The 56,814-nt window shown below is 44.6% G+C and overlaps 1 long non-coding RNA gene across 2 annotated transcripts; it reads right to left on the bottom strand.

Annotated features, from left to right (window-relative positions):
• Positions 1 to 32,915: 32,915 nt before the first annotated feature.
• On the bottom strand, positions 32,916 to 47,422 carry LOC132655440 (uncharacterized). 2 transcript variants are annotated; one of them, XR_009593251.1, is made up of 4 exons: positions 47,278 to 47,422; positions 47,001 to 47,136; positions 44,008 to 44,079; positions 32,916 to 34,887 (listed from the first exon to the last, which is right to left on the bottom strand). It is a non-coding gene; the product is annotated as an uncharacterized LOC132655440 (long non-coding RNA). The 2 variants fall into 2 exon arrangements; XR_009593250.1 differs by lacking the exon at positions 47,278 to 47,422 and having other exon boundaries at positions 47,001 to 47,243.
• Positions 47,423 to 56,814: the final 9,392 nt, after the last annotated feature.

Raw genomic sequence — 56,814 nt, 5'->3', positions numbered from 1 at the left:
TATGTGCTAAGCCTCCCCCTGATATCTCTCTCTCTAGAAACGCATGGGCCCCGGAGGCAGAATGCCCTGGAGGAGGAGGTGGGATTACAAACTGCACCCTGGGTATCCTAGAACTCAGAATTACTCCTGCCTGCTGGGAACTTATGCTGTTGGTGGTGATGTCAAAGCCGTGGCTGCTGCAGGACCTTAGCCCATACACTTCCGAGGACAAGTCACAGAGATGCCCTCCCCCTCTTATTTCTATTCTCTCACCCATCCCTCTCTTCCCTACTCTCCCTACTCCTAATCCCCACCCCTGATCGCTTCCCCATCCCCATTCTTACCCAGGTCCCTCCCTCCAAACACCTCCATTGCCTATTTTATTTCCCCTTCTCCATTAGATTTGAGCATCCTCCCTTGGGCCTCCTTGTTACTAAGCTTCTTTGAGACTAGGGATTGTAGCATGGTTATCCTGTACTTTATGTCTAAAATCCATTTAAAAGTGAGTACATACCATAGGTGTGTTTCTGGGTCTGGGTTATCTCACTCAGGATGGTATTTTCTAGTCCCATCCATTTGCAGGATGTCTTTGTTTTTTGATTGCTAAATAGTATTCCATTTTGTAAATGTACCACAATTTCTCTATCCACTCTTCTGTTGAGGGACATCTAAGTTGTTCCCAGTTTCTGGCTGTTACAAATAAAGCTGCTATGAATACAGTTAAGTAAATGTCCCTATGATATAAGGAGCATCTTTTGGGTATATGCCCAGAAGTTGTACCGTTGGGTCTCGAAGTAGACCTGTTCCCAAATTTCTACAGTGGTTGTACAAGTTTGCACTCCCAACAGCAATGGAAGAGGGTTCCCCTTGTTCTGAGTCGCATATTTTTTGTTAATCTCCATGGTCAACAACCAAAGTCACTCTTGCTTGACTTAAGTCCCATTTTCTTTTATTTGGACTTTGAGGGGCTAGGATATTATTATTGCCCTACACTGTGTCTTTCAAGCCATGAAGAGTCATGGAAATTATCAAGTACTGTTCCTTTCCTCACAGCTACGCTCACATAGTAGGTGTGGTAGGAACTAACTTGTACTAAATAGCTCAGTCCGTGGCAGGAATTGTACTGAGAATCTTACATCTACAAGCTCCTCCCTGCTGGCCTCCCACAACCCTGCTAGCTAAGCATTATTCTGTTCATTTTCTACCTGCAAAACTCAAGTCCAGAGAAGTCAAGTAACTTGCCTATGGTCATTTTAGCTAGTTTGCAACAGAGCAATGACTGGAACTCAAGTCCGGATGACTCTTCCCAACTTCCCACAAGACTAGACAGCTACCGTTAGGTGGTACACACACTTTTCTTCTCTAGTCTCAGCAACTCCTGTTCTGCTTAATTCTGTTCCTTGTTTCTGTGGTGGGGATTTCTCTTATAAACACCTTATAATTTAAAAAAAAATTGAGCTATATTCTTTGTGTGCTAAAATACATTCAGTGATTTTAGGAGTTTATCCTAAGTGAGTATATAAATCTCAAAATCTTGCTAGCATTGGAGACTTCGTGAGTCACTTAAAATAAGACTCATACCTGTCAACGTTAATTTCAAAGTCTTTTGATTAAAGAAAAATTTTGACTTATATCTCCTGAAATGTTTAAAGTGATTGTAACACAGAGTTAAGTGAAGGTGGCAGAGATGATGGCAAGTGACATAAAACTCGTCCCTGTGTCTATATCACCTGCTCAGCAGTTAGATTTTTCTGCTGAAGACCAACTGTGTGAATGGGTGAGCTCTTGTGTGCTCGTGGTGGCGTGTTTGGGGAAGAAAGAATTATTGCAAAGTTGTGTTATACGTGGCTAATCTCACCTCTTTGGCTTAACTGTGCCAATTTCATGTTGTGCTTCTTCTTTGTCTAATCATAAGAAAAGCGCCAGGAAAATCCCAGGAGCATTCAACATACCTGACCAATATTCTTCCAAGCAAGGGAAGTCTAGACTCCAGCACAGCCATAAGGAGTCCCATGAGACCTTATGACTAGATGTGGTGTCCTGGTCAGATACTGGAGTAGAAAAAGGCTGTGAGTCCAAACTTAAGGGGACCTACATGAACCAAGAATTTCAGGAAACACAACCGCTGTCTCTAATCACTCACCACTTTCAGCTGGTTAATTATGTCAGCTTTTGTCAATGCTGGAGAACTGAAGCCAGGAGATCACAGTGGGATCAAGAAGGTGCCCAATCCCCAGGAGACCCAGGAGATCTCAGCCCTTGCGCCAATAACTCTACAAGCCTGGCTCGTGCCCTCTGACCCATGTATCCTGGGTTCTTGATCACATTGGGGGCTCCTACAGCAGCAAATCCATCTCAAACCACTTGTTTTAAGCCATCTTCACCAATCCTTTTATCTCTCATTCACCACCTTTCAGATGGCCATCTATTTTATTTGACACATTTTAACACAATCCCCATTACCTCATCGAACTGTTTAAACAGGAGAGGGAGAAGTGCAAGGAAGCTCTCTGCAGCACATTTCAGGAAAATTTCCGTGGGCCCATAAGTACCTCAAGCCAGGACTGTTCTTCAGGAATTACAGTGGTTTGTGCTGACAGCCATCTGGGTGTGACAATCTGTGATTGTTTCCCATGCTTGTGGGGGGGCTTTTCCCATCCCAGGATGGGGGCTGCCACAGACTAGAAATATCATCTTTGGGGAAAACAAGGAATGGAACTGCCTTTCTCCAAATGCCCTCAGTCCTGCTTGCTTCTCCAGGGCCAGGCTGTAGCCACAGTTACGCCAGGCTTTTCTTACATGCCTGCATTTGCCACCTGATGCAGAGCCGAGCAGCACTTTCAGTGGGAGAAGTCCACTCTATTAGATAATTGTGTAATGCCAGGCTTTAGAGCCGTGTAATGGTTGTGTGCCAAGGAGCGGTAAACAATCAAATCTTGTTAGCTTAGATTTCACTGCATCCGGAATTACTGATCACTTGGATGGGGTGTGGATTATTGCAGTTCATCTTCTCTCAAGCGGAGCCTCTCCTTAAGGGATGGTGTCATTCAATATTGTTAACAAAACCGCAGGGACTCGGGCTGAAGATATTTCTGAGGATTAGCCTTTCCAATGTCATCTGTCATCCCTGCCCTTTAGATGCCCCATTTACACACAAAGAGCCAGTGTGTTTCCTCCAAATCCTTTTCCAGTCTGAGAGCTGAGGGACCCAGCCTAACCCCTTGCTCGGTGCTTCTCCCAGCTGTGTGCTCCGCTTGCTTTCTTAGCCAGTTTTCTGTGTGGGTTTGTGTTTCTGTAATGTAGGAACGTGGTCTTGCAGAAGTGCTGTGGGCATCAATGAAGGCAAAGATAGCATACTGACTTCCAAACACGGAAGCTGAAATGCCTAGTCACTGCTTCATGGGTTAAAGAGAATGGTGGAAAGGGGACGCAGCTCAGTGGTCGAGAGCTTCCTGGTGCAAAGGGGACGCAGCTCAGTGGTCGAGAGCTTCCAGGTACAGGCAAAGCCCTGAGAGCCATCCCTAGCCCTGTCAGCAAACAAAAGCAAACCCCAAAAGCCAGGGCGGGGGGGGGGGGGAGCGTAATGAGCATCTTCTGAAGACTGTCTCTTGCTTTTATTAAGTTTTACCCACTTAGATTTCCTGCCTAGGCTACTGAATGTTAACCAAACTAATTCTTTTAAGACTCATTAGCACAGAGAGGCTGGCTACATTCCCATTCAATAACAGTCATCTCTGTAGGACTGCCTTCTTTTACATGAGAAGAAGCAAGATGCCGCTGGTTCTGTGAACTTTAGCCCTTGAAGTACCATTTGAAATTTCATTCATCCGGGTATAGAGGCTTTCCAGAAACATCCAAGGCATGATGTCAGGAATGAGAACCCATGAATCCATGTGCTGAGAAGCATCCGAAAACAGATGCGTGCCTCTAAAGATGATGCAATTCATTTCCAAGGGCCCAGCCATTTTTTTTTCCCCCTGCAGGAGAAAATGGCCTAGTTGGCTGGGTAGGGCACTGGAGCTACATGGCCATTGCTCTCTTTTATGAAATCCTTTGGGAAGTGCCTGGCATTCACCCGGTCATCAACATACTCATCTGTTTTTTAATCAGTGCCTACATGCATAAGGTCCTGTAGCAAGCAAGCTTCCCAGGAGCTTAACCTGACTGTCCGGATGAGTGACGTCACTGAGTGTAGATTCGGCCACACTGCTGCAGAACGCACACATCACCACCCTCAAGGAAGCGCTGGGCTGGGTACCCCCACCATATCAAGCGCCTCCACCTCATCTTTTGGTTTCCCCAAGAACTGAGCCGTTTTAGCTGGTGTTCAATAACAATTCGCATTACACCAAATGCGTTCTGGTGTCTGTATCCGAAGACCCATCCCGGGGCAGACAGTTCATGATCGCGGTTATTCTGTTTTCAGCCTCTGTCTGCCACTGACTATTCATCACATTTTAAACAATTCAATGAGAACAAGATTGTGTATATTCTTCTGCGCCACTCTTTCCTTATGGTCCAGGAAAAATGAAAGCGAGACTGTCAAAAACCCCTGGAAACACAGAATGGGCTGGAAATAACTGTCTCTTTAAATGAACGAGAACATGAAAATGAATGATTCCAATCTAAGTGTGAACCATGCTTCATCCTGGAAGACTTATTAGAAAGAGAGGGACATATATTTCTGTTGACACTGTATATTAAATGGACTTTGGAAACCCTATTTGTCTGTATTAAATAAATATGTTCCGTTTCCAGCTATAACTTCTATTTCTTCTGCTTTTAAATCAAAGGGATTAAGACTCCTAATTAAGACACTGGAGGAAGGCCTGATCAGTTTTTACCAGTGCAAATTAGTTCAGAGGCCCAGAGCTGCTCTGCTCTGTTTGCTGGCATGGGAGGCCCTGTTTGACTTAACATGATTGAGGAAATGAAATATCCGTAAGACAAAGAACCAACATCGCGCTACCGGAGAGTGGCTGCAGGGAAATTGGAAACGAATGCACATTAGCGGTGATCCAAAATTCAAGCAGAGGAGAAATGTTATTTAGAAAGAAAGAGACGCGACTGGGCTCATCCTCTGAAATAGACCGCAGCCTCTTCCTCCTTTGTTCATTTGTTTAAGAAGGATAAAATAGTATCTGGGTTTCCTACAAGGACCTAGAAGCCTGGAATGTTGCCTCTTCTTCCATCGGTGCATGTGAAGACTGCGCGCTCCTTAGCCTGTTAATATTCCTAACATTTCTATTTAGTGATTACCCCTACCATCCCTATTGCAGAGTTTAGGGTTCCAAGACTCAGAGCATAGACCGACATTAGGCCCCATGTTCTGCAAACTCTCGGTCATTGTCTCTTGTTGATCAGCATTCATTTGGGAGGCACGTGGACCCGGAACTCTGAGCAGGGACAGCGTAGACCTAGCTGCTTCAGGGTGGTGTATGGTTTGGTTTGATCCCTGCTCGCTAGACCTGGTCAGGCCTGGCTGATTCTCCGTACTGGCAAGAAGATGGAGAATCTTATCTCACTCCAGCTTCTGCCTGGGAAGGCAGCTTCTCCCCACAGCACATGGGTCTGTCTGCAGAACGCACAGCCGTCTCTTCCCTCTCTCCTGAGGGCGTACGGTCTTCAGCTAATCAAACCCTTTGACAAATTTCCGTGGTCAGCAAATTCAGTTTGTTTGTTTATCACTGGTGTTACAAACATTCACCGAGAACGACAAATCTTGAGGCTGGGGAATGACTCAGTGGGCAGGAATGCTTACTGAGCAACCATGAGGTTCTGAGTTCAAATCCCCAGTGCCCACGGCAAATGCTGGGTATGACTACACATGCCTGTACCTGCAGCAAAGTAAGGGAGAGACGAGAGAATGGAGCTTGGTGGCTTCCAGCTCAGCTCTGCGATCCGTGAGTGACCCTATCTCAAAAAGATGAGGCAGAGAGTGATGCAGAAAGATGCCTGGTGTCTTCCTCTGGCCTTTGCACTCATGTATGGACATGGACGTCTACATATACATAAAACACACTTATACTCCGTGCACTCATATGTTATATGTATATCACATATGTGTAAACCACACACACATACACACCACATTTTTTGAAAAATTAAAACAATTAAGAAAAAAAAACAGTTCTTAAGTTTGAGCCAAATAGAGTTGGCATGCCCCTGGTGAGCTGTGTGCTATGTGTTTGAATGATCAGCACTGGGATTGGGGTGGGGGTGACTCTCAGTGCTCCACAGAGGATCCTGTTTTATGTTTGAGGGATCTTATGAGAGTTGAAGATGGAAGGGGATGAGCCCTGATCATTGTGATTCTGTCAGGGTCCATGTTGTTATTCAGTACAAAATCAAACATCTGGTTCTTACTTCCTGAGATGTCTTTGACCAAAGAGGCAAAAATGAAACAAAGCACATAAGTATGTGTGTTTCTAAGCAGATGAAACTGGCTTTCAGAACCCGGGTTTTCCATGGAAACCCATCATGGAGTAGAAATGTGTGATAGCTGTGTTTCCTAACTGTGGTGGGTGTGGGGAGAGTCAGGTGGTTTCAGCAGCTGCCTTCTGTTCCTGCTGATTTCTTTGTTGTCATGGGACTTCTAACAGCGGATCCAGCCAGGGGCTGAAGAGCTCTCACAAGCACCTTGTTTTAAGAGCACACATGACGTGTTTTCATTAGGTTTGGCACAGAATGGCTCTGGTCAAGGAATAAAGCAGTTTTACTCAGAGGTCCCAGGAGGTGTGGGAGGCAGAGCCTACAGTGCAGGAAGACAAGGAAACGTGATGGAAATGTGGAAAAGAGCGGGTTCTGAGGGGTGGAATGTACAGGGCCAAGTAAGTAGGTTTAGGATGACCTAATTTGAATAATTTTGGCAGGTCAGGCTTTGCGATAATCACGTCCATAGTGTCTAGTTATTTGGTCTCTTTTCCATAGGATTAAATAATAATAATAATAATAATAATAATAATAAATTTAAAAAAGGAAGGTTGGGATGTGCTCTTTCTTTTGGTTGGTTTGCATATGGAGATAGACTCTTAGATACTTGTTATTGTCTCTAGGGATTGGCCAGCTCTGAATGCAGTCCTGGTACCTCCCAGGCCATTTCACGTATCAGTATGTCACTCCTTTAATAGGTGAACAATAATCCTTTGTGTAGGTACACAATATTTTGTCTGTCTCTCACCAGTTGATGGACGGTTGTGTTATGTTTGTATGTTGCAGGATATTTGATCCCATTGTGAACCCCATGGTTGTGAACTGTGAAAACCTGCCTTCTGTTAGGTGTGGTTCAGCCCTAACACATACCTTTAATCCAAGAGCTTTCTGTACACAGGATTTAATAAAGTTAACCTTAGGTCAAGAGGTAGAGGAATTACATAGAAAAGAGGGGCTTTGAGTTCTGCAAGGGGCATTGACCCACATACACAGTGTGTTCAAGGTTGGACGTGGGCAGCAATTGTGACCTGGTTATTGTTTTTCATTCGGAAATTAGGCATGACATAAGGAGATAGGATTGTGTGTCAAGTTGACAAAGGTGGGCTTGTGATGGCTGTTCTTGGTCGCCAACTTGACTACACCAGGAATTAACTAAAACCCAGTCTGCTGGGTACAGCTATGAGGGATTTCTCTTAATTGAATTATTTGAAGTAGAAAGGCGCACCCCCACCTTTTATTGAAAATAGATTCTTTTCTCATACAATATAGCCTGATTACAGTTTCCCCTCCCTCTACTCCTCCCAGTTCCCCCCCACTTCCCCTCCCATCCTGGTCCACTCCCTTTCTGTCTGTCATTAGAAAAGAACAGGCTTCTAAGAGATAACAATAAACAACAACACAAAGTGTAATAAAAAAGGCAAAACAAAACATTGCATCCACGTTGCTCAAAACAAGCCAACATTTGGAAAAGACCCACAAGCAAAGGCACAAGAATCAGAGACCCACTTGTTCACACTCAAGAGCCACAAACTGTTGCTCAAAGGCTTTGTGGCTGGGTTGGTGTTTATGTTTCTCTTTTGGTAGGCTGCAGGGTACAGGAAAACCCACTTTAATATAGATCTTTTGAGGGAAGAATGTCCACCTTCTACCGGCAGACTACATAAAGACGTGGAAGAAAGATGCTGTGCTATTTGGCTATTTGTTCTTGCTCTCAATAGCAAGTCCGTTCCTTCACTGGCTTTTGATCCTACTTCTTCAGGATTCTGGCATATACTGAAGGCCAGCTGAGACATTCAGCATTTTTGAACTGAACTAATGAGTTCTGGAACTTTCTATCAGGAGACAGCCATTATTGGACTAGATAGACCATAACTTGTAAGCCATTCTAATAAACCACACACACACACACACACACACACACACATATAGTTTAATATATACATATATGGCGTGTATGTATTTGTGTTTCCTTTTATTGATTTCTTTATCATGCAGTGTATTATCAATTGAGATAATATTAGTGGTTATATTAAAGTTTTGAGATACTAAAAGAATGTTCCCCAAGGGACAGTGTCACATATTCTAAAATACGTAGTGTGTTTGTGCATTTGAGGTAGTTATATCATGTTAGACATAATTATGACCTGGTTTTATGTATGTCCTGTCAGTTCTGTTTCTTTAGGGAATCCTGACTAATACGATGACAATATCTGCACATTTCTTTCAGGTCTCACCCAAGCATCACTTCCCCTGACCGGAATCTTCTGGACACCTTGACCACTGCTCTGCAAGGCAAGTTGCAAAGCACAGTTGGTCCTTATTACTGGCCACCAGAATTTCTGGCATGGCACCGGAAAATTACATATATTGAATACTATTGAGCATAAGAAACCCAAAGAAGGCCTTGGTAGTGGTGCCAAGGAACACTAAGATGCTTTAAGCTGCCAACAGGGACAACACAGTAGCTAAATACGTTAGCTTCCTGCCCTCCTAGGACAGAAATGTGCAGGGCTCATGCAAGTGAGAAATTTATAATTCACACACATACCATTTTACGCTGCCCATAATAATTTGTGCAGAGAACGGCTTGCCACTCCCATTTTAAGTGAGAAAACGAAGAGCCCAGGAAACTGTATTATTTAACCACAACCTCACATCCAGAACACAGGGGAGCAGGCATCCAACATCAGAGAGGACTGCTGGCAAGGCACCTCCTTCTACCTCAGGGTCACACCTCATTTGTTTCAGAAAGCTGAGAAGCGAATGTGAGCAGAACTATGAGGCCATTTATGTGGCTGTGAATGTGACTGGTGTTGTCCTGAGACGACTGTGTCTCATATTGCTGTGGTGACACCAGACTAGAGATGTCCTCATTAGTCCAGAAAGGTCTTGCCCCTGGAGGCCAGTTTTCCTGTCACAGGGACGCTGTGGGAAAGCACAGTCAAGGTGGCAGTCAGAAAGTGAGGGGATTCTGGGAATGTCGTCGCAGTCTTGGGCCCTGGAGGCACATTTAAACAAGGAGGAGATTAACTGCTCAGCAAAGAGATGCTTTGAGCTTCCCCAGCAAAACACTGACTTTCTCCACTGCCAACATTCGTTCTGCCAGCATGGCCCGATGGTCTCAGGTCTACAAAAACTTTTTTTGTTGTTGGCAAAATAAGATAACTGGAATAACTTCTCTGTTTTCCTGTCTCTTTCTTTCTTTGAGACAGGGTCTTGACAGTAGCCGAGGCTTTTCCAGGACTTGCTGTGCAGTTCAGTGTCACGAGCAAAAAGATAGAGACTCATAGTTAGTATAATAGAAGTTATATTTCATTACGCTGAGGGTCGTCGCACAGGTTCACACTCTAAATTCCTAACTACGGTCCTAAGGTTGCTCATCTGTGCAACATATCTTAGCTGAAGACCAGATCCAGTCTCTAACAGAAGTCTCTGATATGAGGGTTAGGATCCTAGGGGAGACTGTTCAGCCCCAGGGCAGATCAAGATGGCATCTCTCCAGATGTGCAGAGTAGAGCATTGGTCTTGGTCTCTGCTTACATACTGTCCAGAGGGCGTCATGGTGTTGTAGGATTGTGCCTGGTTATCTTGAGTGAGTGATGTCACTGGGTTCTAGTTATCAGGTGCAGCCTTGGGTGTAGTGGGGTTCCTGACTAAGCTATTTTTCCATGTCTAAAAGGCTTCCCCCCCCCCCATGCTCATTACACACTTAGAATACCCTCCAGTTCAAGATCCAGCTGCTTTGGCCTCCTGAACACTGGGACTACAAATGTGTACCATCATGCCTGGCTGAAACTTCTTCATGATCAGATCTTGAAGGAGTCACAAAGCAGGCTGGAGACGGGAATTAATGAGACCCACTTCCCCAGATGTGCCCCCAGGCTCTTCAAAGTCAGTTCTAAGACTAGAATTTGATACGGATGAGACTGGGTGGAAAAGTTGCAAAGAGCTGCCTGGTCCCTGCCCCTAATATTTTTAGAATTTAATGTTTTGGTAGCTTCAGATATATGAAGCATGGGATCCCTTACTCAGGAGTTGAAAGGAAAAAAAAAAGGTGGGGGGAAGAGTCAAATTGAGAAGCGTAGAAAAGCATAGATTTTAATGGATTGATTTTCTGTTCCCTCTCATCTGTTCGATAGAAGACGTTTCTACCAACCATTACTCACAAACACTCATAGATAACAATTATAGTAACGGCAACATAAATCTCCCTGATGGAGGTAGAGAGGAGCTCCCCAGACTTTTCTGAAGAGATTAGAAATGGATGGTAAACTCTTTAGGGCACTCGCAATTAAAAAGAAAAAAAAAAAGGATTATGCTTATCTGTCTTTGGGATTTAGAACTGTTCCAACAACTGACCTCCTGTCTCAGTGGCCTCCAAGTTCCCTGACTACTTACACTTTCCGAACAATTCTGTAAGCACAGATTCTCCAATAAGTTACATGTTCTTATATTTTATACATGTCTTTCCATAGCCACTCATTATGTGCATTTTAAAGCATATGTGAGAAATCAAAATTAAAAGAATCAGACGAAAGTCAATAGGTATGAATAGTGCCATATTCTCCTTCTCAAGGGAGTACCTAGACTCATTCCACTTTAGAGACTATTGTTCTAACTCTGAAAATGAGTCTAGAGTAGTTTGATTGAACTTCTAAAATAATCTGCCACAAGCTGAGAGGTGTAGGACCACAAAAATTTGTTTTTTCATAGTTGCTGAGGCTGGGAGTCCAAGGACTTTGTTTCCTCTGAGTCCTCTCTGCTTGGCTTGCAAATGGCTGGCTGCCTCTTCCTAAGGTTGCCCCTCTGTGCATTTGTGGCATGAGGTCTCCTCTGTTTCCAAATTGCCTTTTCCTATAAGGTTGCTCATTAAAACAGGCTGTGTCTCCAAGCACAGCCATACTCCAAGGCCCTGGAGCTTCAACATAAAACTCTGGGAAGACACGATTCATCTCATAACAGGGTCTCCTGTAGACAAAAACCCAACAGCAATCCTCACCGGGCTGGTGAGATAGAGAAACCGGTGGCTGGTGCCTGGGCCTAAGGGAAGTAGTTTGGAGTTCTGACCTCAAGGCCTTCATGAGCTGCTTGCGTATGGAAATACTGCTGCCCCGCGTGCTAGCAGATGAGTCCGTTTTTCCCAGAGGCCAGGGTTGATCCTTTCAAGAGCAGGGCACCCTGCAAAGAAGACGTTCCCTAACCTTACTATGGGGAAATACAAAGGGAGCCCCAGTGGCCTGGGTCAGCATTACACTTCCCTGCAGTGATGGCACAAGCCAGCGAGCCTAGCATCAGAACATCCAGGGATGAGTCTCCCCGCCACCCTGCCCAAACTCCTTCCAGCAGTGATGTGGCTGGTCCTTGGCAACTCCTCCCACGAGTGTCCACAGACACTTTCTTCCCCGCCCGAAACTTCTGGACCCTTCAGTCTTTCAGGACTATTATTATTGATAGCCTCGACATTCCTGGCTTTCCTAGCCCCCTGGGTGATTCCTATTTTGAAAAGGCCAGACTTTCAAAGGAATTAATCTCTAATTCTGGAGCTTCAGACACTAGAACTAGAACAGATGAAGATTTGGGGGTTGGGGGTGGGGGTAGTAGGAGAACCAGCCTTGTCCTTCCAAAGTGCCATTTGTTGAAAATAGTTGTTTTTATTTCTATTATTGAAGCTTATCTTTTTCCCTGGACCTGTTCTTGCTTAATGTTTTCAGAAGGAACTTCATGGGAAGCCACTGATGCCAAGGAAGAAGGAAGCTGGAGCAGTGACTTCCCTGGTGGGGCAGGGGAACAGAGTCAGTGGATTCAGAGGTTTGCGGGGTTGGGGTGTAAAGAAGGGGACTCTGAAATCTGGACCAATACCACACTGCTGCTTTCGTCTTCCTTTCTGAGCTCTGTGCCCAGCCTCCTTATTTTAAACTCAGGGCAACAAAAATGAAAGACATGGAAGATGCCTGCGGGCGATACACATTCACAGATTTCTCATCTGTTCGTTCACACACTTAACAGGAATGCGCTAAGTAGTACCCTCTTGCAGGCATGGTGGTAGCCAGCAACAATAGTAACAGTTACCATTGTAACGGTTTACCATGGTAACTAGTGACCATTGCTGTCTTCCAGGCACTGTGGTGTGCTTCCTGTGTTTTCGCATTCCTCCTTACAATAACCCACCCCTCATAACACAGGCAAGCAAGGCAGAAGCCATCCAGATAGCATACAACTTGGGAGGCAATACCTCTTCCAGGATATAAGTAAGACACAAGAGTTACCTCAACCCCAGGAGGCTAAAAAATAAAAGGACTCTAGAAGACGACTGGCTGGACTCCTCATCACCCCAGCAGAGACAGGAGGAAACGGAGGCCTGAGCCAGAGCTTATGGCCCATTGAATTAGGTTCTGATTTTCAAGGGTGAAACCTTCCTGGCCAATTTTCACTCTTATTATCACCACAATATCCTGACGTTAATGCCCTTGGATGAGGTTCATCTCATCCTGGCACAGCATTCTTAGAAAGAATTCAAATAAGCATTTGTCTGTTGGGCCTGTCCGCTCAGAAAACCTGCGCTATTCTTCAGATCATATTTCACGGTGTCCAGCCTACGAGTTAATATTTAACTGGAGGAAACAGGTCATTATCTGAGACATCCCTGTCACGTTACGAGGCCAAAGCTTACCAGACATTTGTCTGACTTCAGGCCTCCTGCCCTGACAACCCCTCTCTAATGACAGATGACTGCTAACTTTGGTTGGGTGCTTATCATAACTCAACGCTCGCGTTATCTTCTTTAACCTCTTAGCGGCACTGTGTCTATACCAGTGTTGCCCCAAGTTTAAAATAAGGAGGCCTTAAACCCAGTTTTTAATAGGGGGCTAGTTACCCCCAGAACATTTGTGCTACCATTGAAGCAACGGGGACATTGTTTTTGCAGCCTGCAGCGTCTGCAGCTGTTGCTGAAACTGCTCTGCCCAGTACCTTCCTAATACCTTCGCCATGAAAACTAGCGGGAAGGAAGCCTCCGGCTTGACTTCCCTTGTCCTCTGATGAAAGTATGCAGTGTCTCATCAGGTCCTGGTGGGTGAACATGGAAAATGGCTAGAACCTCTGTTGTTTTGACAATTTTTTTCATCATTGTTTTATTAATTTAATCACTTTTCAGCCTGATTGCAGCCCCCTCCCTCTTTTCCTCCCAGCCCCATCCTCACACCCCGTTCTCTCCTCCCCTTCTCCTCAGAGAAGGTGAGGCCCTCTGTGGGTACCAACTCACTGCAAATATGAGACTCTCACAGAATGAAAAATAAGCTAAAAAGGGCAAGTTTAAAATAAACATAGTCTTCAAAATATCCTAGGAATGAGGATTCTGGACTTGCAACACCTAAAACTGAAGCCTAGAAAGACTAGTCCATACTTATACCTAAAGCCAAAGAATGTGAGAGAGTGAGCAAGTCTGGGATCTTGATGCACCTCCTCCCCTTCTTTGGAGAGTAGAGCGGGACAGGGAGTATCTTCCAGAACCCTTTCCCTGACCAGAGGAGTACACACCGGCTGCCTGAGCTCCAGAGTCCTCCCCGTCACTTCCTGAGACTGCTGTGCAGGGCCGGGGAGGGGACAGTGGTCGAGCATATTCAGTGGGATTGAGATTTCATTAACTTGTGTTCATTTGTGTCACTTAATTATTGCGGTCCCGGGCCTTCGCTAATGTGTTTTCCTAACCCACAGCCTCTGGGCTATCATTCTAACCATATCTATTATGACTGAACGGCTTCTTGGGAACAGGGCGACCTTCTTTGGATTGGGAGCTGGGCAGGCATACTAACAAGCTTCAGGAAGAGGAGCTAGGCAGCAAGGCTCCTGAGCTCTGAGCCCTGCTGGTCTCACCTGCCCAGAAAAAGGAACTAAGGGCTCTTTGGAAAGGGAGTGGGGACAGGAGAAGCTTATCCATCTTGAGCTGATGGCTTCTCCAGGGCAACAGGAAGGTGCTGAGCTAACAGCAAGCAAAAGCAGCCCCCACCCTGCAGGCAGTTTAGATGCTGGTTCTTTCTCATATCAAAGAGAACTCGGGACCATACAAGATTTTATTTTTTTCTGCTCACTGCATCAGGTAAACAATTTTTTTTCTCTTGCCCTTTGAAATAGATGGGCTGGGGCAGCAGAATCTGGGGTTTGTTTGTTTGTTTTAAGCAAGAGCTAGAGAGATAGTTCAGTGATTAAGAACATGAGCTGTTTTGTTTTTTTAGAGGTCCCTGGGTTCATTTCCCAGTGCTCACACGTGATGGTTTACAACCTTCTATAACTATGGCCCCATGGGATACCATGCCCTTTTCTGATATGTAGCTATGCATGCACACACAGCACCCCTATACATTAGATAGATAGATAGATAGATAGATAGATAGATAGATAGATAGATAGATAGATCTTTAAAGGCAGGTATGGTGGCACACACCTTTCATCTCAGCCCTCAGAAGGCAGAGGCAAGTACATCTCTGAGTTCCAGGCCAGCCTGTTCTACAGAGTATTCCAGGACAGCCAGAACTACATAAAGAAACCCTGTCTCAAACAACAACCACAAGAAACCCAAAAAGCAACAAGCCATTGTATTTAATTGCAAGCTACACAAACAAATGAACAGCAGTGCCTGTATTGACAAATGCTCGTCTTTTGTCTTTACCAGCACTTGGGAATAAAAAATGCATGATCAACAGAGACCTGTATGTTTTGGGGGCAACAGATCTGCCTTCTTAGCTCTTGGCTTAAAATTGGTCTGCCTTGCCTGAACGGACATGGCTTTGCATAGCTGTTAAGAGGTCTGGCAGGAGATAGTGGGGAGGAAAGGCTAGGAGTGGTCAGTCCTGCTGAAGGATGTCCTTATGGATTGGCCTGGAAGATCTGAGAGCCACCCAAAGTTCCCATTCCCACAGTCTTGTCCATAGTATTCTCCAACGACAAAGAAGAATATGGTCTGTTTTCAGGGGCCATATTGTGGTTTATAGAAAAAAGGTATCTCCCCCGATTCACACATTCTAATGGACTTGTTGCTCAACAGTGAAATAAAAAATGGAAACTTGGTGTATGAGCTGTGAGTGGCTAAGAGCAAGATTCCCTTGGCACCTCTGTACTGAGGGTCCCCTTGTGATGAGCGGAGTAATGGCAGCTGGGCACCAGGAGGGATCTCATCCACTTTATAACCATCACTTAGCTGGAGCACTCGTTTTTAAAACTCTATGTGGGCTCTTTAGTCCTCAACCTCCCTTCTAACCTCCCAACCCTACATAGGAGAGAGAAAGTTAGTGGGGAGAGGGCCTCTTTACTTCTCCTGGCTGTTTAGGGTAAATGGGCTCTTCTAGGGCTCTACCAATCCCCGTCAACAGCAGACGCAGCCAGCGGTCTACTCCAAGCTGCTACGCCCCGAAAACTCAAATGGCCACACCATTCATCTCTCTGGTCTCTCCAAACTGCTACATGCCACAGGCCAACACCACATACCACACCTTCTCTTTCTGGCCTCTCAATTTATATCCTCAGAATCCTAGACCACACCCCTTTCCTTGCCACTGGCGAAAGGCAACGTTACCAGCTGGCAAAGATCACACCCTGCACAAGACAATTAAGAGCTGTGAACAAACTATAGCCCAACTGAAATCCCACACTTGGGATTAAAACAAAAACATATTTACATAGCATAACTGAGCTTACAAAGAAACCATAATTTCCATTGCACTTAGCCACTCTATAATTATGTTCCCAATGGGATCCCATGCCCTTTTCTGGCGTGCAGATATGCAAGCACACACAACACCCATATACATTAAATAGACGATAGATAGATAGATAGATAGATAGATAGATAGATAGATGGATATGGATAGATAGATAGGTGGATGGGTGGATGGATAGATAGATAGTAATTGGATGGATAGATGGATGGATGGATGGATGGATGGATGGATGGATGGATAGATAGATGGTAAGTAGATAGATAGATGCATGGATGTATGGCTAAGCCTTAGAGCTCTCGTCTAAATTAGCTGCTGACACGGGGTTTTGGCAGCTTTGTGAAGCCTCCTATCCTTAGTGCTAGCAAAAGAGAAATGCTAGGATATAAGCCAGACTTTGTCATCCCTACTCCAAAAGTTCCTGTGGGAAACCAGGCTGTAGAAAGGTGTTTGGCAAAGAAGAAGAGCTGTGTCCTCCCTCCAGCCTTTTGTTCCTGCCTCCTACTTTCTCATCCATGCCTCTGGCTGACTTTAGACTCAGCAGGCAGAGAAAGTAGAGAAGGTGCCTTTGTATCTGCAAAACATCATAGAAAGCCCTCGATGATGAAGCACAAAGTAGTGATGAGTGATATGAGGTGGTGGTGGGGGGTTTGAAAAGCCGCTTGCAGCTGTCTCTTTCCATCTGAGATATGAATTTCAATATGTTACCAATTGATAACATGACTGGTGGTGCTATATTATCCTGCTACATGGGGAATTAGTGTGTTTGTGTGTGTGTGTGTGTGTGTGTGTGTGTGTGTGTACAGGCAGATTTGAAGTGCTGTAATGGAAGATCTCCACACAGAAATCATTTGAAAGAGCCTTTCAGTCTCTTGGTTGGAAAGAGGGAATTCATAGGCCTCATCTCTAAGATGCTCTGGTACACAGTCTCATCTCCTCATTCCTGCACAGACCGTTCCTGTGGCTCTTCAAGAGGTCTAGAGACTATGCAGGACACCAGAGAGCTCATGCTCTGTGGAAATAGACCTTTCATGATGTGATGGTTAACCTTGGTTTTCAACTTGATTAGATCTAGAATCAGCTAACAAGCCAGCTGTTGAAAACATCTGTGAGGGATTTTCTTGATCTCTTTAATTGAAGTGGGAGGTTCCTAATGTGGGCCGAATCTTCAGGGGCCGCCCAGATAAAAAGGAAGTCTAGGGAGGAAAAGCTTTTGTTTTCTGCCTGCCACCTTTGCACTGAGCTGGCAAGTTCATCTACTCTGCGGCATCATGCCGCTGCTGTTGCCATTCCTCACTGACATTCGAACCCAGCTCCTTTGACTTCCCAACGTGGACTACAGACCACTGGCTCTCCAGACATGCGCCAGGCCTTCAGGGCCAGACTGGGACTGCTGAGGCATCCAGCCTCGCAGGACTGAGCAACTTCCGGGTTTTCACCTTCTCCGATGTAGAGGCAGCCACTGTTGAACTACGTAAAACATATCCTGTGAGCCAATCTAACAACCATCGCCGTTTTCAGTACATATTCATCCCATTGGCTCTGTTGCTCCTGAGATCCCTGAAGAATATACACGCCGGTGCCTGGAACTCGCTAAGATTTAGCTGGGCTGGGACTGGAGAGTAAGGGGGTGGGATTTTTCACATAAACTGGCAGGTGTTTCCAACCTGCAGCTTGTGTACTCTCCGTATCCCTGTGACACTAAAATCGTAAGCTTATTCAAGATATTAATGAGAAGTTTTTGAGAGTCCTTTTGTAAGTCGGCTGCGAGTTTCCGGAGTTTAAGCTTTGAGGAGGACAAAGCTGTGTGGCGATGTCAAAAGTTGGGCACACCAGAGACCAGCACCACAGCCCTGCCCAGTAGGTAACATTTATGTGTGATGGTCTAGTAGTCCAAAATTCTGTGGTAGCGCAGGTACATCTGGGTACTGCTGAACGATGGAAACAGGACTAGGACAACTAAGGGATATCCTTTTTCTTTCTCCCTGATTTTGTTTATTTTAATTGATTTAAAAATTAAAGTGGCCGCACATAAAATTGGCCAGCACAGCCAAGAGGATGAGTTGCGGTGAGTTTATCGAGGGCACTGTGGAAGCCAATGCTCTCTACAGTTCAGCAGTTGAGAGGCGAGGACCAGCAAGGTCCTGCAAATGGCGTTCAGAATGGTCAGCTAAGACAAACGGTTGGAAAATAACGCCCGGGGCCTGCAACCGTGGAGGCTAGCCTGGAGATGCCCCTTTGCAAGCCTGCTTCTCTCTCATTTGTTCTGTACCAAGCGGTTGTACAATGTGGGGCTGGGGAAGTGGCTCAAAGGGTGAAATGCTTGCTCTGTAAGCACAAAGACCTGAGTTCAGACCCTCAGGAGCTACATTAGTGAAGTGTCAGTGACCACGATGTTCTAGGTCAAGATGGGAGGCAGAGATACCAGAGTTTCCAGGAGCTCCTGGGCCAGACACAGTGGTGAACATGACATCCCATATCAAACAAGGTGAAGGGTGAGGACTGGCCCCTGTGGTTGTCCTCTGACCCCAACACGTGTGCTAGGGGCACTTGCTTGCACACTCACAGGTACTTGTGCAAACACACACATAAGTCACACACACACAACTTTTCAAAGAGATACTGTGTTTGGAAAGGTATCTAAATATGGTTCCAAACACGCTAAAACTCCACATGCTAGTCCAGGAATAACTATGATTTAATCTTAATCAAAAGCCCCTGTGCTTGTCAGCTAGATAGTAATAACTAGTTTCCCTGCCACCCAGAGAAGCAAGTTGAAATTTACTGAATTTTACAGATTTATTATTTGTTTATTTATTTACTCAGCTCATAGTAAAAAAAAAAAAAAACAGGGACTTTTTTTTTTAACCCAATCTACTTGCTTCCTTCATATTCTTAAGCAAGTACAAGAGTGTTTCCATAATTCCAGAAACACATGCTTTTCTCCTCCATCTCTTTCACACAAAGCAATTGGCCTTTAGACAGTTTTCTTTCAGGTCCCCTCTCCTCATGGTCTTGACCCTAGAAATAATGAACAGAAGAAATGCCTGGAACTTCTGTCACTTCTGAGGATGTGCGTAGAGCTTTATGGTCTACAAAGCACTGTGGCGTTATTTATTTATTTATTTGTTTATTTATTTATTTATTTATTTATTTATTTATTTGATGTCCTCATCAACCATATGGGTACCTAGCCTCTGGTCTTGTAGCCATACACGGAATCTCAGAAAAGTGAGGTGACACGGAATCTCAGAAAAGTGAGGTGAAGCTTTGACAGACAGATAGGCAGGGTGACCCTTCCTATGCTCTGGAGTCAGGCCATCCCTTACAGAAGAAGGGTTTTAAATACACACCCAGGATCTCAAAGGAAACCAATTATACTGAAGCAGAAAAATATTTTAATAAAACGTTATGATATAATGTTATATGTGTGTCCCTTTATTAACTCAGCCAGCTCCAGCAGCTGGTCTAATAAGTTTTGCAATTTCAAAGCAGCAATCAGAATGAATGAGATCTTAAAGAATGAGCAACAATCGCAATTTCATACGAAACTATCTTCCATTTCTGGTATTGAGAAAGACACCAGTTCTGCTAAAACTATTGTGGTTTGGCTCACGTGATAGTTGAAGAAAATAACTTAATTTCAGTGAGAGGTTGGCAAAAATAAGGTGTTTAGTTCTCCATCTTACAGAACCATTTCATTCTTTCTGTGGAATCGCCAGGACCAAGGACTTAGGCCTTTCAGAGTTAGAGCTTCAAAATCATCATCAGAGCCAGATCTAATGTGTCCTTCCTCCTTCATGACCAATGGGGAATTCTGAGGTTTCTGGAAGATGAGAAATGTTTAACTTGGGAGCCCAAAATCTGTCTTCACTACTGTGTCCCTGGGTCACTGTGTCTGTTCTAGTCCTATGGTGATACCAGTCATCCAATTCGCATCCTCATACCACTTTCCTTCCCAGAGCTGAGGATAGGCAAAGATGTGGTCCCCCTTCTTTTCAGACTAAACCTTCACTTTGATAACAGATTAAACAAACAGCTCACTTAAATAGAGGCAAGTCTGGTATGAGTATTCCAGTGTTGCAGATGGGTTTCTTTTTTTTTTTTTTAAATGCAGTGCAGACCAACTGAGGGAATTATCCTATGGTCACAGAGCATTACTGCAGATCTGAGCGCTGGAGAAACAAATTATAAAATCCAATTCACTGTTGAGAATCTGGGCTGGGGGAAGGGCAGAGGAGGTGGGAGCACAGAGGCCAGGTAAATCAAGCCGGCTGGTGTGCCCCGAGCAAATGCGTGCTGAGTCCCCCGGAGTTAACACTTGACTTCTGTTTTCACACTGAGGAAGAGAGGAAGGTGACCCTGGAGATCTGTCATCTCAAATATCAAGGATGGAGTTACAGATGGCAGAGTGCCCAGACTGCGCAGTAGCTCTTGGCTAGAAGGAGATGTCGGATCTCCCGGCCCTGCAGATAGATTTATAGTAATTTCTTGATGCACCCAGGCAGAGTGACTAGCTGCTCCAAATCATCCCAGAACTCATGTAGGAGAACAAATAGGAGAAATGGCATTTATACTGGCTCACCCTTGAATAAACCACTTTATTATTTTTCTCAAGTGTTTTTCTCAAGTATCATATGACTGAAAGCCTGTTTTTATTTTCTTTTGGTCATTAGTCTTAGCCTATTAACTGTATAATAAACAAGGATTTAATTAAAAGCCACTGGCATATTTAAAACTCATGACAGAGACCAGAAATAAGCTTATGCCATCGAAAGGATCACAGAAGAGAGTGATCAGGGGAATTGTAAGGAAGTTATTAAACTGAAAATTCATTTGCTCCAGGAGAGAAACCCCAGGTACTTGATTTTAACCTGTCAAGGATCCTTAATTTGTTTTTCATCTAGTAAGGGATTTGGAGCTTCTTGAGTGTCTGAGGCAATCTTTCCCTCCCAGTCCTTTTGTTTCTCTCTCTCTGGGCATTTAGCAAAGGAAGTCTAGAGCTAAAAGTAGGAACAGATCATTTGTGTGTGACAGAAATAAAACCCAAAACATCTTATCCAAGTCTGCTACAAATGTCACTGTGTCGCCACTAAAATGTCCTCAGGCTTATACCGTGACAGAAATATGCTCATCTCCATGCTTTGGTTATGACACAGGTAATCCCACAATCCCGGAAGAGCAGAGAGGAAGACGAGAGAGCACCATGAGCCTGCCTGGTGGCCTTGGAGGTACTTACGCTTAACATGGTGCAAGGAAAGTCCAGGGAAATCCTTCCTCATGGGCTTGAAAATAGAAACAGATGTATGTTCTTTTCCTGGGTCAGAGGCCTAAGAAAAGAAACAGGCAGGAAACCAGAGTTGGTCACAACAGGCACTCAGCCATCCAGTTTGCATACATATCCCTGTCAGGCTCATCCACCCTCATCTCCAGCAGACATCGCTGACAGGTCTTGTCCGGCTCCAGGCTGGAGCATTTCAGGCAGCAGTCGGTCTTGTAGATCATTGATAGCAAAGGCTGTGGAACTTCCCCACCTTTGCCCGCAGCAGGCATCACTAATAGATTGCGGCATTCTTGTTCATTAAACCCAACCTCGGCCCAGAAAAGCATCTTCATACTCGGCCAACTTACCCTGTGGCCAGCGAGGCTAAGTCTCAATGATTGAAGGGTATATTCCAAAGATCTGAGCGGGGAAAATTCAGGGGACTCCAGGCTTCGGAGCTCAAGCGTAGTGCAAACAAAGTACTTCTCATTTTTTATTATTAAAGCAAGTAAAACACGAGGTGACGTTTACAGTAAGCTTAAGCAAACACAAGTACACCTGGTATTATGTCTTATCTTACCATCTTTGGTCATGCGAAAAAGCCAAGAATATTCCTCCTAGGCCTTTTCATTTCCCACAGAGATAATGCAGACAGGCCACGGTATTTCCTTCATGTCCTTGCTTTCAAGCGCATAGTTTGTGCAATTATTTCTAGAAGGCCACCTGGTGGGAAGAACATTCTGCTCTGTGCCCCGTCCATAATTCACAGGAAGGTCACAGCTTCCTTACCTAGGCCCCACACCACACAGCCTCTACGGAGCATCAGACTCGGTGTGAGAAAAACCCCATGATTATTTCTAGGCTTTTGCTCATCTGCTTGCAGCCTTTGTTTGTGCTGTTTTCCTCCTTCGTGGTATCTCATGTGGTAAATTGTAAATTAATGCCTTGTATCAACAGAATTCACTATGTAAGGGGTGATATTCACATAATTAGTCCAGTAGTCATAACTCAACAATTCCCTTTCCTATGCAGGAAAACATATCCAAATACAGAATACAAATATTTTAGAGATAACAGGCATTGATCAGATTTTGTTACTATAAAAAAAAATCTGATAAGCGAGTTAAAAGGTTTATTTTGTCTCACTGTTTCTGAGGATTCAGTCCTTGGTCACTTGGCCCCCATCACTTTGGTCCTGTGGCAAAGGACAACAGCAAGGCCAGGCGAGCTTGATAGCACAGAGCTGCTTACTTCATGATAGTGGGAAGCAGAGAAAGAAAAGGGAAAGGGTAAGGATCCCATTACCCCGTTTGAGGACATTCCCCTGGGGAACTGTCTTTCTATCGCCAGGCCTCACTCCTAAAGTTTCCATCAGCTCCTGACAGAGACACAGACTGGCAATGAAGCCTTCTGTCTGTGTGCCCTTCGGGGTGGTATTTAAGATCCAAGCTGTGACATTATGAGTTTTTAAAGGCAGTCAGCAAATCCCATTATAAAAGTGATAAGGAGGCTTGCTGCACATCTCCTAGCGGTAGATCTTGGTCTGTGCGGCACTGTCTTAGACTTTGGAAAACATCATCAGGCTTCCATAAAAGCCTCCAGCTCCCATCCTGCAGAGCTGAGAATGCTGGCAGGAGTCAGCTTGGCACCGAGACCACATCTAGGCAGGACAAGTCTACCTGCTACCCAAAAGCAAGGTTAACACCCGCCTCAGAGGAAAACTGAGGGACCAAAGCTCCCTTTGTCACCCCCTGGCTCCTTGTAAAGTACCTTAAGTAGCCTTCATGTCATGTCACAAGAGAAGCCAGAGCCTTGGAACTTCTCTGACCCTACATGTCCTCCCTGTCTCTGTCTCCATCATCCTTCCACCACACGTCCCCACACGCTATTGGCTAAGACAGGGCAGGTAGAAAGTCTGGTGAAAGCTGAAATCTCAACAAAGAGAAGTTTAAAGCTGGGAATGCCTTAGCTGCGCACTGTTTAACCTAAGCTCCTCCCTAGAAAAGATTTGCTGTAAGGCCTGAGCGATCTCAGGTTTATGAGTTCACTCAAGACAGGTCCAGGAAAGGTGGGAATGGTGACTGAGGGATGCCATCTCAGCATCCAAGAAGGAAGAACAGGATTGCCAGGAGCCAAGGCTGACCTAGAAGACATAGTCAGCTCTAGGCCACACTCAATAAGAAAATTCTGTGTGTGTGTGTGTGTGTGCGCGCGCGTGCGCGTGTGTATTTGGTTTAAACTGTGAGTGTCCAGTGAATGGCTCAATGGTAGAGTAGGAGTTTAATTACAGACACGCCCTGAGTCCCTGGAAGCAGGATCAGGCTTGAGTAACCCCCCCCCCCCCAGCCCCGGTTGTCTGTGCTTTGCAAGGGCTCTCCGTAGCCTCCCAGTGCCTTCTGCAGGTGAGCAGAGGCAATGTTGTGAATAATTCAACACCTAGCATTATTCAGCTCATTACAGAGCTGCACCAAAGTCAGGCCTGGGATCACAACATTCCCAGGCAGCGCTCACACAGCGAGGCCAGCTGTGCTCTACCCAAAGCCCACGGAGCTTCCCGGAGGAGGCCCTGGAAGGTGAGAAGGAATATCCATTAGAAATTCAGAAGGAAGATTTGCACTTTCCCTTTGGGCCACACTGGGCTGCAGTAATTGAAAAACCCCCGTATGTCAACAACTCCCTGGGAAGTGGCGGGGCCTCAGATGCCCAGGGATTTCTAGAGGCTTTCTGCCATCTGGCAGCAAGAGGAATGACTGTTTGCTAGGTCTAGTTTCGGGCACTCTCAGGCATATCACTGGTGATTTATCTCTGGGCTAAGGTGCTGCAAAGTAGAATCAGAGATGCTTATGGTGAAACATTCAGAAGAATGAATCTGAGGTTCAGGCCTGCTCTGTGGATAGCTCAAGTATCCCTGAGTTCACTGGGCTATCCAGGGGCAAGCCGTTTTGAGCTCTAGAGATGAGGGTAGAGTGAGGAGGACAGTAAGTAAGGAACTGAGAAAAAGGACAGGGAAAAAGCACACTATCCCGTGGGCTTAGACTGTGAACTTGGAGCACATGAACACGGCCATCCCACAGGCGCTGGAAGTTATGTTATATTTTTTACAGGGGAGAAAAAGAAACAGGATAGCAGAAACAAGGACAGACCCTAAAGTACAGTGGGTGAGCTGGAAGGCCCAAGGTTTGAGCTGGCAAACTCACAGAAGCCCAACCTTCTCTCACTTCTGGACAAGGGACTCATTTATTCATTGTCACTTCAAAAGATCCTTTTATTTATTTATGCATTCATTCATTCATTCATTCATTCATTCATTCATGTGTGTTTGGTGAACCTGTATCTTGGGAGTAGGGAGGTAACATACCCGTGGGAAAGTGAGACATTAGATGTCCTTTATCACTCTCCACTTTGTTCTCTTGAACTTCAAGCTGGGCTGCAACCCACAAGCTGCAGGGACCCACCTGTCCTCACACACACAGTCTTGGGGTGTCCCTGTAGCCATGCCCAGCTTTTATTCACAGGACCTGGAATGTGAACTCAGGTCCTCAGACTTTATGTAACAATTGTTCTTACCCACCGAGCCATCTCTCCAACTCTCTCAAGACACATCTTTTTAAATGTATTTTTATGATGCTATAAAGCATATTGGGCCACTAACTTTGTTTCTAGGACTAAGCTTATATATATATATATATATATATATATATATATATATATATATATATAATGATTGTGTGAACATTTATTAAAATGAAATGCCAGGGAGCTAATGACCTCGGGTTTCTGCGCAGTGTTTTTTTTGTTTTGTTTTGTTTTTGTTTTTTTTTTTCTGGGGAGCCTAGCGAGACAGTGCTCAGATGAGAATAGCAGCTTCTCACTCTCCATCACTGCAGTGGGTTCCGGGCTGTCTGCACTAAGCAAAACGGGCTTCCAGTCCTGAGCTATGTTTACCATCACATCAGCAGATGCTGGTGCCAAGAGCCCATCCCAGCACAGTCTCCGACAGACATTACTTCATTCGTCCTATTATCATTCCAAGAGTTTCTATGACTGACTTTAGAAAAGACGGACTAGAACATTAAAATGATAGTGAACTTCATCTTCCTCCTAGCGTAATCTGCTCGCAGTGGATATAAAGATTTTTTTCCCCAGATCACCATGGACTTTCCCATTTTCTGACTGTTGTTACTAACCCCTTGCTCTTCCTAATGCCACAAAATATTCTAATGAGGTCACCCCTGGGCAGAGTGAACGTCAGGGATGGACGTGTTAGTTTTAGAATTCCAAAGCCAAGGCGCGTGGTTTCCCGTGTCTAAAATGATGAAGCAGCGGGGCTACTGTGGGCAGAATCTAAAAAGCTCCGGCCAGAAGGACCACATTATTCACTTGATAAATCTGATATCCAAGTGAAAGGCTCTTGACCCTGGGAGATTCTAGGAACCACAAATGATAGCCATGTCTAATGGATGCCCCCATCATAGGACCCCCTTACTCTGTCCCCTTGATTAGAGGAAAGCATTAGGAGGAAAATACAAGAATAAATCATTTTGGAATACTAATGGGTACTTGTCCTTGCTCAAGTACAGACAGCAGAATTTAGCATAACGCTGAACTCTGGAGTTTTAGCCAGAAAAAAAAAAAAGAAGTTGAGTAGGCTAACGGGGCAAGGTGATGAGCCAAGATGGGTTTTTCAAAATGGCTGAACAGTGGACAGGACTTTCCAGGGGTGTCTGTAGTGTGAGATCTGCAGGACAGCAGACAGTACTGTGGTTGAAACTCATGGTGGAGAAGGGTTGGAAGGCAAAAACATAGCTGGAGCCCAGAGAGCTGAAAAGGGAGGCACATTAGAACTGGGTAAGAGGAGGAACAGTCTAGAGTACATATGTACATATGTGAATATATACACCGTATACATACATGGAGGAGGGGTTCAAAGGCTGTGCCGAATTAGCCCATAATTCTCAAACTTGAGCATGGACCTCATGAAGTAAGGGAGTGGAATCACAGGGTTCTTTTGACAAACAAGTGAGGTGCAGAAACAGATTTGTAGCCATCTGGGGACAGGACTTGCACGAATCCGTTCTGAAGCATTCTCAATATACGTTTCTATCAATGTATGTTTCAAACATCCTTCGAAGGTTTCTGTGCTTTCCAGCGATGGGCTGAGATGGCCTGCTCTTCCTCTTGTGAGACCGACTGCGCTTCACACTTGCCTGCTAGTCTTACCACAAGGATCCAAAGCACAGCTCCTCCAGAGTCTGCCTTGGCCAACAGGCTCACCCCAGCTCCAACTTCTCACCTGTTCAGCTCCAATCTCCCACTACTGGTGTCTGTTGTATGGCGTTTCACAATCCGATTCCCACCGGGATACAGCCTGGTTCTCTACCCTCTGCGCTGTAAACTGGCTTTCCTTGGCTAGCAGGCGGCATCATTTTTTTTCCAGTTTATTGATGTCGATGCTGTCATCTTCGCTGAGAACCACATCATAAAACTTCATTTTCCTCCCTCCTGCCTCACTCACAATCATTGTGTTTCAGTTTCATTCCAGTTGCTGTGATAAAATATTCTGACAGTAAGCAACTTAAGAAGAATTTATTTGCCTTAAAAATTTCAGGCCATAGACTGTCGTTTTGGGAAAGGCAAGGTAAGGACTCAGTCACATCACATCCACATTCAAGAGCCAAGAGAGAACATACGGATCTTTGGTTACATATAGCTTTCTCTAATCTTAGGCAGTCCAGGGCCCGGCCCTTGAATTGGTGTCACCCAGTTTCAGGGTGGGACTTCCAACCTCACTTCACAAGGAAGGCAGTCCCACATGGACATGCCCACAGGCCCACCTGATCTTGATAATTCCTCCTTAAGACCCTCTTCTTGTGTCCTCTTGTTACGTCAAACTAACCAGCACACATACCTGTCTCCAAATTGACTTTAAACCTGGAAGAAAAATTTAACCAAGCAAGGTCTAGGGTTTTCTCAGCGTTGACAGTGTGATAGTGGTTCTCAACCTGTGGATCACGACCCCTTTTGGGGCCAAGTGACCCTTTCTACAGGGGTCACCTAAAACCATCAGAAAACACGGATACTTACATTAAGATACATAACTGTAGCAGAATTGCAGCTATGAGGTAGCAGTAAAAATAATTTTATGCTGGGATCACCACAACATGAGGAACTGTATTAAAAAGGGTTGCAGCATTAGGAAGGCTGAGACCATTGGCTTTGTGGGTACAAATCCAATGCTCAGCACTCGCTGTCCTGTCTGTCACACAGTCCTCACAGTTTAAGGGGTAGAAACAAATTGTGCCCATTTCATAGAAGGCAAAGCCAGGGCTTAGGTAAGCAACATTTCCTTAGACAGATAGCTAGTGAGGAACGGAGCCATGTGCACTCGCAATCTGATCCCACAGCGGGAGGTGGGACATTTCATTCTATGATTGAAGAGTGGAAAACGGAACACCCACAAAGGACCATGCTGAGCCTACCACTCTACCTGTACTTCCTGCCGTGGGCATCGCTGTAGTGGACTAGATTGCTCAACATTCATGTGTTAGAAAGTTAATCCTCCGTGCACCAGGACTGGCCTAACGGGAAGTATGTAGGTCATAGGGTTCTGCTCTAATGAATGAGCTGGTAGTACAGCCAGAGGCTCATGGCAGTAGGCTGTCTCTCCTGCTCTTCTGCCATGTTAGGATATAACATGATCCAGAGAGGCAGCCATAAGGAACAGGAGTCAGAGACCTTCGGCACCTCATTCTTGGCCTTCCCATCCTATCCAACAACAAATAATAAGTTCTGCTCTTTATAAGCCAGGGTGTGCTACAGGAAGATTACTGGCCAGAGCTCCAGGCATGCGAGGATTCTGGTTTTGCATCATCACGTCTTCACCGTCTAGCTCTGTGTTGGGCACACAGTAATAGCATTATTATCCAGCACTGACTAGGATACCACAAGTTACCAAAACACCCTACAGAAAGGGAGGAAGATTTCCTGCATCTTTCCCAGTCACTTGTCTGATCATTGATAGAACAGAACTTGGATCTTTTGCAGAAGCAGCATGCGCTCTAAACCACTGAGCCACCCCTCCAGCCGCCAGAATTGTTAACCGCTTTTAAAGTTATTTTGTCATGTGAAGGGGTGAGAATCTTGTGGTATCACAGGGGTTTCCGTTCATTGCCCACATACAACCCCACCCCGCCCCAACTCCCCAGGTACCTCCCTGGCTGGGATAACTCAGGAAAAAGAAACCAGCAGGAGCACATCATCAGGAGCAAGTCCCTTCTGTCCCCTGGGCTTCAGGGTCTCCATGTAGCACCCCCTACGTGAAAGCCTAATAGGGAACCATCTGGAAAAGCCAAATGTGCTTCACAGAGCCCCACCTGCGGTTTCAGGATTGCTGGGTAGAGGGCTGGGTTCTCATGAGAGACAGTAGCAGCTGAATAAGCGGGGCAGTTAGTTGTGGTGGGTTATGGGGGAGCAGGGCTTCTGCTTCCGCTAAGACAAGAAATAAATTGGGGTGGTCCCCTTAGCCTGCGATTGACTGTTTTGCCTGTTCTTTTTTTCCTTCAGCATTCCTTCCCCGTGGTGACCCAGAAGCAACCATTCTGTGATGACGTTCACCACGCAAACCATACAGAGACCGACCGGCTTATTCCATCCAGATGATTCAAGAGGCTTCCCAACAGTTCGAGGAGCTGCCAAAGGGAAGCCCCGCAACTCTGAGTGACAAATAAGCTCTTGTCAGAAGCGGCTGGGAGATTCAGGCACTCGCCACAAAGCTGGTATGGTTTGGCTCTAAACGTCATAACTCTTTACTTAAAAAAAAAAAAAACCATATTGGATATTTAACTCCTGGTCTCACTGATGAAGAGTACTCCCTGACTGGACTGCAGATGATTCTTAGAACAGAGCTGGCTATGAACAGGTGCTTCCCAATTGTGTTGCTGCTCATCCAGAAAGAGGCACCAGTGTGTGGTGTCTGAACCTGAATCCTCAAGTCCAGCGCTGGGTGCAGCCCCGCAATAGCTTTCTGAGCGTTTGTTTGCCTTGTTTGTCTGCTTGTTTGTTTTGCACCTGGGTGTGGCTGTAAGCACCTACCCATAACCCTTGCACTCAGGAGGCAGAGGCAAAAAGTTTAGGAATCCAAGGCTATCCTTGGCTAAACTGAATTCTAGGAAAGATGGAAAGAAATAAAGAAAGACAGAAAGAAAAAAAAGATAGGAAGAAAGAGAAAAAAGAAAGGAAACAAACAAACAAACATTTATGGGTTTCTCCAATAAGATAAAACTAGACAATGGGGAAAAAAAAAGACAAAATTAGCAACGTGTCTGATGTCAGAGCCAGCATTCTTTTAAAGGTAGGCTGTGTCTCAAGCTTGAGAAACACAGCCCTCCTGCTGCTGCCCCTCGTCTTTAGTTCCGTTCTGCTTGTTCTTTTTATTGCCTGCCTCCTGTAGTAAAGTCATCCAGTGCTGCCCTTTTCCCTTGTCACTTCATACTGACTGGCTGGCGTGTTCCTACGAGCCCCTCCCCCTCCACGAGGTGCTATAGTTGGGCTCTGAACAGCGTCCTCCGCTCTATAAAGCCAGTCTTAAAAGAGACTGTACCTCATGCAGCTCAGCACAGATGAAAGGGAAGCTCTAGACTGGCCATCGGTATGCTGCTAGCATACAACATTGTCTAAGATATTAGGAGTTGTGGGAGCTTTTTTGTCTTCTTTCTTTCTTTCTTTCTTTCTTTCTTTCTCTCTTTCTTTCTTTTCTTTCTCTCTCTCTCTCTCCCTCCCCCCTCTCTCTTTCTTTCTTTCCAAAACACAAAGACAATTTAAGCAATAAAATTTTCAGCACAATAACAAAGCCAGTGAGCAGCACCCCTCTATGGCCTCTGTATCAGCTCCTGCCTCCAGGTTCCTACCCTGTTTGACTTCCTACGATGATGAACAGTGATGTGGAAGCATAAGCCAATAAGGTCTTTCCTCCCCTACTTGCTTTTCGTCATGGTCTTTTATCACAGCAATAGTCACCAACAGTTGGCCAACTACCTCTGGCCATGGGGCCTACCCTGGATTCGTTGACAGAGCCAGTGACACTCCCCTGGAGAAAGCTGGTTTTCCGTTTCCCAGCAGGTTTCAGTTGCAAATAGCTTCTTGGTCAGGGGTAGGATTTTTGTGTTCAGTTCCCCTTCTCAGTGCTGGGATGTTGTCTGGTTTGAATCTGTGCAGGTCTTGTGCATGCCATCACAGTTTCTGTGACTCCCATTGTGTGTCAGTCCGGATGGATCTGGAAGACACTTGGCGTCATCTACCACTTCTGGCTCTTATAATCTTTACAATTCCTCTCTCACACAGATGCCGGAGCCTTGAGGGGAGGGTTTAATAAAGACATCCCACGTAGGACTGAGTGCTCCAAAGCCTCCCCCTCTCTCTGCATGGTTCAGAAATGGGTCCCTGTCCTAATTCCCATCTACTGCAAGAAGAGGGTTGGACGATGCTTTGATCTATGGCAAACAAGAACAATCCTTACAGTATGATTTCCATTCCTTGTGATTCTGATAACAAAGTCCATTCACTGACTTGTGATCTTTTCCAATGTCTCAGTTTTTCTTATTATCTGAGACTGAAGGATTAGGAATAGATGACGTTCCCAGTGCTGGCAGCTGAGAGAGCCCGATAGAACTCAGCTGTAAATTGGGCTGCCCGAGAAGAGTGTTTGAAAACCATAGGAAAGGCCTAATTTAATTTTTATTTAATGTTGGAGACTGAAGGATGTAATTACGTGTAATAATAGGTATTCCTTTTGAAGAAAACAAGTAAAATAACATAAAAAGCCACCGTGTTTTCCCAAGTCTTTTGGAATAATTTGGCTGTTTGAGGTTTTTACCAGCTTCGTTTTTGCTTTCTGCCCAAACTAGGCTGATGGAGTAAATTGTAAAGAGAAACTGTTTGCTAGAAACTGCTAAAATGTGCAAATGACTAAGGTACATGATATTTTATATCTCTGAGGTTCTTTCAGATTCAAGCCCTCATGCGCTCATCAGACAATCCCAGGTCAGGACAGGTAGTAATCTCAAGTTATGGAAATCAATTACAAGATGAGGGAGACATTTGTTCAGAGAACCCAATATTTGCTCTGAAATCTTTAGTCAGTTGTTGTCCGAGGCTTCTGTGCAGTCCCTGGACAGGTCAGAATTTAGTGTGGTATTCTGGTGCTACTCTCAACAATGATAATCTGCTTGAGACTAGCATCCCAAGAATTACAGCTTTCCTCTGCCCCATACTGCTGTCATGCCCATTGCCAAAGAAGGCAAATCTTGATAGATCTGTAGATCCCAATAAGGAGTTCAACTCCAACTTTTTGAACCTGTCACATTCTACCTTGCCCTGGACAGGACTGGATTCCATTTGGCTTAGATCCACACCCCTGATACACACATACTCACTCTGTCTGTATGTGTGTGTGTGTGTGTATGTGTGTCCATCTCTTTGTGTCTTTCAGTTTCTGCCTCTGTCTCTCTCTCTCTCACAGGAGACAGAGACCACCACCACTGTCTCCATTAACACAGTAGGTTGTTTGGAAACTAGCCTCTATAGCCTCTATAGGTCATCTCTAGGTCATAAATCTATTTAGCTGTGAAAATCATAACAGAAGTAGGATGCCCTAGATCCCTCCAATCTTCCTTCTTTCTTCCTCTTTTTTTTTTTTTTATCAGCTGTTACCCTGTGGTCCTTGACTTCAGATGTCAAGGGCTAAGTCAGTTAAACACCTCACCTCACCTCATGGCACCATAATCATCTGTCCATAAAAGCCTTTGCACTGTCTTTATTGATTGGTTGATCCGTTCTCATTTCTCAAAGCCACTTCTTCCATCCTCCACAAGGCAAATCCATTGTGATTAATGCATAGCCACCGTTTGGTATCCATGAGGGACTGATTCCATGAAACTCTTTGGATACAAAATCAGCAGATGTTCGAGCCTTTTCTATCAATTGGCAGGTGTTTGCCATATAGGGTATGCATATCTTCCCGTGCAGTTACATCATCTCTAGAGTGCTCATAGCACTAACAGAGTACTAACATGCTATGTAAGTAGCTGCTGTGCTGCTGGAGAATAACAGAAGTGACTGGACATGTTCAAACACACCCCGCCGTAAGATCATAGGTTAAATCCCTGTCTGCAAAACCCAGATGCGAAGGACCGTCTATCTTCTTGCTTCTGTGATAAAACACAACTATTTGACAAGCATTTCTTTTTAATTCACGTAAACGGTTCACCATCATAGGCCTTATTCTGTTTCCGTCTTTTTCATCCGACATTTTGTTACATAACCCACTCACATAGGTAGGTATCCACCATACGGAGCGTGTCTAACTGGTGCATCCGTGGGCATAGACTCATGATGTTTGCTCGTCCTTTCCATACCAACCTTATCCCAGTAAGCCGGGGGAGTCAGATGTGGACAGAACCAGCTCTGCTTTTGCTCTTGCCACTCGGCGTCCTCCCTGTGTGCTCAGCTGGAAAGGTGAGCACATCAAAGCCTCCCAAGGCTCAGCCTCCAAATGACCCACTATTCGCATGAGCCCAGCGTCTCCTGCCTAATCATCCCTACTCTCAAAGGTGTACTTCTGGCTCTTTCCGCGCAGCTGGGATCCTTTGTCCTTGGACGCGAGTTCGTATCATGAGTTGGTGAAAATGTTTTTCACACAGAGCCAAAAATTAAATATTTTAGGGTTTGAGAGCCGTGCAGTTGCTGTTCAACTGTCCATCTCCGCCATGTTAGGGCGTGAAAACGAACGCAGATCACACACAAACAAATGGGTGCAGCTGCATTTTAATGCAACCTTATTTATTAAATAAAAAGACAGTGAACCGAGATTGGCCTTGAGCTGGATTTGTTTGTGAGTCAAGCTTTGGCCACAGGCTGTGGTTTGCCAACCCTGTTCTATAGCAACCGGTGTTGGAAGAGAAATGGAAGTGACAATTCTGGGAAGCCTACTCGTCTTGCTGCCGTATCACCCGTGTCTATTTATTAGATTGCCTGCAGCTGAGGAGCTGAGGTTATAAAACTCTCTTCCGGTTGATGTGCTTTCTGTCCCTTTCCTCCCCGAGCACTGATAGATCAAAGCCCTCGGTGCCTGGCTTATAGAACATGCTCAGTCAAAGCTTGCGGATGGGGGGGAAAACGATTAAGGAATGCAAACGTTTAAGTGTGGTCTTAAAGATCACCAGCAATCAACCGGCAAACCCGGAGTTCAAGCTCCCACAAGGAGGAAGCTGTTTCCCGCTGCTCAGTGGCAGACAGTGATTCCCACACACAGCCTCTGGGAATACTCAGCTGGAAAAGCGCTGTCGAGGTTGCGCAAAACGTTCCCTAGTGTGTGGGCGTAACACACTCGGTGTCCCCTGTCTTCCCATTGCCCAAGCGTAAGTCTATGACTGCGGACTTCCACAGTCGCTAGCTAACCCTGCTAGGCCTCATCCTCAGGTAGTAGATGCTTCGCCATGTTGCTGCCAGTAACCAGGAGAAATGCAGTCGGTAGCTGAAGCAGGGCGTTGGCTTACCTGTACGAATTCTTAAAGTGGCATTGGATACCTGGGACTCTAGAGTCAGGTGCGGTGAGTTATAGACAGAACTGTCTGGATATCCGGGTGGGCTCTAGATGGCTATGGGTAGCCTTGATCACGTGTTTTACCACAGCAGCAGAAAAGTAACTAATATACCTTGTGACCTAACCACCCACCAAAGACCCCACCTCCTCACGATCAGTTTGGAGGTCAGGATTTCGACATGGGAGTTCATGGGAAAGACACAAACATTGACCACAAAGCTTACATTTGCACAGTGGTTCTCAACCTATGGGTCTTGACTCCTTGGGGGTCAAAGCACCCTTTCACAGGGGTTGCCTAAGACCATCAGAAATATCAGATATTTCTAGTACAATTCATAACAAGAGCAAAATTACATTTATGAAATCGCAATGAAAAAAATTTATGGTTTGGGGGTCACCACAACATAAGGAACTATATTAAAGGGTCACAGCATCAGGAAGGTTGAGAGCCACTGTGGTAGCATATATTGGTTTGGGTATTATTTATATTCTTTTTTGTATATAAATTTGATTATGCTAAAGCAAAATTTTTCACCCAAACAATATTTAAGTATGTGATTTGGCAGTACTAACGATATCATCACAAATTAAAAAAACAAAACAAAACACAAACCCTTCAAGCAATGACTTCCCTGTCCTTCAGCTCCTGAAAACCTCAAATCTACTGTTTGTCTTTATAAATTTTCCTATTCTAAACATTTCGTGTAGTTCATTTATATAGTACTTTTCCTTTTTGCTTGGTATATTGTTCACAACATGTTTTCCAGGTTCATTCATGTCGAAAGACACATCAGAGGTGCTTTCCTTTGTGTAGTTGAATAACAATCCACGGTGGTCATCTTCCAGAGTTTGATGGTCTTTGGAACTGGGTTCATGGACAACTGGAGTGTTGTCATCTTTGGTTGCTGTGAAAACAAAATGGCTTATCAAGTGCCCGTTTGACTTTCTGATCTTAATTCTCCTACATGTATACATAGGAATAGAACTGTAATTCTGTTTAACATACCTAATGACTTATTGTTATTTCCAGTTTTAAGTTCTCATTTTAGTTTGTAAACGGATTTAGGGTCCACCGTCATTTTTGATGGCATAAAGTTCTGTAAGATCGATCAGAAGTTTTGACAGCCCTGCCATTTGGCAATTAGTAAATCACAGTTTTTGCAGCACCAAATGAATGAATCTCAAAGACATAATGGTTGAATGAAATGGAATCCCATAAGTAAGTAGCTGTGGCTGCAAAGTGGGGGGGGGGGAGTGGAGGCGACCTCAGTGGAATTTTGAATTTCGGAATTTTGTATCAAACAGTGGTCACCTCTGGGAGCAAGGAAGAGGCTGCTCTCAGGTAGCATTTACCTTTGGAGACCATGAGCACGCGTGTATTATCACATGGGTGATAATTATATGTACTCATTAAAAGCTGTTCCTTACTTTTTGTCTCATATGCTTTTTCATTACGTGGGTACTTTTGTAACTGAAAATAAGTTAATTTAAAAAAATTACTGGAGGATGACAATATCAGATGTAGGTAATAACCCAAAAGAGAGAGAGATAACAGTGCCAAAAGTAAACTAATTTCTATGGCAACTAGAGAAAGGTGTGGAGAAAGGAATTGTCATTGTAAGCTTGGACCATAGACTAAGAGAGGAGACGACCTTTCCTACACACCTTGGGCCTCTTTGAATCTGAAAAACAAAAACCTGATCTCAGTTAAGCAGGGGTGAGGCTACTGAGTCAGCAACCAATAGTGTCTCATTTAGACAAATTCCCTAGGCACCAACCATACTCTTCTATTCGACTCGATTCACTTTCTTAATGGCATATTAATAGGTTTTTTTTTTTTAATTTTGTCTATTTACTTGGCTTTGAATTCTTTACTTTTCTCAGTGAACCCTACCCTCAGCATATGCCCTAACAGAATGCTAGCCCCTGATAGACATCAGGGTGACCATTTTAGAGCACCCACTTCAGAAGTCATGTGCCTATTCTGCACCAAATCAAACCTCATAAAGCACACTGTTATCCCACTATAAAAACTCTGAAACAATTTGTTCAATATATATTTTTATCATTTTCATACTTCTGAGCTTTGTATGGGAAGGGAGCCAAAATAAAAATAGAGATTACAATATATCTTCCAGGAAAATCTATATTCTGTCTGAAGCATGCCCTTCAGGAATTCTGATCTATGAAGTCTGCACCTTTTATTGTCTTTGAGCTGTTTTACAATTCTGTAAATTGTGGATCGCTGATAGCAATGCAAATCACTATGTTCTATTAAACTGGAAACTTCAGCCCACCGGGTGGACAGATGATCGACTTCCTTTTGTCTCAGAGAAGAAGAAGAAGAAGAAGAAGAAGAAGAAGAAGGAGAAGGAGAAGGAGAAGGAGAAGGAGAAGGAGAAGGAGAAGGAGAAGGAGAAGGAGAAGGAGAAGGAGAAGGAGAAGGAGAAGGAGAAGGAGAAGGAGAAGGAGAAGGAGAAGGAGAAGGAGAATTAGAAGAATTTATATGTATTTGTAAACTCATATAAGTGACAGGGTTTAAAACGTGTCACTCCAAAACAATGCATCATGGCATGTCACTTAGGACTGAACAAAAGCATGTACAGGTGTCTCTGACCTTCCCTGGACCCTTTGCCCTGACATGGGGCATAAAGCTTGTGTGTGAGAGTCCCAAGATGATTGGAGCATCTTTATTTTTGAAGATGAAGAACACAGATGGAAACCTGGACAGACCCCCCACCAAGCCTTCACTGGTCTCCTCTCTCTGTGCCGTGTATTTCACAAACATGAGTCTTTATCCAACTTTTCAGTAAGACACCCAGGTTTGAGCTAGCTGGTGGTGGTGGTGCACACCTTTAATCCCAGCACTCAGAAGGCAGGGGCAGGTGGATCTCTGTGTTTGAGGCCAGTCTGGTCTTTAGAGTGAGTTCCAGGACAGCCAGGGCTACACAGAGAAACCCTGTCTCGAAACAAAACAAAACAAAACAAAACAAAAAGACAAAGACACTCAGATTTGTAATGGCTCCTTTATCCAAAAGGAACCAGCACATATTCCCCAACAAAATAAAATTATTTGCTTCTTTTCCTGTTAATCTGTATCAGAGACCTAGTCAATGACACTAGAATGAGTATGAGATATATCCCTTTCCCTCTGCTATACATGCCCGTCTCTGCCTTTCAATCCTCTTCTTAGCACGTACAACATCCTACCAGCTCTCTTATTAAGTTAAATAAAATTATGGGTGTGTATGCAGGAGTCATGTATCTGTGTGACAATCATGTTTCATTCTTTAGAAAAATATTCTTGAAGGGCTTAAGGAGTCTTCCACTGTTGTGACAGACCTTCCCAGACAGCTGAGCCCCAAGCTGTAAATTCCTGACCCAAAACAAAACAAAAACAAACAAACAAAAGGAAGCAGAGTATGAGATGTGAAATATAGAAATAAGTTTTTAAGAGAGATGAACTTTAGGTAGCTTCAAGGTTTACTGCTTCTCTAGTCACTTCCCTCCTACCCCCAGTTTTGTGTTCTGTTTTCTTCAGTTGTTTTGCTTATTGACTGAGCATTCAGTGTGCTATGGTAGTGGCAAGGATTGGGAGTGAGGATTACAGTCTGATGATCTGAAATCACAGGAATCTGTTTTCTGTTAAGTGAGGAAACTGCACAGGGAGAATCTGGCTGGCTCCTCTTATTTGCCAATTTGTCTATTTTGAGCTCAAAGCATTTTGTACCCACTGGGAGGAACATCCGTTCTTTGGAGTCTGGACCAAAGGGTTTTCTGTTTTGGTACCTGACGCTAAACTTGCAGTGTTGAAGCTCTAAGCTCTCCTGGGTGGTTTGTGCCTGGCCCCTACTTCTGTGAGAGTGAGGTGCTTTCCTACTCTCCAAGAGTGCAATAAATTAGGGCTTATGTCCAAGAGTCTCTGCGGTGATCAGCTTGAGTGACAAGAGCTTACATCAGCCAAGCATTCTTACATTTTTATAAAATGAAGGGTTTCTAATACTTTAAATGCACCACAAAAAAGAAAGAAAGAAAGAAAGAAAGAAAGAAAGAAAGAAAGAAAGAAAGAAAGAAAGAAAGAAAGAAAACAAAAGAAAGAACCTTCCTATGGAAATGAACTCAGAAACACATCTAAAAATCCAGATTCACATAATCAAGATAAACTTTTACCAAATAAATCTAGTTTAATATTCAGCTTATTAAAACAATTATGTCTTCTTTGATTTGTCTGTGCTAAATATAATCAAAGCATACATTTATTCTACTTGTTTTTTTTCTATAATTATCAGGTTGCTGATCAAATAAAATGGCATTAATCTTGCATGATGTAAATGCATGTTCAGTGAAACTTAATCATGATTTTCATAACTTTATTTCAATTTTTTTCAGTGTTGAAGATGGAACCCTGAGCTTTGTTCACGCTAGACAAGAATTCTACCTCTGAGATACACCCTTAACACAGGAGCAATTACATTTTTATAGCATGCCAACCTGAAGATATTTTCCAAGACCCTTCAATAGGAGCTGAGGCTGTGGCCCAATGGTAGAGTTCGTGCCTAGCATGCAGAAGATAAGACTCAGGGTCTGGCCTTTAAGTAGCTTAAAAGTGTGAACTTCTCTTAAGTTAAAAGACAGTCATTGACAGCCTAGATAAATTCTCAGACAGAGTGCCATAAATAATTAATTACACGCTTGAGCGGTTCTGTATCTAGGGGTGAAGGTAATGAATGTGTTCGTTCTTGCCGGTCTAGAACACGGAAAAGAGAGGTACCTAACTGTAGGGATGGGATTTGTGGGCTTTTTCTAATACGCTATCAATCTAGTAGATAGCAGAAAGTTCTCAATTTGTCCGCTCCCCCCCCCCCGCCCCATCCACTTTTCTGTATGACTGTCAGGTTAGTTATTTTGGTTAAAAGTTATAATTAATATGTGCAGTGACAGCTATGCTTCAGAGCAATGATGCTAAAGAAATCTAAGTGCACAGGAGTCTTGAATTTTCAAGGGAAAATAGTAGTTTTATCTGAAAGCAGTAGTTGTCAGATGTTTTGGGCTTAATATGGTTTCCTACCTTTGGGACTTGTTGAAGCCCCCAGAGGAAGTTTAAGGAGAGACAGCTGTCAATATCATTAGAAATTATAAGACATCTGTCAATATCATTGACTTTAAACACAGGAGTTGTTATTGTTGTTACTGTTGGTGCTTTGATTTGGTTTGGTTGAGACAGGGTCTCATTCTATACCCTGTAACTCACTATGTAGATCAGGCTGATCTCGAACTCATGGTATTCGTCCTACCTCAGACTCCTTAGTACTAGAATTACAGCTGAGCTACCAAGAAGTTTTTAAAATATCAATTTGTTGTTTAATTTGAGAAGTGCAGTGATAAACAAATTATATGCTCATTTAAAAAATATCTTGGAATTATAAGAATTTACTTTTACCTTGTGGATCTCTTGGGATCCATCTTAATAAAAGTGTCAAAGGTTTGCTCTACAGTATGATAATGCATAATGAAAAAAAAAACTTGGGATGTGAACATTGTAGCTAATACAGCAGTCTTAAAAGAAGTTATGAAATGTGTTAAAAATTTTAGCCAAAGCCATTCTATGTTGGTGGATGTTTATCATTGCTTTTCTGATGGATGTCCTTATTGGGTTAATGGCTATTAGTTACTTTCTGTATAGAATACTTTCTTTGTAGAATTAATGAATTCTTTCTGGCTAGAGAGAAAACATTCTGTCTTTGAATCAGTGTTTGTGTTGGCTTCATTGTGTCTTTGATTACTTAAGAAGAAAAAGAACAAAATTTCCTTTTGTACAAAAGTAATAAGGTTATACGTTTTGCAATTGCATCTCCACCTGTGTGTGTTCATGTTCTGTTGTTCCTCTGAATAAATAAGTGATCAAATACTGCTTCTCAAGTCTGCAAGAACCAATCTTAAATGTGTCCAGAAGACACTTTTCTTCTCTGGTCCTCCCTAGCGTCTGGCTCTTACAATCTTTTCATCCTTCTTCTGATGTGACATGGCTCCTGAGCCCTAGGGGTGGGTGGTTTAAGGGTGGAGTTTTGAGACTTTTAGCGGGGTAGGTGGACTGATTTGTTTTTAATCTTACCTTTTCCAAATAGAATTCTAAATACAAAGAAAAAGAGGAAAGGGAAGAAGGAAGAAAAAAAAGGAAGGAAGAAAGGAAGGGAGGGAGGGAGAGAGGGAGGGAGGGAGGGAGGGAGGGAGGGAGGGAGGGAGGGAGGGAGGCAGGGAAGGAGGGAAGGAGGGAGGGAGGAAGAAAAAAGAAAAGAAAAGATTAGAAAAGTCCAACATTTTTTGAGATGTTGCATTTTCCAAAAAAGCGTCTGGGGAAATCACAAAGAAGTTTTTTCTTTTATGCTATGAAAACAGGAGTATTAGAAATAATTCTGTCTGTTTGATCTGGGACTAATGTGGGAAGCGCTGTTGGAGAGGCAGCCTGCCCTGAGTGAAATTTGTATAAGTGAGATAAACACTTCAGAAATTGTATGCTTTGTGAGAAATCCCTAGGGACTGTCAGTGCTCCTACCTTATAGGATTTGTTCTCACCTTGGGGACAGCACTGATCAGAACTCACAAGCCACCAAGCCATCGTTTCTTTCAAGTGCTCCTGTACTCATTGTTGTCTTGGAAATGCTTTGCCTAAAGCTATTAGCAACATCAGTGTGAGGTTATCAGTTACCAACTCAAGCATTATTTGAAATGCTTACTTAAAGCAGATCTTACTCCCCTTATTTAAAGCTAGACGCTTCGATGACACCGGTTCTCAGCGTCTTACCCAATGTCTCAATGCCTTAAGTCATTAGACTTACCCATGGAATTTTTTTTTAAATGTGAAGTAAGATAGGGATTTACTGTTAACCCAATGTTCTTGGCATAGTGTGCGTACTAGAACTCAAGATTTTTATGTTGTGCCTCAAGATGTTTTTACCTTATGAAATACATTTAGATGTTTTTAGAATTCAAATGTACCATTTGTTGACATCTTTGGGGTTGTGTGACAGGTAGGAAGAGGAGGAGGGGAATATTTGGGGTCAGGGAGATAATTAGGGAAGATAGAGGGGGAGGGAGGAAGAAAGGGAGTATTGAACTCGGGGCTTGAGTATGCTGACATTCTATCACTGACCTGAACTTATAACTCATGACTAAACTTGGCCCATTAACATTGTTTTACATGTTATCAGACTTTTCACAACTCAAAATCTCCAGCAACAAAGTAACTACAGCTTGATTATCTATGACTGCTTTTGAGTTCCTGGGGCAATGCTAAGTAGGTGCCACCCAGAATTTAGGCCTTAAAGAAAGAAACAGTTACTGCCTTAGAGAAAGAGGGAGTCAGATACCAACAGACTCTTCAAACCCTGATTCTAAGCTCCTTCAAAATCCAAAACTCTTGAAGTACTGAAATAATGTCACAGGTAGAATATTCCACATCTGGCCTAGTCTCTCAAGCCACAGCAGAAACAAGGGAACACTAAACATATTACATAATGCATCTTCGCAACATGTACATAAAGCACCCATGAAACAGAAGCGATTTCCTGTTTAGACTTGTGTCTCATTCTTGTGCACTCTTATTACCCACAAGCAAATCTCTTAAAATCTGATAAAAATAATGTAAAATCTGAAACACTTCCTGGTTTTGGATCAGGAATACACAACACAGGCCGCAAATTACTGCCCCTGTGTAAAACCAATGAGGAAAGTTTACCAGGCTTTTCCAGAATGTTGTTAGTTTCAGTGTTTTATTTTCTGGACCTATGTAAAGAACCAACAGCAACTTAGTAAACTCTGTTTTGTAATTCAAATGAAACATTTAAAATATCTATGCTTGATAAATACTCAAATATTAGGATTTTTTGAAAGGATTTCCATACCTTCCATTGCAATATGGTTATTTCTACAGTTTTGGTAAAAATGACTTCCTCTTTTCACTAAAATATTAGACAAATTGATTGGACGATCAAGGTCTTATCTAAAAGTTCCTATGTCAGAATTAGATAAGGCTTTGCCTTGAGAAATAGACATCAGGTGTGCTCATGAGTCATTTCAAAGTAGAGTGGGGATTTTAGGGCCTTTAAGTGAAGAAGAATTCACCTAAATTCATAGATCCTGCAGGTAGAGTTTGATGGAAAGAGTTTCTTACAAGCCCTGGTCTCTTAGTTACTTTTCTATTCCTGTGATAAGACAGTGCAACGAAGGCAACTTACAGAAAAAAGAAAAAAAAAAGTTTACTGAGAGGCTTACAGAGTTTTTTGGTGGGGAATATGGCAGCAGGCAGGCATGGAGCTGGAGCAGTAAACCAGCTTTAAGATATGAAAAGCTCCTATCTTGAGATAACTACCAGGCAGCAGAGAGAGCTAACTGTGAATGGCATGAAACCCCCCAGTGAAACCCCCAAGCCCACACCCAGTGACGCATTTCCTCCAACAAGGCCACACCTCCCAATCCTTCACACACAGTCCTACCAACTGTGGCTCAAACACTCAAATATATGAGGGACCATTCTCATTCAAATCACCAAGTTGTCTTCAGATAGTCCACAGGAGAGGAGCTAGAAACCATCTGAGCTTCCTTGTAAGAACTCCTAGATAAAAATCAAAGCGGTGTGGTTGGTTGTTCAACATATATGGCTCACAATTTGCTAAGTTCTAAATGTGTTGATGAACGTCCTTGCCTCATCTCTATAAGCATCCAGGCCACACCTAGTTGGAATCATTTATTTTGGTGATCAAGCAAGCATTATTTCTCTTTGAGAAGAAATGTGAATGACCTTAAAATGTGCCTAAATGATCACTATGTCTTTTTACTTGAAAATAGGCTGTTGTCTGCACGAATCCCACACATACTATGGCTTACCTGAGCCTGTGTGTAGACTCTATAATTCCCTGTTTAAAAAAAGAAAGGAAGGAAGGAAGGAAAGAAAGAAAGAAAGAAAGAAAGAAAGAAAGAAAGAAAGAAAGAAAGAAAGAAAGAAAAAAAAGAAATGATAGCAATGCAGATGACTCTTGTCTCTAAGGATGCAAACTAATTCTGTCTGGTAGAATAGCTGATTTCTACCCCCATTTTGGAAAGAATTTTGCATTTATTTGCAAGTTCATTTCATGACCTACATACTTCCAGATTAGTTGTAACATCTTATGATTTTTCTGGTTGATTTATAAAATATTTGATGCATGTTCACATTATATACTTAGATGACAGTCATGGCTTTGTTTTGATTTTTTTTTTTGAAATGTTAGCCATTCATGTGTTAAATTCATTACTTTCTTCTTGAGGTGTAAAGCTCGTTTATATGTATTACTTATATGTAATTACAAAAGTGTTAAATTGTTAACAGTTGGCTGGTTGGCATGATGTTAGCTTAGTAGACACTCAATTAGACATTTATGAAATGTTGCTTTCTGTCTTGGAGTTAATAATTTAATTGTAGATCTCAAATATTGTTGTAGGCGCTTGACAAGCTCTTAAGCCCTAGGCACTGTGCCTAAGGGGGGTGGCAATCAATAAAATAACTAAGTAGGCACTCAACATATATTCACTGAATAAATGCATAAACTACAAGGAATGCCATTTTGGTGGTATCTCCCAGGCACCATATACTCATAGAAATCCCAGAAATAAGGAGTACGACAGGGGAAATAAATTCTCAAGGGAGTTTGGTTGTAATCGTCATTGTTACTATTTCTCCCCTTTGGTAGAAACCCCAAGATCAGTGGGTTTTATGCCTCTCCTCCAGAAAGTACTCATTACAGGAGTCAATCTTCTCCTTCTTGTACATCTAACCTTAAGCTCCCCTATCCTTGCTACCCTCAGGCAACACCAGAAACACGGTGACCCCAACCACGTCATTCAAATCTTGACACTGAGGATAAGTTCTGCCCTGCCAGAAGCAAGAGTTTTTGAGTACATTACTTTACCAATTAAAATAAAAATATTCTAACAACTGCCCCTGAGTGTTGGGAAAGAAACTAAGATAAAATAAAATATGATAATCTTACTGTAGATGGAACCACACAAGGCTTGTTTTCAGATTCCTGTTTCTCCATGGCCCCTCCAAAGCCTCAGGATAGCTGAGAGAGACAACGGAATCACATTAGGAAGTGTAAGTGGTCCCAGGAAGCCATGGTTTACTCAACCTGGCACAGTGACACAGGCTGTAATCCCTGACCTTGTGAGATAGAGGCAAGAGGAACAGGAGTTCTAGATAATTCTCTCTGATACACTGAGTTCAGGGCCAGCCTGGGTTACATGAGACCTCGCCTCCAACATGAAGAAACCTCTTTTAGTTATATAGTGGAGCCTGTACAACCTAATGACAATCTAACTAAATTGAAGCCAGAATGTTAAAAGGGAAATTGCAAAAGGGAACAGAAGTAAAGCCTTTACGGGTCCAAATCTCATTGGCCCTGAGCCAAGCAGGCTCTAAATCTGCCCGAGTCTTGACACACAGAGCCCAAGTCCTCCCCCAAGGCGTGGCAATGACAGGGCAGATGGAGGAGAAGAGATCATGGGGGTGAGCCAAAAACTTAAGCCTGGGTCTGGAACTCTGCCCTTGGAAAAAAATAATTTGTCAGCAAATGCAATAAAACCTGTTAAGGGCTTTGTGGGTGGAAAAACATCTGTGTCCAATGTATATAAAATCCTGAAATTCAGATAAGCAAGAACAGCTGAAGGAAGACACTAGTCACGGGCCCTGCTAACTCCATGTTGTCCCTTCTGCTCCAATGTTTTCCTCTAGAGCAGTGGTTCTCAACTTTGCTAATGTTTCAACCCCTTAATACAGTTCCTCACGGTGTGGTGACTTCCAACCATAAAATTATTTTCGTTGCTACTTCATAACTGTACCTTTGCTACTGTTATGAATCATGAGGTAAATATATTTGGAGATAGAATTTTTGCCAAAGGGGCTGTGACCCAGAGGTTGACAACCTCTGCCCTAGGGACTTTTGTCTTAGATTCTAGGAGTAAAGACACGGATTGATAAATATCCTCAAAAGAAACTATGGCGGTTTGAATAAGACATGACTGCCATTGGCTCATATGTTTGAATGCTTGGTCCCTAGTTGGTAGAACTATTTTGAAAAGAGATCAAGAGGTGTGGCCTGTTTGGAGGAGGTGTGTCACTAGGGGCGGGTTTTGAACTTTCAAAGCCCATGTTGGTCCAGTCTCTCTCTCTCTCTCTCTCTCTCTCTCTCTCTCTCTCTTCTCTCTCTCTCTCTCTCTCTCTCTCCCTCTCCCTCTTGCTGTGAGTAAAAAGTTCCCTCTCAGCTACTGTTCCAGCAACATGCCTGCCTGTCTGCTGCCATTCTCCCCACCATGATAGTCACAGACTCGCCCTCTGAAATTGCAAGCAACCCTCCAATTAAATGCTCTCTTCTATAAGTTGCCTTGGTCATGGTGTCTCTTCACAGCAATAGAAAAGTAACTAAGACCAATACTACCCTCAAGCAACAGCCAGCCTTGTGGGATAGAGTCCTAGGCCAATCATCCACATTGTAGAATAAACTAAGATAATGATCCGCCATAGAAACCTTGGCCAACATGGCAATTACTCATACCTCTTGTTCTCTACTCCAATCCTTCCTGTGTTTAAATCTAAAGCTCATGTCAGTGCCTGAAGAAGGACTTGGGGGTCATTGAACCCTATCGTCATCTTCTCTTTCCAACACCACCACATTACTTAAATCCCCTTTCTCTACCTTGTGCCATTTAACTGTTACCATACAGGTGGCCATACCAATCTGTTGTGATTCCTGGAGCCAGAGCTCTTGACCTTAAACTCTGGTAACACAGCCATTGTGTCTTCAGTTCCTTTCATGGGTCCCTGTGGTAAATGCTGACTTCCCAAGGGAGACAACCGTGGCTAGAATGGAACAGCACAGACAGCATCCCAGGTCATAGTGCACTTCTGAGCGACCTGGTTCAGAGCTGCATCATCACGGTTGCACTGGCCTTGTCCTACCCAATAGGCCTTTAATAAGAGTTTGTGATAGATACGCCGTGGCATATAACTATAATCCTGGCATTCTGGAGGTTGAGGCAAGAGGACTGGGTGTTCAAGCCCAGCCCACACTACAGAGTGAGACCCTATCCCAAAAAGAAATAAACAGAGTTTGTGACTCTGTTAGTTTCTTTTATCATTGTTGTGACAAAACTCCCAACAGAAATCAACATATAAGAAGAACCTTTTTTTGGCTCACAGGTTCAGAGGGTACCAACTATCACAGCAGGAAAGGCTCCTCAGAGAGAAGATGGGCCAGGAAACATAGCAAGGAGGCAGTAACAAAACCCAAAGAGGGTGTACTCCCAAGAGCCACCCCCAGTGACTACTTCCTTCTAAAAGCTGGGAAGTGGACCCCACCTCCTAAAAATTCTATCGTCTCCCCAAATGACACCACTAGCCAAACAGTGAGGCTGAAAACCAACGAATCTGTAGGGGACACCTCAGGTTCAAAGTGTGGCAGTGACTGTCCAGGGTAACTTGGAAGAGAGTAGGGGTGTGGTGGGAGCATCTGGTTTAGGCGTGCACAGAGTCTAATTTTAATCACAACATCTGAAAAGGCCTTCTCGACACCCCACACCTTTAAGGCACGGTCGTGGAAAGGTGCCCCTGACAGCTGCCCCGTGGGAACGAGAGCTGGCTGTGGTATCCAGCCTTTGTACGTCATTAATGAGGCCCGGGCCTCAAACCCGGTGCTGTCACTGACCTGCAGAGTTGATCTCATGCAACTTTTCTCTAAGCCTCGGTTACTTCCTCTACACATTAAAGCTAATGCTGTAGCTCCCATAAGGTTGTCATAAGGAGTAAATAGGATAGGCGTTAATAAATAGAGATTCAAATCACCCACGTAATGGAATGAGAGTGTAAAAACCCTTGGCCTGGCCCTTGAATAGCTTCCGGGTTGGTACAATAGAGAGCAGTAAGTCACCCCAACATTTTCTTCCATGATCTGAGATACATAGATAGAGGAAACACTTAGAAGCCACCCACCTGCAAACAATGAACATTGTAACGTTTCTCCTGGAGCCCACATGGAGAAGATGTGCCACTCCGAGGCTGTTTTCATCTAGACAGCAGAGCTAGCGTCTCCTTTCAGATGCCTGGAGACGAGGGAGTTCAGTCCAGCCTAATAACGATTCATAGAAACACCCCCCAAACAGGTGACATATCAGCAGAAATATCCCACAGCCACATGCGTACGAAGCTGGCCTTGTACGCCAAGTCCAGTGCCTTCAGTCTATGGTCCTAAAGTGTTTACATCACTCACCTGTGTGCGCATGTCTTAGAAAGTCTCTGCAGAACAGAGAAGGGCAGATTCCTGAGTGAGCGATTTTCTCTTCTCACATGCAAGCCATGCCTGCAGACTTTCTATTTTCATCTGTAGTCCTATAAATGTCACGGTAGCATTTGAAACACATCTTCAGGTTTTTCTCTCCTCATCTGCTGCTCCTCAGGACATGTGGTGAGTAGGGGGACACTTGGGGAGTCCCGGCCTCCTCTGCTCACCAGATTAGAACTGGCTCCTTCTGGTCTGTCAGTTCGAACTTTTCTGTTCACTGCTGAATTACCGAAGTTTCTCGTGAGCTTGTGTGTGCCCCTCACATGCCAGCACACATGCTGTGCCTGCACATACATGCTCGCACAAGCTCACACACACACTCACATACCCACAGTCTGAGCAGGTAATTCCTGGGTGCTCTCCCCTACTAAATACAAAGGACCCAACATCTGGAGGGTGCTTCTGCAGCACATGTTCAAAAGCGCCAGGGCCACCCGCATCTGTCTCTGCATCCTCTCTTCTTTCCCTCTGTTGTGGTACATACATTCAAGGCGGAGTAAGTGAAGGAACCTCTTTCACCTGTTCCCATGAGCTGTCCACCCTCCTCAGGACTCTTTGCTGCCAATGAGCCTTCTGTCCACACAGCTTCTACCTCCCCACTGATTTTTCCCAGGGAGTGCTCCCTTACGAAACACAAAACAAAGCAAACTGCTCTAGCTAAGTCCACTTTCTTCCTCCACGTAGCATCCTCCTGTCTCCTCCCTTTGGCACCCTCTTCTCAGCATCCCCCTGTGGCTGCATTCCTCACCTCAGACCTGAGTCTCAGCCCACTCTAGCCTGGCTCTTTGTCGTGTGGAAACAATTCCATAACGAGTGATCTCCGAGGTGCTTCATCCACTGCAAAGCCTCCAGCCGTCTTCCCGGTGAGTTGTTGGTAGCATATCACTCTTTAAAGAACCCCAGAGTTCCTCCCCCTGTGACTGACTTCTCAACCTTGTCCCTAAAGTAGCCCTGGCCTGATACTCACAGCTCAGGAGTGGCATTGTCATCCAGCAAGTGACAACAATAAGAACTTATCTGATGCCGTCCACAATCTTTCTTTCGGACCCTCTCTGTCTCTAATCCACCAAGCAGCACTGAATGTGTATTTTGTTTATAAATATTTCTATATGATACCCAACACTTGTTTAAACAGCAACAAAAAAAAGCATCTATCACCCCAGCTCTGAAGAGACAGAGGCAGGAGGGCCCCTGGAGCTAGTACCCATTTAGTGTAATTAGCAAGCTCCTGGTTCAATGAGAGAACCCTGTCTCAAAATAAGGTAGACACTTGCATCTATATTCACATATATTTACATACATATATAAGTTTATATATATGAACGGAAGAGGGAAAGAGGAGGAAGAGGGAGAGAGGGAAGGAGAAAATATCAAGGTCTGTGTCCTTAACATGGTCCACCAGATCCAGCAGAGTCTGACCCCTGAACAGCCACCATAATGCCCAATTCCTGGGGCCATCTTACTCTGGGTAGAGGCTGTGCAAGATTATTGGTCAGGGTCCAAGCCAGAAGTAGCCAGAAGATTCCAAGAGGACGAATGAAGGAAGCTGAATGAAGGAGGGGAGGAGTGAGGGAAGGCGACAAGGACTGTGAAGCGCCCTGGCTGCAAGCTGCTGCCACCCTTTGGTCGTCAGAGGCAAGAGGGGGAGGAAGCTGTGACTGAGGAAGGTCTCTTGACAGCAGCTGTGGCCTCCAGGACAGGAGCACACACTGCTATAACACAGTCTTTACTCACAGATCTCCCACTGGTCAATTTCACCCAAAAGTGAGAGGCCAGAGGAACCCGGGGCTGCTCTGTAAGGGTTAGGGCCAGCGGAAGAGGCTGGGACAGCTGACAGGCAGGCAGAAAGGAGAATACTGCCCCCTGCCTTCTCCCTTCCCCCACTCATCTGGTGTCTTTGATACATGCTGCTTGACATAGCCTTCCTTTCCTTTCAAGTTCTCCTCCCAAGGGGAATTATGCTTCCTTCTGATAGCATTTGCTTAGTATCAAATCACTATCAAGTAACATTAATCATCTGGCTACAGACTTCTTAATTTCAAATGATGGGCCTAACTCAGGTCAGAGGTAGGGTACCATTGGATTCCCAGTGCCTGGCATGAAGGAACTCCACAATGTTATCCAATGAGTAGCAGTCTCCGCACACCACCAGTGACACTACCATGCCTCAGCCCAGATGTGTGAAGAATGAGGGAGAACAGGACCATCAAAGGCCAGAGTGATGCCAAGCCCAAAGAGAATTCTCATGAGAGAATCTCAGAGACACCCAGGGCCTCCATTCCATCCATTGTCTGCACAAAGTGTAGCTTTTCTTCTGCCTCAGAAATACCAATGGTAAGAGATTCTGGTTGGATAGAGGGCCAGAGCAAGGAATGGGAACACAGAACACAAGAAATATATCAGAATCACAAAGCCGAACCATCCATGCCCTGCCCAGCTCTGACATTTTGCTTTGAATCGTTGGCAATTCTCTGGGCCCAAAAGGGATCACAACTAGCTTCCATACCACGGTTTCTGGAAAACCGTTTGATGGCATGTGTTCTATGACAGGTATTTATAACTCTACAAGCCTGTCAGTTCCTGGCTTTCACTGAGCATTAACCTTTTAGCCAATAAAACTATTTGCCAATCTTTGCTAGAGAATGCACCCACTGTGAAAATACAATATACACCACTCGTAACGTACTCCTGAACCACGTGAGACCCCATCCACCAAGGTACTTTCATGGTGACTTCTCAGCAGCAAGATAAAGTCACAGTTCTAAATCTCTTGCTATTTCTCACCATGCTCCCTTTCTGAGCCCAAGAGATGCCCCCACAAAAGGCCAGAAACAACTGCCCATGTTTCTATAAACTCATAGGCAGAAAACTGCCTCAGTTCCCCCCCCCCTAAGCCGCACACTGTTGACGAATACAGTTATGGAAATCTCTGCCTCTCCCAGTGATGCTCTTTGAACTTGGAGCTACACTGTCACCCCAGGCTTGCTCTCTTCTCACTGACTGGCATCCTCCATCCCCTCAATCCTCACCTAGAAGGCATACAGCTCAAGTTCTCTGTTTCCTTTGAATCTTTCTTTTCTTCCTTGGAGTGCATCTTTGCTGTGGATTTCTAATACCTTCCTCAATTGCCATTGCTTTCTTCATCTCTCCAAACAGATGGTTTGGGGCAATTCACTCTGTTGCTTCATCTTTGAAGAAACAAACAAACAAACAAAAGTCTAGTCATTGTATTCCTGTCTTTTCATTCCCTACGTGTTTTAAAACAAAAACATGTCAGAACAAGAATTGCTTCTAGTGGCAGATCTGTTGCTGGTGCTGGGATGCTTTTCCTTGGACTTGACCTAAACTAAATACTAAATTAGAAGATGAGACCACTGAAGATTTCAGTCTTTATCTGTGACACCATGGTTGTTTAGGGCAGTGTGTACAATAATGATATAATAATCACACACACACACACACAGAGAGAGAGAGAGAGAGAGATTGACATTTATGTCTTAAATAAGACATGGACGGAACCAAATGCCATGTAACAAAGACAAATGTTTACCAGGCCTAAACATCCCTGAATGTCAGTCCAGGGAGCTTGAAGATTCCGATCCAAAGCCAATCACTGTTCAGTAGAGATGTCAGCTCCAGAGCTGGGGATTAAGGACATTCTTTAATCTAAAACACAGACAAGATTTGTCCCATTGCCTTGCATCCAGCTGGGTAATTTACTTTTATTTCCTGGATTCTCTGCAGACTCCTATTCACGAGGGCAAGCACTGTGAGACCTTTCCGTTCTGTCACAGGCCAGTCAGCCAGATGGTAAGAGCAGAGTTTCTATGAAGATCTGCTAGTCCTTATCCAGAAAGAAAACCGGGTCTCAGCCAGAGCCGCCCGTCACCCACCACTGATCACAGGCCAAGCGATGGGAGAGCGGGCTGGAGACTGGTTAGAAAAGGCCCTCCAGGGGGCTGGGGAGATGTCTCAGTGGGTAAATCAATTGTTAGGCACCTGAGTTCCCTAGTGTTAGGTTTATGCTGAAAACATCTGTCCAAACTCTATACACCCAGTCTTCTGGGTAGAGGAAAGGTTGGTAATGCTTTTAACCCAAACTCATTTTGGGCTCCCCAAGCTTTTACTGTGACATAAAAGCATGAGTCTACTGTTCTTTCTTCAATGTGGATTTCAATTGAGATTGCAAACGGTGGTAATACACAACGTAGCTGAGGTTTTTGCTTCTTTTTATAAACTAAGAGAGAAAAAAAAACTTTTTATAAGCTTCGGGGAATAGACTTGGATCCACCTCTCACAGGTCAAAGACTCCAGATAGGTACTCCTGTCAACCTACAGCCTCGGTTTCCCCACCAATGGCCTAGTCTTGAGGGTAGGATCTCTCCCTTTCCCTGGTCTTGGGACTCCTCTCTTCCATCTTCTAGGATGGTGGGCCTAAAAGTTTCAAATGTACACCATGGTTAAAAATCTTCCTCTAAACTCCTTATCTCTACCTTCCCTCCCTAGTCTATCTGTCCCGATAGATTTCAAATCAACTACACACTGCTCCAACACCAGCTCCTGGTGTTTCCTGGACAGATTCAAAGCAGCTAGCCCCAGGTGGTCCAGCCTCAAAAACTGCTCCAAAGTGACCCTTAACCCCAGATGGCCCCACAGAGCCTGGACAGCAAGTAAAACAGCCCTTCTATATGGATTTGGCTAGCATTCCAGTTTTTCTGCACCCCTTCCCCGCAACCATGATGCTCTAGGAAGTAGTCATAGAGAAGATTACACTTGTGCCTTATCTATGTATTATCAACAAAAGGCTGGGATGCTAGGTTTCAAACCTGGGACAAATGGCTTGAGGTGCCAATTTAACTAACAGAGCAGGCAATGGCTGCCAGGTTCTTCCTGCATCCTTCAGCCCCTACCTGTTACAGGGCCCTCCTGGCTGGAATACTTCACCCCCTACCCAAAACTCCCCAGTCCAGGGGGGCTGCTCTTCCCTCTATAATCTAACCATTTTGGTTGCTTGCTCTTTTCAGCTTTGGGCATCCTGGCTGCTGCATCTTGTTCCCCCTCTCCTCTCCCTTCCCCTCCTCCATTTCCCCAGATGGTCCAGCTCATCCTGGTCATGTCCACTTCGGACTCTCCGAGGTGTCCTGCCTCTAACTGCGCTCTTCCTTTATCTACAATAAACCATCTCCTCCACCATACCTGGGAGCAGTCCTGCTTTCCTTTTCTCCTTTATTTATTTTTTTTCATTCCCCTAGCATCCATGTAAAAGCCTTTGTGTAATCTCAGCACAGAGCCAGTCAGCAAGTACTCAATAAGTAAGATAGAGAATGACAAATGAAGATTGTTGGTCTAACAGCGGACTCAGCTGGCCTGCCTTCAGGGGCCTTCAGGGGCCTTCAGGGGCCTGGCAATGTCTAACGTCTAACATCTAATACCAGTGGCCATGGCCAGGTGCGCAGCCAGCAAAAAGGCCCTGCCCACCACTGTGAGCCCTCTTAGCCTCAGTCTCGCTCTGTCCCTCTGTCTCTCTCAGTCTGTCTCTTGTTCTCTCTCTCTGTCTGTCTCTTTCTCTCTCTACCCTCACAGCTCACTCGGGCTCTGACTCCTCTCCCCTTGTACCAGACATGTTTTGTGGCATGTAATTTCTCACAAATATTATAACAACAAAGACACCTACTTCTGTTCTCTACATGCCCATTTGATGGCAAACACAGCCATATACACATGTGCACACAGCGATACACCTCCCGCATATGTGTATATCACACACACACATACACACACACACACCACCCAGGACACTTTCTCGGCAGATTCTTCTGCAAACCATACAGGAAGCGTGTGGAGCGTCACCACTAGCAAGCTTGGCAGCTGCACTGTAGCTGGTTGAGAAAGCATGCTTACTTTGGCAGCGTTCTATTTTTTTAGCTTAAGTTTCTGATTAACAGGCTCCCGGGGTGATGGTGCTCCACTGACACTGGCCAGAGAGGTATTTGACAGGCTTGATGCTCTACCGTTTACATGAGATATTTGAGGTGCTGCTGTGGGCCGCCTTCGAGAACAGTTCTTGATCTGTCTGCCGCCTACGTTCCCAGGCAGCCTTCTTTTTCCTGGGGAGCAGCGTGCATTCCAGTGACCCTCCCCACTCCTAGGGCTTTCTGGTTTGATTATCTTGAGTGAGCTATTTAACCTCTCCTGCCTCTGTTTCCTCGACTACCTCAGATCTTAGGGAGGAATCCAATGAGAAAAAAAAAAATGTATCTAAAGCCTTTATATGGTGTGTGATTCTTGTGACAGGCACTCATTAAGTGTTAGCTCTCATTACTGTCAGTTTGACAGATCCCAGGCTTGTGGGAGCCGGGCTGAGCTACAGTGCTTTCCCTTGCTCAGCACACCGAAGCTGGGAAGGTAGACAGGATAATGGCGCCCTGCCTCATCGTGGCCACATTCCAGAACCTGGGGAGTGTTATTTTCCGTAGCAAAAGGACCTTGCCAGGTTTGAATACCAGCTCAAGGTAGGTAGAATAGTTGCCTGGCATGAGCAGTGCCCCTGGTTTAATCCCTAGCACTCCGGGGTGTGGGAGAGGACTTTATCCAATATAATCACAGGGGTCTTCACAAAAAGCAGCCAAGAGCATCAAAATTGTCAGATGAGGCAGCAAAGCTGAGGTCATGGAGAAGAGGCTGTGCTGCTGGCTGGCTTGGGTACTGGGAGGTGAGGGAGGAGCTGAAGAATATAGCCAGCAGAAAAAGATGGAAGTAGAGCCTTTCCTACAGTGTCTAGACCCAGAGTTCAGAGGAGCGAGGCCTCTGAGTTCCTGAGCTGTAGGATGTAGGTGGTCATTTATTCCAGAGCCCGAGAAAATAAACACACTGGGGAATGGGGCCAGCCTGTGAGGCCAGACAGGAGCACAAGAGAAACTGCAGCTGAGACAGGCACCTCACCCCTTCCTGTCCCACCAGAGGGCTCCTGGGCAATCCCTCAGCCTGCAGAGAAGAGCAGCTGCCGGACATCCCTGTGAAATCTTGGGCTCCCAAAGGCTCTACACAACTCCTGGAGGAGGTGGGGGTCATGCCGGAGAAACATCCCCAAGTAGAGGACAGGACGATGAAAAGAAAGTCATTCGGGGCTTTCTCTTTCCAAAATGCCCCCAAAGGAAGGGTATTAAGGGAAGTTGGGGCAGTAATCCTGGATGTGGCTTCAATGGACTGCTGGTGAGCTCCTGCCAAAAGGATGCCCCCTCCGTATAGTCTCTACCTGTTTTTATTTCCCCCAGAAGTCAGCACTCAATAATACTTATTGAATGAATAAATCAACGAACACATGAATAAGCAAATGGACAAGTAAAGGGATTCCAACTATTATCACAAAATAGCCCCATTTTATTTTTAGTTTTTAGTTTTTTGACTAGCAGTAGGGGGCAGGGTGTTAGATACAGGCTGGCAAAAGTTCCTTTTAATCTTGCTAGGAAGGGCCTGGCTGAGCAATCCCCTGCCTGCAGTCAGACAGGCTGGCAGGTGTCCTTGGGCCCAGAATAGAAAGGTGGTTCAGAGCCCCGGTTGCTGTTGCTGTCATTGGTATGCAGACAAATGCTCTCAGCATATTTGGAATCTGAGAGGGTGGATGCTAATAACCCATAATCAATGTTGCATTTGCCAACGGCCAGAAGAAAAATGAACCTTTAATTGAGCAAGATTTGGCATCAATCAATGATGTGACTTTCGTCAGGCAAAAACGACAGGGTACTCAGCTGGACACCCAACTGTGAGAATTGTTCTCCGCTGGGGTGGAGAATGCAAAATGTGATCTGTGTGTATCTCACAGGGCCTGGGATCGTAACTCACGGTGAAAAACACACCTTCTGTATCTGTTCCTTGAATCTCCTGTTTTCTTTTTAAAGCTACATTCCAACAGAGTTCATTTTGTAACTCCAAGCCCTTTTACAAAAGGACATCTGTGACGTCTGTTTTATTAGCCGGTTATGATCGTTTCTAAGAGATAACTAGATTCTGTAAAAGTGTGGAGACTCCTGGGACTAGCCACAGAGCTAGGAAAATAACCCGAGCTGAACAACAGCCGGGCCAACATTGGTTTTCAAGCTTCCTACATCCACACCTAAACTGGAGGGAGCTACAAAGCAGAAAAAAAAAAAAAGCCAGGCACAAACATTTGAGGCAAAACCAGTAGATGAAGTATTTCCACAACCCAGGAAGGGCACCTCGGAACCCTGGATGCTGTTGGCAGCCATGAGAGGAGTGGGGGCCTCTCAGGGGCTGCTGTAGGCCTAGAGAGGCAGAACTCATGAGAGTTAACAGATGGCAAGCACTGCAGGCCTGCTGGGAGCCATCTCTGACAACGACTGAGCCAGGCCTGCCCCGACAGTAGGGTTAGGCAAAGGTACAGTAGTGAGTTCCAAACTACGAATATAAAAACCAACTAGTCAGTACTTCCCTCCAGAAAGTCTCTCCAGTGAAAAACAGCTGTTGGGTGAGCCAAAACCAAGCAGGAAGCCAGATGTGGTGGCACACCTCTGCAATCCCGGCACTTATGAGACTGAGGGAGGAGGATCAGGATGACGTGTTCGAGGCCAGCCTGTTCCAGGCAATATTCGTAAGCTACATGGCAACTTCCAGGCTGGCCTGGAACAGTCAAAACAGAAAGCAAAACACAGAAACAAAATAAAATCTCAATAAACCTAAACCAGACAAACAAAACACTTAAGCAGGGACTGAATGAAGGCAGATTCAGCCTCCCGTGTTGATGGCCCTTCTGCTCTGCTGTCTGAACAACATGGTGGCCTTCACCCTTCCAGGCTCCCCGGCAGCGTTCAGGTCCTCACTTCATTCACCCGCCTGCAGACAAGATTCAGAAGCTCCGGTACACCTTGCCCTCACACATCGGTTTGGCATCCACCCTCTTGGCTTTACACGTGACTTTGACCAATTAGAACCAATTCTCACACAACCAATTCCTCTCCTTGTGACAAGGTTTCAAATATGTGACAGCAGCTATGAGGGACTCTCTGGAACATCTCTTTTTAGGTCTGGCTGCTCCAGTTTCTCCGAGGCTCTCTCCAGGATGTGGTTTCTAGAACCTTTATCTTTGAGCACCTGCCCCTGGGCTTCTAGCATGTAGTGAAAGTATGGTGTATTACAAATAGCACCAGGCCCAGAGCCAAGGAGCTTGTGTTTACGTTCATTCTGGGACTTCTGCCTTGAAGCCAGCCTAGCAGCCTGCCTAAGCCCCAGTTTTCTTATCTGCTACATCCGGATTGCTAAACCAAAGGTTTATTGTAAAACTCACGAGACACTAAATAAATCTCCTTTGAGAGCTGGGGCAGGTCAGGGTATGCATGCAAGCCCAGTCATTATTTCTCAAAGCTGGAACACCAGCCCACCCCTGGCATTCCATCTCTGGATCAGATCATTGCAGAAGCGGTCTGTTCAAGGAGGGATGCAGGGAGACCA

This window comes from Meriones unguiculatus, chromosome 7 (genome assembly GCF_030254825.1).
Source record: "Meriones unguiculatus strain TT.TT164.6M chromosome 7, Bangor_MerUng_6.1, whole genome shotgun sequence".
In the NCBI taxonomy this organism is placed as follows: domain Eukaryota; kingdom Metazoa; phylum Chordata; class Mammalia; order Rodentia; family Muridae; genus Meriones; species Meriones unguiculatus.
This window is presented reverse-complemented; position numbering and strand designations above follow the sequence as displayed.